This window comes from Zea mays, chromosome 2 (genome assembly GCF_902167145.1).
Source record: "Zea mays cultivar B73 chromosome 2, Zm-B73-REFERENCE-NAM-5.0, whole genome shotgun sequence".
Classification (NCBI taxonomy): domain Eukaryota; kingdom Viridiplantae; phylum Streptophyta; class Magnoliopsida; order Poales; family Poaceae; genus Zea; species Zea mays.
This window is the reverse complement of record NC_050097.1, coordinates 30713321-30785409: the sequence shown is the minus strand read 5'-3', so window position 1 is coordinate 30785409 and position 72089 is coordinate 30713321. Positions and strand designations below refer to the sequence as shown.

The following is a 72089-nucleotide window of genomic DNA, read 5'->3' as shown; positions in this document are numbered from 1 at the left end:
TGGTGCCGATATATTCCTATCGATCATCGGAGAGCCGATAGGGTCAAAAATATCTATCTACATCTCATCGTGATCCCTCTCTCTCTCCTTTGCTCCCTATAAGGGTTGTTTTTTTATCGCCATCATTGAGTAAATTAGTAGTGCCAATGATCTCCTCATGCCGCTGGCCACTAAATCTGGCGGAGGTCTAGCCACTGCCCCACGTTGTTCGTGTGCACCCCTTTTTGTCTCACTCGCCTACGACGTAGGGTCCATGGGTGGCACAAGTAGGTAAAGTTTTTAGTTTAGCTAGATTTGTTTTTATTATAGTTAGTTTGTAGTTTAGTTAGGTTACTTAGTATATTGAGTTTTTATATATGTGAAAGTGCATTCATCCCTTTTGTGAGTTTTGGTGATTTGGATAACAAAACATTTAAAGGTCTAACAAGTTTGCTAAGTGTTGAACAGGAAATTCAGTATGATGAACATACTTGAATAATGTATAATAATCAGTGAACAAAGGTTCAACACAAGGTTAAATAACCAGTGAGACAATGCAAATGGATATAATATGGTCTCTATATTGGTTTGAATATATAGACAAGACCTGAGAAATCACTATGCATAAATATGATCAGAATAGAGGTTGAAGTGATTACGAGGATTGGTCAAGCCAAAGTGAATAAGATATGAGGAATCGTGAACTGGCTTGACCATATTACTATTAGTCCATATGTGCTTCTATGAGAATCAAACTAGAGCTTATTTGATCTTAGCATTTATATCTAGATGACATTCAAGCAAGGTTCACAATATCGAAGAAATGATTCTCTAAATGGATGCTCAATATGATGTGACTCAAGAATGGCTTGATAGGGTGAAGATAGCAAGGAAAGGGCTTCGAGGAACTAAGCGAAGGTGAAGGCCAAGCGACGGCTTGTGGACCGAGGTACCATGGCTAAGGTGAAGAAGAGAGTACTTGCACTAAGTCGATGAACTAATCAGCTATGAAGTGTTATAATATGTTGATGCATGAGTAAGGTGACTTGAAGCCATGATTTGAACTCATATATGGTGAAATGATACAAGTCACAGGGTTTGATTTGTGTTTGCTTCAAAAGGTGAGACAAAGATGTTTGTGATCCTTATGAAGCAATGCCATGGAGAAATCACACATGAGACACCAATGACTCAAGGAGTTTACTTAATTATATTTTATTTAACTTGAGTATAGGAATCGTCGTACTATGAGGGGGATCCAAAAAGAAGGTTGGTGTTGGTACTAAAGCTCAAAATCCTTGATCTAAAACTTCTATTTTACCCTTGTTAATCCTTAGTGAAAGTATGTAGTACAACCTTTTTAAGTCTATCTTGGCCAAAATTGCTCTCTAGAAAATACTGGTTCAACTGGTTTTCAGGCTGGTTCAGCTGGTATTCAAATACTGGTTCAGCTGGTTTTCAGGCTGGTTCAGCTGGTATTCAAATACTGGTTCAGCTGGACACTCAACCGGTTTTCAGTCTGGTGGAAACTGGTTCAGCCGGTTTTTGTACTGTTCACTTTTTCTGCTAGTCTGCTGTGTCTGAAAACCGGTTCAGCGGTTTTGGGACCGGTTCAACCGGTTTTTGTGCAAAAAAGTCAAAAACGGCTAGTTTTGGAACGCCACCTATATATACTCACTCCTACCTCTCTCCCCACAGAAGAGCACGCACAAAACTTCATTCCTAACCTGAGAAACACCTCCCACTCTCTCTCACACTCCTCTTGCCTCTCCCATTTCAAATCTTTGGAGAGAAATATTTGAGTGAGATTGAAGAGCTGCGGTTTCTGTGCTTGTCGGCGTTTCGACCCCGGGGGGTCCCTGGACCGACGAGTAAATTGTCGCTGCGTGTCCCAGCCCAGATGGGTCGGCGCGAGACAGAACACAAGGGGGAACAATAAGGGGAACCGCGGCTCGTGTTGTCCTGCGCCCAGGGCGGATGCGCTTGCAGTAGGGGGTTACAAGTGTTCGCGAGGGAGAGAGAGAGAGAGCCTGTCCGTCAGCCCGTTCTCCCGTGCGGCCACCTTCTCATACGAGGGCCCTGGACCTTCCTTTTATAGATGTAAGGAGAGGACCCAGGTGTACAATGGGGAGTGTAGCAATGTGCTAACGTGTCTAGCAGAGAGGAGCAGAGCCTTATGTACATGCCGATGTGGCTGTTGGAGAGGTGTTGGCGCCCTGTTCATGTGATGTCGTGGCCGTCGGAGGAGCGCTTAAACCCTGTAGAAGCACAGCTGTCGGGGCTGTCGGGTCCTTGCTGACGTCTCCTTGCTTCCGTAAGGGGCTGAGGACCGTCGTCGTCATGGAGCACGCGGGGTGCCATCATTACTTGTTTACCGAGGCGAGCCAGATGGGACGTCGGTCTTGTTCCCCGTAGCCTGAGCTAGCTAGGGGTAGGGTAATGACTTACCCCCTGCGACGTGGTCGGTCCGAGCCCAAGGTCGGGCAAGGCGGTGACTCCTCCGAGGTCGAGGCTGAGTCCGAGCCCTGGGGTCGGGCGAGGCAGAGACCGTCTTCCGAGGTCGAGGTTGAGTCCGAGCCCTGGGGTCGGGCGAGGCGGAGACCGTCTTCCGAGGTCGAGGTTGAGTCCGAGCCCTGGGGTCGGGCGAGGCGGAGACCGTCTTCCGAGGTCGAGGTGGAGTCCGAGCCCTGGGGTCGGGCGAGGCGGAGACCGTCTTCCGAGGTCGAGGTGGAGTCCGAGCCCTGGGGTCGGGCGAGGCGGAGCTTCCTATGGCGCCTGAGGTTGGACTCGGCGGCTGTCAGCCTCACCCTGGCGGGTGGCACAGCAGTCGGAGCAGTGCAGGCAGCGTTGTTTTCCTGTCAGGTCAGTTAGTGGAGGGGCGAACTGACTACGGTCACTTCGGCCCTGTCGACTGAGGAACGTGCGTCAGGATAAGGTGTCAGACGATCCTTGCATTGAATGCTCCTGCGATACGGTCGGTTGGCGAGGCGATCTGGCCCAGGTTGCTTCTCCGCGAAGCCTGCCCGAGCTGGGCCTCGGACGAGTCGAAGGTGCGCCCGTTGCTTGAGGAGACCCTCAGGCGAGACGTGAATTCACCTGGGTCTGCTGTTCTTGCCCGAGGCTGGGCTCGGGCGAGGCGAGATCGTGTCCCTTGAGTGGGCAGAGCTTTGACCTGTATTGCGCCCATTAGGCCTTTGCAGCTTTGTGCTGATGGTGGTTACCAGCCGAGTTTAGGAGTCTTGGGGGTACCCCTAATTATGGTCCCCGACATTAGCTCCCGAGCCTTAAAGGGAGTGTTGGTACTCGCTTGGAGGCTTTGTCGCACTTTTTTGCAAGGGGACCGACCTTTCTCGGTTACACTTTGTTCTGGTGGGTGCGCACGAGCGCACCCGTCGGGTGTAGCCCCCGAGGCCTCGGAGGAGTGGTTTGACTCCTCCGAGGTCTTAGTGCCTTTCGTGACGCCTCGGCCGGTCTGGTTGTTCCCTCATGCGAACTGGTCGTAGCCCAGGTGCATAGTCAGGTTCCGAGTTCCCGGGCTGGTATGTTGACGCTGTCAACGGTTTGGCCGGAGCCGGGTTTGCGAGAGCAGCCCCCGAGCCTCTGCACAGGGCGAGAGGACGGTCAAGGACTGACTCGGCTTTTTCATACGCCCCTTTGTCGCCTTTCTGCAAGGAGGGGGGGGGAAGCGCCATGTTGCCTTCGGAGGGCGCCGAACATGGTGTCTCCAGTGAGTTGCTAACGGGTGATCCGAGTGGACGCCCGTGCCCTGTTCGATAAGGGTCGGCTAGTGGCCCAGAGGCGCGCTCCAAAAGTACCTGCAGGTGATTTGCCGGACCCGGTCCCGTTTGATAGGGTCCGAGGGCTCGATGCCTCCCTCTGATGGGATTCCGTTACAGAATCGCTCCTGCTGGTCTCGGAAATGTCCTAGGGTACCTCGGGAGCGTAGCCCGAGCCTCGGCCATGTATCGAACGTACCCAGAGTCATCCCTCGCTCTGCGTGTTCTGAGGCGGCTGTCGAACCCTTCGGGGGGCCAGCCTTCGAACCCCTGATCAGTAGTGGGCGCGGAGCCCGAGTGGCCTGAGGCGGCTATCGAACCCTTCCAAGGGGCCAGCCTTCGAACCTCTAATCAGTAGGAGGGCTCAGAGCCTGAGTGCTTTGGGGTGGCTGTCGAACCCTTCCGAGGGGCCAGCCTTCGAACCCCTGATCAGTAGGAGGGCTCGGGGCCCGCTTCCTTCGCAGAGAAGGATCCCTTTTGGAGTATCCCCTTTCCCGGTCCCTGTAGCAAGAGAGAGAAAGGGGAAAAGGAAAAGGATACGAAATTGAACGACGTGGCACACCTTTTTTTGACGCGGTCATCATGGCGGAGGTGAAGCGTCGCCCGCTTCGCTTGCCAAAGGTGTCGCCTGCCCTGCCGCGAAGTTAATGCGACGGGACGAGTGGTTCGTGGGGTAGCCGTTGCACGAGCCGTTTGAGGAACGGAACACGGGCGCGTCGTCTTCAAGCCGTGGGAGAGGGCTCTCCTGCTGCCCCAGGAGGGGACATGAGCCTGCAGGCGATTTGACCGCCGCTTCCGCTCGCCTGTTGCCGCCTTACTGTCGGCCCACTTTTGGCCATATCGATCGTCGCGCCTTCTCTCGCGGCTGACTGATCCATGACCGATGCGCCTGGTTGGCACTGTTGGGCTATGCGTAGGGTCGCCTTGAGTCGCGGCACCGGTTCCGCAGTCGAGAAGGCGTAGTATTGGCGTAAGTGGCGGTGCAGTTTTTTGCACGTAGTAACCGACGCGCCGGTTACATGACGTGTGGGCCTGGGCCTCCATGCTGGGTGCGTTGAAGTCGAAAGGGTGCATCCTCGTGGTGCAGTTGCATGCCGCCTGCATGGTGGTCCGCCCTTTCACCTGCTGGGTTAGGCGAAGGTGGAGGAGTGCTTGTAACCGCTGGGCGGTTACACGCTCCGCGCGTGGCGGTTTGGCTTCTTTTGTCCTGGCCAGCTTGCACGACGCGTGGGACCCATCGCCCGTGTCGTAGGGGGAGGACCTTTGAGCGCGTTGGTGAAGACTTAGCCCGCGACGCCTGAGGACGCGAGTGGGGTGAGTCGCCTTTAAAAAGGGATCGACCTCCTAGGTGGTAGCCATGCCTTCGCACTTTCCTCATGCATCGCGCCCTTCCGCCTTCCGAGCCCCCGGATGGGGAGCTCCCACGTTGTCTTCGTCTCGTTGTGGGAGGAGCGCAACCTCGTGGAGGTTGGTACCTTTCAGCCATCGCTCGGCTTCAAGGATTTTCATCAGGCAGCCCGGCTGCATCCCCCACCAATGGTCACCCAAGACGGTGACCACCAGTTTGATGGTGGGGAGAAGCAAGCCGGGCTGCGGCCTCTGCCCCGCCCTCAGCTTCAAGGATCTTCATCATCCTTGCTGGGGCGGAGGGCGAGCTGAGCCGGAGCTCTACCTCCCGTACGGGTCGGCAGGCCACCTCCTCCTTCAGCATTTAGGGGAGAGGGCGCTCACCGGCCTAGCGGAGGGGACGAACTTCGACAACGCGGGGCCGATTGGCCGCAAGCGTCGTCAGCTCCAGCATGCCTGGTTTGCTGGCTCAACTGGCTCTGGCACAGCTTCCGGTGCCACCTCCCACCGTTGGGCGGAGCGTGGCTATCTGCCCGCCGTACGGGCGGCTGTTGCGCCGCGCGCACCGGGGGACCGCCCAAGACGTCACGCGCTGCTAGGGCGGCGTTCGTGTTCTTGGGTTGTCCTGCCCTCGCTCCGGCATGATGCCTCCGCACGGAGGTCGGTGCTCGCCCGTCCGGGAGGACTTGAGTGGGGATCTGCCGGTGGGCGGGTGGACACCGCCGTCGGAGCTGAGGTGGTGGCAGCTGGAGAAGGCCTCGTCGCCGACGAGATTGTCGGCGCCATCTGCGCTCCGGGCCTCCGGCTCTTTGGCTTTGATAGCTTGTCCTCGCCCCTCGAGTGGGGACGTGGGCGAGAACCTTGTCGTAGCAGCGTCTGCCCTAAGGTCATCGCTGCTGCTGTTTGGCCGCCCGGAGCGGAGGTCGTTGTCGCTGCTGCCGGAGTGGGCGGCGGCAAGCCACCTAGAATTTTGTCATCTCGTAGGCCCTCCGATGTGGGGGGTTGTTCGTACCTGCGGGAGGGGAACCGGAGTTCCGTTTGTAATGGCACCTTGAGTGCCGGTGTCTGTTCATTGTGGCTGTCGGGGCCTGAACATCTTGGTATTTTGGCGTAAAGCCGTGTTTCCTCCTTGTTTCGAGTACCAGGACTCGCTTGTCGGCTAGCTGAACCGCTTAATCGAGCATGAGTTGCTCTGTGCGGAAGGTGACGAGTGAGGTATCCGTATCCCGGAGGTGTAGGAGTCCCTCGGCTCGGTCGGCCTTGCCACCCGAGGCTTCTCTTGCTCAGTTAAAGAAACCCTCGTCCGCTCTGCGATGAGCCGGAGCCGGAGGCAGCGGTGTCAGCATGGACAGAGGCGGAGTTGGCTCGAGAAGGGAGCTTCGTCGGCCGGAGCCTGGCCGGGTCGTCCACTGGCGGATCCAACCCTGGAGTCGGGCTACCGAGGCCATGAGTCGGGCTGGCGTCCTCGGGGGACAGCTGGCTGAGGCTACGGAGCGGCCGGTCCAGCCGTCTACTCAGGCCAGGTTCCTGGAGGAGATCCTGGCGGCGATGGCTCAGGCACAGTGTTGACATCTTCCTTCGAGGTGGAGATCCTCCGACCGTGTTGCTGTCCGAGGCCGGGTCGGATACCGCCGAAGGTGGAGTCGATGCTGAGGGTGCTGCTGCTCCCCCTACTGATGTCTGAACATGCAGGAACAATTTATCTGTAGTGTGCATATGTTTTTTGCGGCCGCCGAGGCCCAAACATATCATCGTCGTGTTGTAAAGCTGCGTTTCTTTTCCCCTGTTTTGAGTATCAGGACTTGTTTGTCGGTAGCAGAATCGCTCATCTGAGCGAGAGTTACTTTTCACGAAAGGTGATGAGTGAGGTATCCGTATCCCGGAGGCGTAGGAGTTCCTCGGCTCGGTCGGCCTTGCCGCTTACGTGTACTCTTACTCGTCCACAGGATTCTGTTATCGATATAGTCGAGAAGGCACGAAAAATCATTTCGGCAGAAAAGTTTTTGAGCGTTAAGAATTGTTCAGTCAGCGGAATCGCTTATCCGAGCATGAGTTACTTATCGCAGAAGGTGATGAGTGCGGTATCCGTATCCCGGAGGCGTAGGAGTCCCTCGGCTCGGTCGGCCTTGCCTCTTACGTGCACTCCGTCGTTTTCAGGATCTCACTTTCGAAGTAGTCAAAAAGCGCGAAAGACGTTCTGACAGAAAGACTTTTTCCGAGAAAAATTTTGACGCAGAGGGGGTTCCCCCCTTCTAGCCCCCGAGGGAGGGTCGGGCTTTGCCGAGGCAAGGCTGACCCTTCCTTGATGGTTAGACTTTATTTGTGTATGTAAACGAGGTATATGAACGACTTGAAAACATCTTAAGGGTAGAAGCGACGTAGCTGTCGGATGTTCCAAGTGTTGCTGTAGACCTCGCCTTGACTGTTAGCCAACTTGTATGTTCCGGGCTTCAAAATCTTGGCGATGATGAACGGCCCTTCCCAGGGAGGCGTGAGCTTGTGGCGCCCTCGGGCGTCTTGTCGTAGCCGAAGCACCAAGTCCCCCCTGGAGGTCTCGGGACCGAACCCCTCGGGCGTGGTAGTGTCGCAGAGACTGCTGATACCGTGCCGAGTGTAGTAAGGCCATGTCCCGAGCCTCTTCCAGCTGGTCTAGTGAGTCTTCTCGTCTGGTCTGGTTGCTTCGGTCGTCGTACGCCCTCGTCCTCGGGGAGCCGTATTCTAAGTTTGTGGGCAAGATAGCCTCGGCCCCATAGACTAGAAAGAACGGTGTGAAGCCCGTGGCTCGGCTTGGCGTTATCCTCAGACTCCAGACCACCGAGGGGAGTTCCTTCATCCATCGCCTGCCGAACTTGTTGAGGTCGTTGTAGATCCTCGGCTTGAGTCCCTGTAGAATCATGTCATTGGCACGCTCTACCTGCCCATTCGTCATGGGGTCAGCTACGGTGGCCCAGTCCACCCGGATGTGGTGGTCCTCGCAGAAGTCCAGGAACTTTCTGCCAGTGAACTGGGTGCCGTTGTCGGTGATGATGGAGTTTGGGACCCCAAAGCGATGGATGATGTTGGTGAAGAACGCCACCGCCTGTTCGGACCTGATGCTGTTTAGGGGTCGGACCTCAATCCACTTGGAGAATTTGTCGATAGCGACCAGCAGGTGCGTGAAGCCCCCGGGTGCCTTCTGCAAGGGACCGACGAGGTCCAGACCCCACACAGTAAACGGCGAGGTGATGGGTATTGTTTGCAAGGCCTGAGCGGGCAGGTGCGTCTGCCTTGCGTAGAATTGACACCCTTGGCAGGTGCGTACAATTCTAGTGGCGTCGGCCACCGCGGTTGGCCAGTAGAAACCTTGTCGGAAGGCGTTCCCCACGAGGGCTCGAGGTGCTGCGTGATGACCGCTTGCCCCCGAGTGTATTTCTTGCAGTAGCTCCTGACCTTCGGTGATGGATATGCATCGCTGGAGGATGCCCAAGGGGCTGCGGTGGTAGAGCTCCTTTCCGTCACCTAGCAAGACGAACGACTTGGCGCGCCGCGCCAGTCGCCGAGCTTCGGCTCTGTCGAGGGGTAGCTCTCCTCGGTGGAGATATTGCAGGTACGAGGTCAGCCAGTTTCGATTAGACGGGACTCCATTCCGCTCTTCGTTGACGCGCAGTGCCTCACCCTCGGCGGCCGAGGGTGCCTCGGGCAGAGCCGAGGCCTTCTCGGGCTCGGGCGTGTCGTCGGTCTTGACGAAGGGTTGATGTAGATCTCGGGAGAAGACGTCCGGGGGAACCGTTGTCCGCCCCGAGGCTATTTTAGCCAGCTCGTCCGCAGTCTCGTTGTATCGTCGGGCGACGTGGTTGAGCTCGAGCCCGTAGAACTTGTCTTCCAGGCGCTGAACCTCGTCGCAGTAGGCTTCCATCTTCGGGTCGCGGCAGTGTGAGTTCTTCATGACTTGGTCGATGACAAGCTGCGAGTCGCCACGAGCATCGAGGCACCGAACCCCTAGCTCGATGGCGATGCGCAACCCGTTAATGAGAGCCTCGTACTCGGCCACGTTGTTGGACGCTGGAAATGGAGGCGCAGCATGTAGCGGAGGTGCTTCCCGAGGGGTGAGATGAAGAGCAGGCCCGCACCTGCTCCTGTTTTTATCAGCGACCTGTCGAAAAACATGGTCCAGAGTTCCGGTTGGATCGGAGCTGCTGGAAGCTGGGTGTCGACCCATTCAGCCACAAAGTTCGCCAAGACTTGGGACTTGATGGCCTTCCGAGGGGCGAACGAGATTGTCTCGCCCATGATTTCCACCACCCACTTTGCAATCCTACCCGAGGCCTCTCGGCACTAGATGATCTCCCCCAGGGGGAAGGATGACACCACAGTCACCGGATGAGACTCGAAGTAGTGTCGCAACTTTCGCCGCGTCAGAATCACCGCGTACAATAGCTTCTGAATTTGCGGGTAGCGGATTTTGGTCTCAGACAGTACCTCACTGATGAAGTTGACCGGCCTCTGGACGAGCAATGCATGCCCTTCTTCTCGTCTCTCGACTACGATCGCGGCGCTGACCACCTAAGTGGTTGCGACTACGTAGATCAAGAGGGCTTCTCCGGCAGCGAGGGGCACCAGGATGGGCGCGCTTGTAAGGAGCGCCTTTAAGTTCCCGAGGGCTTCCTCGGCCTCGGGGGTCCAAGTGAAGCGCTCGGTCTTCCTTAAGAGGCGGTACAGGGGTAGGCCTCTTTCGCCGAGGCGCGAGATGAAGCGGCTCAGAGCCGCAAGGCATCCCATGACCCTCTGTACTCCTTTCAAGTACTTGATGGGCCCCATGTTGGTGATGGCCGCGATTTTCTCCGGGTTGGCCTCGATGCCTCGCTTGGAGACGATGAACCCCAGGAGCATGCCTCGGGGGACTTCGAAGACACACTTCTCGGGATTAAGTTTTACGCCTTTTGCCTTGAGACACTTGAATGTCGTTTCAAGGTCAGAGAGGAGGTCGGAGGCTTTCCTTGTCTTGACAACGATGTCATCGATGTAAGCCTCGACCGTTCGACCAATGTGCTCTCCGAACACGTGGTTCATGCACCTTTGGTATGTCGCGCCTGCATTCCTCAAACCAAATGGCATAGTGATGTAGCAGTACATGCCAAAGGGTGTGATGAAAGAAGTCGCGAGCTGGTCGGACTCTTTCATCCTGATTTGGTGATACCCTGAGTAGGCATCGAGGAACGACAGGGTTTCGCACCCAGCAGTGGAATCCACGATTTGATCGATGCGAGGCAGAGGGTAGGGAACTTTCGGACATGCTTTGTTTAGACTAGTGTAGTCTACACACATCCGCCATTTCCCACCTTTCTTTTTCACAAGCACAGGGTTGGCTAGCCATTCGGGATGGAATACCTCTTTGATGAACCCTGCAGCCATCATCTTGTGGATCTCCTCGCCTATGGCTCTGCGCTTTTCTTCGTCGAACCGGCGCAGAGGCTGTTTCACGGGTCAGGCTCCAGCTCGGATATCCAGCGAGTGCTCGGCGACATCCCTCGGTATACCAGGCATGTCCGAGGGACTCCACACAAAAACCTCGGCGTTCGCGTGGAGAAAGTCGACGAGCACTGCTTCCTATTTGGGGTCGAGCTCGGAGCCGATCCGGACTTGCTTGGAGGCGTCGTTGCTGGGGTCGAGAGGGACTGACCAGAGGCAAACTTGGTGGTGATGTCAATCAGCTCGCTCGCCCTAGTGGGAGTCTTGCGACCCAGCTTGCTCACCAGGTCGCGGCAAGTGGTGTCGGCGAGGAACGTGCCGATGAACATCTGAGTCGGTGATGTTGGGCAGCTCGGTGCGCTGCTTCGAAAATCACCGGATGTTGTCCCGCAGGGATTCTCCCGGCTGCTGGCGGCAGCTTCGGAGATCCTAGGAGTTCCCAGGGCGCACGTATGTGCCCTGGAAGTTGCCGGCGAAGGCTTTGACCAGGTCATCCCAGTTGGAGATCTGCGCAGGAGGCAGATGCTCCAGCCAGGCTCGGGCGGCGTCGGAGAGGAACAGGGGGAGGTTGCGGATGATGAGGTTGTCATCGTCCGTTCCACCCAGCTGGCAGGCCAGCCGGTAGTCCGCGAGCCACAGTTCCGGCCTTGTCTCCCTGAGTACTTGGTGATGGTAGTCAGGGTTCGGAACCGGGTCAGGAACGGCGCCTGTCGTATGGCTCGGCTGAAAGCCTGCGGACCGGGTGGTTCGGGCGAAGGACTCTGATCCTCCCCTCTGTCGTAGCGTCCCCCACGCCTGGGGTGGTAGCCTCGGCGCACCTTCTCGTCGAGGTGGGCTCGACGGTTGCGGCGGTGGTGCTCGTTGCCGAGGCGACCCGGGGCCGCAGGCGCTGTGTCCCGCGTGTGCCCGGTGTGGACCGAGGCTTCCCGCATGAATCGGGAAGTCGCGGCGCGATGCTCCGGGGGGTACCCCTGCCTTCGGGAGGCAGAGCTTTCGGCTCGTCGGACCATGGCATCCTCCAGGAGATTCTTGAGTTCTCCCTAGATACGCCGCCCCTCGGTGGTGGATGGTTCCGGCATCGCTCGGAGTAGTATTGCCGCTGCAGCCAGGTTCTGGCCGACCCCACTGGAAGCTGGGGGCAGCCTTGACCTGGCATCGTCGGTGATGCGGTGCTAGACGTCCTGGGCCAGATGACGCGTTTCTCCGGCTGGAGCTTGGCCTGCCCACTCCTGCCCGATGTTCTGCCGGAGCTGCACAAGTTGTCCTGCTTCCTCATCGAGCCTGGCCTGCATCTCGCGGATTTGCTCGAGCTGTGCGTCCTGACCCCCCGCAGGGACTGGGACCACAGCTAGCTCCCAAAGGATGTCAACGCGAGGCGCAGGCCTAGGGGGATCGCCGTCCTCCGGCATACCAAGATGGTTGCCTTCGTCGAGACCCCCTAGATCGACGTGGAAACATTCGCGACTTGGGCCACAGTCCTCATTGTCAAGGCTGTGGCCATCATCGGAGCAATCGGAGAGGTAGAAGTCACATGCGACCATGAAGTCTCGCATGGCACTGGGGTTACCGAGCCCAGAGAAATCCCAACCAGAGTCGGGCTCGTCATCTTCCTCGGAACCTGGGGGCCCATAGGTCGAGACGACCGTCAGTCGGTCCCAGGTTGACCACATACGGTACCCCGGAAGGTTTGGGTATGCCTTTATGAAAGCGTCCACCGAAGCGGGGTCGCTTGGTGGGTCGAAGCTGAATCTAAAAGGCACAGGGTGGAAAACGAACGGTACCTCTTGATCGACGGATGGTGACGAAGTTGCGTCGGGGATGGACTGCACCGTTATCTCAGGTACGAGGCTAACGCCCAGCAAGTCCTTCGCGAGCGTGCTGTCGTCGTCCGTCTGCTTGGGGTTGGCGTGTTGCGGGGAAACGACGCTCGTCTTCGTCTCAGACGCGAGGTCAACATCCGCCGTGTCCCCCGCTGGGGCACCGGCGTCGTCGGCTCGCTCGACAGCCAATGAGGTGTCGCCTCCTGCTTGGCCATGGTTGCCCCGCCTCCTCCTTCGTCGGTGGGGAAGGTGACGGGACAGACCCGAATGCTGCTCTTCCGTCACGCGGGGAAGACATCGTCGATTCCGCCGCCGACGGGCGGGCTGACGGCCGCCATTGTCGTTGTCGCGCGGTGGAGGAAGGAGTACCATGTCGTAGCTGCCGTCGAGGTACATGATCTCGAGACTCCCAAAATAGAGCATCGTCCCGGGCTGGAGAGGTTGCTAGAGACTACCCATCTAGAGCTTGACGGGAAGTTGTTCGTCAACACGCAGCAGGCCCCTACCTGGCGCGCCAACTGTCGGTATTTCGACCCCGGGGGGTCCCTGGACCGACGAGTAAATTGTCGCTGCGTGTCCTAGCCCAGATGGGTCGGCGTGAGACGAAACACAAGGGGGAACAATAAGGGGAACCGTGGCTAGTGTTGTCCTGCGCCCAGGGTGGATGCGCTTGCAGTAGGGGGTTACTGAGAGCACCTAGAGGAGGGGGGGTGAATAGGTGATCCTGTAGAACTTCAAATAAACTTAAGCCACAAAACTTGGTTAATTGTTAGCGCAGTAATTTGCCAAGTGGCTAGAGAAGGATCTCAACACAACACAATAACCAAGAGATATCAATCACAGAGATGACGCAGTGGTTATCCCGTGGTTCGGCCAAGACCAACGCTTGCCTACTCCACGTTGTGGCGTCCCAACGGACGAGGGTTGCAATCAACCCCTCTCAAGCGGTCCAAAGACCAACTTGAATACCACGGTGTTGCTTTGCTTTTCTTAATCCCACTTGCGAGGAATCTCCACAGCTTGGAGCCTCTCGCCCTTACAAAAGATGTTCACAAAGAATCACGGAGCAAGGGAGGGATTAGCAACTCACACACGACACAAAGATCACAGCGAATACGCACACACAAAACCCAGACTTGAGCTCAAGAGACTAGCACACTAGAACGGAGCTCAAATCACTAGAATGTCGAACAAGTGCGCAAGAATGAAGTGTGAGTGATCAATGATGCTCAAAGGATGCTTGGTATTCTCCTCCATGCGCCTAGGGGTCCCTTTTATAGCCCCAAGGCAGCTAGGAGCCGTTGAGAACAAATCTGGAAGGCCAATCTTGCCTTCTGTCGTCGGGTGCACCGGACAGTCCGGTGCACACCGGACACTGTCCGGTGCCCGATTTCCTTCCTAAAATGGCGCGGCCGACCGTTGCAGATCAGGGAGCCGTTGGCGCACCGGACATGTCCGGTGCACACCGGACAGTCCGGTGCCCCCTTCCGACCGTTGGCCTGGCCACGTGTCGCGCGCAGATTTCGCGGCCGACCGTTGGCCCGACCGACCGTTGGCTCACCGGACAGTCCGGTGAATTATAGCCGTACGTCGCCGGTAAATTCCCGAGAGCGGCCAGTTCGCCCGAGTCAGTCTGGCGCACCGGACACTGTCCGGTGCACCACCGGACAGTCCGGTGCTCCAGACCGAACAGCCTTTTGGCTGTACACAGCCAACTTTTCTCTGACTCGATTTCTCCTGTTTCAAGCACTTAGACACAATACATTAGTCTTCAAAACAATGTACTAAGGCTTAGAAACATACCTTTACTCTTGATTTGCACTTTGTTCATCCATGGGCATAGATTCACATTTAAGCACTTGTGTTGGCACTCAATCACCAAAATACTTAGAAATGGCCCAAGGGCACATTTCCCTTTCAATCTCCCCCTTTTTGGTGATTTATGCCAACACAACATAAAGCAACTAGAACAAGTGCAATATCACTTCAAATAAAAACTCAAATTTATTTTGATTCAATTTGGCATATATGGATCATCCTTTGCCACCACTTGGTTTGTTTTTGCAAATCAAAACTCAAATTTCTATCTCTAAGCCAAACACACATGTTAAGTCATAAAGAGAGTCATTTCAGGAGTATTTGATTCAGGATTCCAAAAACTCCCCCTTTTTCCCATAATCAACATTTCTCCCCGCAAGAAGCCAACTTTAGACAAGAGAGACAATAAAAGAGTTTTGACAAAACAAAAAACTCTATTCTACTATTTTCAAAATCTCTCAAGTGGTAGCTGATCCATTTATCACTTTGGCCTTTATTTTCTCCCCCTTTGGCATCAAGCACCAAAACGGGATCAATCTTGGCCCGTTAACCCCATTGCCTCACCAAAATCTTCAATTAAGAGCAAATAGGCAATAAGAGTTAAAAGATGAACTTGGAAAAGTTACTCTTTTCATCGGAGTGCAGTGGAAGTCTTGCATGGTCCAAGTCCACCTTTTCCCTTTTAATTCTCCTTCGAGGCTAAAACAAGCAAACTCAAGCATATAGTTAGTCTCAAAGGGTCAAGTTGTAACACATCTCCCCCTAAAACTGTGCATCACTTTGCAACGGACTTGTGAGGTCCAGGGAGTGTTTTTACAACTTGAGCACCATACTAAACAACAAAATGCAAAAAGGAACATGATCAAAAGCATAAATACATGTATGCTACAATTCAATCCAAGTTCCGCGAATCTAAGACATTTAGCTCACTACGCAGCCTGCAAAAGGTCTTCTCATCTAGAGGCTTGGTAAAGATATTGGCTAGCTGGTTCTCGGTGCTAACATGAAACACTTCGATATCTCCCTTTTGCTGGTGGTCTCTCAAAAAGTGATGCCGGATGTCAATGTGCTTTGTGCGGCTGTGTTCAACAGGATTTTCCGCCATGCGGATAGCACTCTCATTGTCACATAGGAGTGGGACTTTGCTCAGATTGTAGCCAAAGTCCCGAAGGGTTTGCCTCATCCAAAGTAGTTGTGCGCAACACTGCCCTGCGGCAACATACTCGGCCTCAGCGGTGGATAGGGCAACGGAAGTTTGTTTCTTAGAGTTCCATGACACCAGGGACCTTCCTAAGAATTGGCACGTCCCCGATGTACTCTTCCTATCGACCTTGCATCCAGCATAGTCGGAATCTGAATATCCAATCAAGTCAAAGTTAGACCCCTTTGGATACCAGATCCCGAAGCAAGGCGTAGCGACTAAATATCTAAGAATTCGCTTCACCGCCACTAAGTGACACTCCTTAGGATCGGATTGAAATCTAGCACACATGCATACGCTAAGCATAATATCCGGTCTACTAGCACATAAGTAAAGCAAAGAACCTATCATGGACCGGTATGCTTTTTGATCAACGGACTTACCTCCTTTGTTGAGGTCGGTGTGTCCGTCAGTTCCCATCGGCGTCTTTGCGGGCTTGGCGTCCTTCATCCCAAACCGCTTTAGCAAATCTTGCGTATACTTTGTTTGGGAGATGAAGGTGCCGTCCTTGAGTTGCTTCACTTGGAACCCAAGGAAGTAGTTCAACTCGCCCATCATCGACATCTCGAATTTCTTCGTCATCACCCTGCTAAACTCTTCACAAGACTTTTGGTTAGTAGAACCAAATATTATGTCATCGACATAAATTTGGCACACAAAAAGATCACCGTCACAAGTCTTAGTGAAAAGAGTTGGATCGGCTTTCCCAACCTTGAAAGCATTAGCAATTAAGAAATCTCTAAGGCATTCATACCATGCTCTTGGGGCTTGCTTAAGTCCATAGAGCGCCTTAGAGAGCTTACACACGTGGTCGGGGTACCGTTCATCCTCGAAACCAGGGGGTTGCTCCACGTACACCTCCTCCTTGATTGGCCCATTGAGGAAAGCGCTCTTCACATCCATTTGGTACAACCTGAAAGAATGGTGAGCGGCATATGCTAGCAAGATACGAATGGACTCTAGCCTAGCCACAGGAGCAAAAGTCTCCTCAAAGTCCAAACCTGCGACTTGGGCATAACCTTTTGCCACAAGTCGAGCCTTGTTTCTCGTCACCACCCCGTGCTCGTCCTGTTTGTTGCGGAACACCCACTTGGTTCCCACAACGTTTTGCTTGGGACGAGGCACCAGTGTCCAAACTTCATTGCGCTTGAAGTTGTTGAGCTCCTCTTGCATGACCAACACCCAGTCCGAATCTAGCAAGGCCTCTTACCCTGAAAGGCTCAATAGAAGAGATAAAGGAGTAATGCTCACAAAAATTAACCAATCGAGATCGAGTAGTTACTCCCTTGCTGATATCACCCAGAATTTGGTCGACGGGATGATCCCTTTGAATCATCGCTCGAACTTGGGTTGGAGGTGCCGGTTGCGCTTCTTCCTCCATCACATGATCATCTTGTGCTTCCCCTTGATCACACGCCTCCTTTTGATGAACTTGTTCATCGTCTTGAGTTGGGGGACGCACCATAGTTGAGGAGAAAGGTTGGTCTTGCTCATGTTGTTCCTGTGGCCGCACATCTCCAATCGCCATGGTGCGTATTGCGGCCGTTGGAACGTCTTCTTCATCTACATCATCAAGATCAACAACTTGCTCTCTTGGAGAGCCATTAGTCTCATCAAATACAACGTCGCTAGAGACTTCAACCAAACCCGATGATTTGTTGAAGACCCTATACGCTTTTGTATTTGAATCATAACCTAATAAAAACCCTTCTACGGCTTTGGGAGCAAATTTGGAATTCCTACCCTTCTTCACTAGAATGTAGCATTTACTCCCAAATACACGAAAGTACGATACATTGGGTTTGTTACCAGTCAGCAGCTCATATGAAGTCTTCTTGAGGAGGCGGTGAAGGTAGACCCTGTTGATGGCGTGGCAAGCCGTGTTCACGGCTTCCGACCAAAAGCACTCGGGGGTCTTGAACTCTCCAAGCATAGTCCTCGCCATATCTATGAGCGTACTGTTCTTCCTCTCTACCACACCATTTTGCTGAGGTGTGTAGGGAGCGGAGAACTCGTGCTTGATCCCCTCCTCCTCAAGGAACTCCTCCACTTGAAGATTCTTGAATTCGGACCCGTTGTCGCTCCTTATCTTCTTCACCTTGAGCTCAAACTCGTTTTGAGCTGTCCTTAGGAAGCGCTTGAGGGTTCCTTGGGTCTCAGACTTATCCTGTAAAAAGAATACCCAAGTGAAGCGGGAAAAATCATCCACAATGACTAAACCATACTTACTTCCCCCTATGCTTAGATAAGCGACGGGTCCGAAGAGGTCCATATGCAGCAGCTCCAGAGGTCTTGAGGTGGTCATCACATTCTTGCTGTGATGTGCTCCTCCCACTTGTTTACCTGCTTGACAAGCTGCACAAGGTCTATCTTTTTCGAATTGCACGTTAGTCAAACCTATCACGTGTTCTCCCTTTAGAAGCTTGTGAAGGTTCTTCATCCCCACATGTGCTAAGCGGCGATGCCACAGCCAGCCCATGCTAGTCTTAGCGATTAAGCATGCATCTAGACCAGCCTCCTCTTTTGCAAAATCAACTAAATAAAGTTTGCCGTCTAGTACACCCTTAAAAGCTAGTGAACCATCACATCTTCTAAAGACAGACACATCTACATTTGTAAATAAACAGTTATATCCCATATTGCATAATTGACTAACAGATAGTAAATTATATCCAAGAGACTCAACTAAAAACACATTAGAGATAGAGTGCTCATTTGATATTGCAATCTTGCCTAAACCTTTCACCTTGCCTTGATTCCCATCACCAAATATGATTGAATCTTGGGAATCCTTATTCTTGATGTAGGAGGTGAACATCTTCTTCTCCCCCGTCATATGGTTTGTGCATCCGCTGTCGATAATCCAGCTTGATCCCCCGGATGCATAAACCTGCAAGGCAAATTTAGGCTTGGGTCTTAGGTACCCAACTCATGTTGGGTCCTACCAGGTTAGTGCAAATATCCTTAGGGACCCAAATGCAAGTTTTGTCTCCCTTGCATTTTGCCCCTAACTTCCTAGCAACTATTTTCCTATCCTTTCTACAAATAGCAAAGGAAGCATTTAAAGCACAATAAATTGTAGAAGGTTCATTCACTACTTTCCTAGGAGCATGAATAATATTCTTTCTAGGCACATGATGAATAGCATTTCTCCTAGACATATTTCTACCATGCATATAGGAAGAACTAGAAGCAAACATGGCATGAGAATCAAAATCATCATAAGCATTATAACTCCTATAAGCATTTCTTGTTTGTCTCCTATCATGGTACATAAAAGCATGGTTCTTTTTAGCACTACTAGCCATAGGAGCCTTCCCTTTCTCCTTGGTGGAGATAAGAGCCTTATGGCTTGTCAAGTCCTTGGCTTCCCTCTTGTAGCCAAGTCCATCCTTAATTGAGGGGTGTCTACCAATCGTGTAGGCATCCCTTGCAAATTTCAGCTTATCAAATTCATTCTTGCTAGTCTTAAGTTGGGCATTAAGACTAGCCAATTCCTCATTTAATTTGGAAATTGAAACTAAATGATCACTACAAGCATCAACATCGAAATCTTTACACCTCTTACAGATTGTAACATGTTCTACACAAGAACTAGATTTACTAGCTACTTCTAGTTTAGCATTTAAATCATTATTAACACTTTTTAAAGTAGCAATGGTTTCATGACAAGAAGACAATTCACTAGAGAGCATTTCATTTCTTTTAATTTCTAGAGCAAGAGATTTTTGTGCACTAACAAATTTATCATGCTCCTCATATAAAAGATCCTCTTGTTTTTATAGTAATCTATTCTTGTCATTTAAAGCATCAATCAACTCATTAATCTTATCAATTTTAGATCTATCTAATCCCTTGAATAAGCATGAGTAATCTATCTCATCATCATCGCTAGACTCATCCTCACTTGAAGAAGCATAAGTACTAGTATCATGAGTGCTTACTTTCTTCTCCCTTGCCATGAGGCAAGTGTGACGCTCGTTTGGGAAGAGGGATGACTTGTTGAAGGCAGTGGCGGCGAGTCCTTCATTGTCGGAGTCGGAGGAGGAGCAATCCGAATCCCACTCCTTGCCTAGATGTGCCTCGCCCTTTGCCTTCTTGTATGCCTTCTTCTTCTCCCTCTTGCTCCCTTGTTCCTGGTCACTTTCATTATCGGGACAGTTAGCAATAAAATGACCAAGCTTACCGCATTTGAAGCATGAGCGCTTCCCCTTGGCTTTGGTCTTGCTTTGTTGTCCCTTGCGACCTTTAAGCACCGTCTTGAATCTCTTGATGATGAGGGCCATCTCTTCATCATTAAGTCCAGCCGCCTCGATTTGTGCCACCTTGCTAGGTAGCGCCTCCTTGCTTCTTGTTGCCTTGAGAGCAAGGGGTTGCGGCTCGTTGATCGGTCCATTCAAGGCGTCGTCCACGTACCTCGCTTCCTTGATCATCATTCGCCCGCTGACGAATTTTCCTAGGACTTCTTCGGGCGACATTTTGGTGTACCTGGGATTCTCACGAATATTATTCACCAAATGAGGATCAAGAACGGTAAAGGACCTTAGCATTAGTCGGACGACGTCGTGGTCCGTCCATCGCGTGCTTCCGTAGCTCCTTATTTTGTTGATAAGGGTCTTGAGCCGGTTGTATGTTTGAGTTGGCTCCTCGCCCCTTATCATCGCGAACCGTCCAAGCTCGCCCTCCACCAACTCCATTTTGGTGAGCAAGGTAACGTTATTTCCCTCATGAGAAATCTTGAGGGTGTCCTAGATCTGCTTGGCGTTATCCAAGCCGCTCACTTTGTTATATTCATCCCTGCACAATGAAGCTAGAAGAACAGTAGTAGCTTGTGCATTCTTATGGATTTGCTCATTAATGAATATAGGACTATCCGAACTATCAAAGTGCATTCCACTATCTACAATCTCCCATATACTAGGATGGAGAGAGAATAGGTGACTACGCATTTTGTGGCTCCAAAATCCGTAGTCCTCTCCATCAAAGTGTGGGGGCTTGCCGAGTGGAGTGGAGAGCAAATGTGAATTTGAACTTTGCGGAATACGAGAGTAGTCAAAGGAAAAGTTCGAATTAACCGGTTTCCTTCTCTCGTAGTCGTTGTGGTCGTCGTCCTTTTGGGAAGAAGTAGACTCATCGCTGTCGTCGTAGTAGACGATCTCCTTGATGCGCCTTGTCTTCTTCTTCTTCCCTTCCTTTCGTCTATGACCTGAGCCGGAGTCGGTAGGCTTGTCATCTTTGGGCTCGTTGACGAAGGACTCCTTCTCCTTATCGTTGATCACTATCCCCTTGCCCTTAGGATCCATCTCTTCGGGCGGTTAGTCCCTCTTCTTGAAGAGAACGGCTCTGATACCAATTGAGAGCACCTAGAGGGGGGGGTGAATAGGTGATCCTGTAGAACTTCAAATAAACTTAAGCCACAAAACTTGGTTAATTGTTAGCGCAGTAATTTGCCAAGTGGCTAGAGAAGGATCTCAACACAACACAATAACCAAGAGATATCAATCACAGAGATGACGCAGTGGTTATCCCGTGGTTCGGCCAAGACCAACGCTTGCCTACTCCACGTTGTGGCGTCCCAACGGACGAGGGTTGCAATCAACCCCTCTCAAGCGGTCCAAAGACCAACTTGAATACCACGGTGTTGCTTTGCTTTTCTTAATCCCACTTGCGAGGAATCTCCACAGCTTGGAGCCTCTCGCCCTTACAAAAGATGTTCACAAAGAATCACGGAGCAAGGGAGGGATTAGCAACTCACACACGACACAAAGATCACAGCGAATACGCACACACAAAACCCAGACTTGAGCTCAAGAGACTAGCACACTAGAACGGAGCTCAAATCACTAGAATGTCGAACAAGTGCGCAAGAATGAAGTGTGAGTGATCAATGATGCTCAAAGGATGCTTGGTATTCTCCTCCATGCGCCTAGGGGTCCCTTTTATAGCCCCAAGGCAGCTAGGAGCCGTTGAGAACAAATCTGGAAGGCCAATCTTGCCTTCTGTCGTCGGGTGCACCGGACAGTCCGGTGCACACCGGACACTGTCCGGTGCCCGATTTCCTTCCTAAAATGGCGCGGCCGACCGCTGCAGATCAGGGAGCCGTTGGCGCACCGGACATGTCCGGTGCACACCGGACAGTCCGGTGCCCCCTTCCGACCGTTGGCCCGGCCACGTGTCGCGCGCAGATTTCGCGGCCGACCGTTGGCCCGACCGACCGTTGGCTCACCGGACAGTCCGGTGCACACCGGACAGTCCGGTGAATTATAGCCGTACGTCGCCGGTAAATTCCCGAGAGCGGCCAGTTCGCCCGAGTCAGTCTGGCGCACCGGACACTGTCCGGTGCACCACCGGACAGTCCGGTGCTCCAGACCGAACAGCCTTTTGGCTGTACACAGCCAACTTTTCTCTGACTCGATTTCTCCTGTTTCAAGCACTTAGACACAATACATTAGTCTTCAAAACAATGTACTAAGGCTTAGAAACATACCTTTACTCTTGATTTGCACTTTGTTCATCCATGGGCATAGATTCACATTTAAGCACTTGTGTTGGCACTCAATCACCAAAATACTTAGAAATGGCCCAAGGGCACATTTCCCTTTCAGTTACAAGCGTTCGCGAGGGGGAGAGAGAGAGCCTGTCCGTCAGCCCATTCTCCAGCGCGGCCACCTTCTCGTACGAGGGCCCTGGACCTTCCTTTTATAGATGTAAGGAGAGGGCCCAGGTGTACAATAGGGAGTGTAGCAATGTGCTAACGTGTCTAGCAGAGAGGAGCCAGAGCCTTATGTACATGCCGACGTGGCTGTTGGAGAGGTGTTGGCGCCCTGTTCATGTGATGTCGTGGCCATCGGAGGAGCGCTTAAACCCTATAGAAGCACAACTGTGGGGGCTGTCGGGTCCTTGCTGACGTCTCCTTGCTTTCGTAAGGGGCTGAGGACCGCCGTCGTCATGGAGCACGCGGGGTGCCATCATTACTTGTTTACCAGGGCGAGCCAGATGGGACGCCGGTCTTGTTCATCATAGCCTGAGCTAGCTAGGGGTAGGGTAATGATTAGAGATGGCAACGGGTACAAACCCGCTGGGTTTTGCCGTCCCAAACCCGTACCCGTGAAAAATATCTATGCCCATTAAAAAACCCGTACCCGTGACGGGTTTGAGATTTTGCCCAAACCCGTACCCATCGGGTTAACGGGTACCCATGGGTTACCCGCGGGTTTCATCTCCAATATAATTATCTTCTCATAATCAATAAGTATCGTAATGATTAATGATATCATGATCCAAAATCTATGTAATGAACAACGAGTTCATGATTTGGTATAAAAATTATTAGTAGAGAGAATGGAATACAAATAATAAGTTGTATAATTAAGTGACCTTGCGCTAAGTTATCCATCCACCAGACCACCACATATATAACGCTAGTAAAAACTATAATAGCAAGCAAGCAACACTCTCACCGATTACTGATACATTCACCAATTGTTAAAAATTATGAAGTAAATAAGGAATAACAAGTTTGTTGTTCGTTTATAAAATAAAATGACAATATGCACTAGGTTTGGTCGGGTTTAAAAAACCCACGGGTTCACGGGTTTGGGTACTATAGGAACAAACCCGTACCCATAAACCCGCTGGGTACAGATTTATGCCCATTAACAAACCCATGAGTATGAAAATTGGCCCAAACCCGTACCCTAATGGGGTAAAAACCCATCGGGTTTCGGGTTTCGGGTACCCATTGCCATCTCTAGTAATGATGTACCTCCCTGCGACGTGGTCGGTCCGAGCCCAAGGTCGGGCAAGGCAGTGACTCCTCCAAGGTCGAGGCTGAGTCTGAGCCCTGGGGTCGGGCGAGGCGGAGACCGTCTTCCGAGGTCGAGGTTGAGTCTGATCCCTGGGGTCGGGCGAGGCGGAGACCGTCTTCCGAGGTCGAGGTTGAGTCCGAGCCCTGGGGTCGGGCGAGGCGGAGACCATCTTCCGAGGTCGAGGTGGAGTCCGAGCCCTGGGGTCGGGCGAGGCGGAGACCGTCTTCCGAGGACGAGCTGGAGTTCGAGCCCTGGGGTCGGGCGAGGCGGAGCTTCCTACGGCGCCTGAGGTTGGACTCGGCGGCTGCTAGCCTCACCCTGGCGGGTGGCACAGCAGTCGGAGCAGTGCAGGCGACACTGTTTTCCTGTCAGGTCAGTCAGTGGAGGGGCGAAATGACTGCGGTCACTTCGGCCCTGTCGACTGAGGAACGTGCGTCAGGATAAGGTGTCAGACGATCCTTGCATTGAATGCTCCTGCGATACGGTCGGTTGGCGAGGCGATCTGGCCCAGGTTGCTTCTCCGTGAAGCCTGCCCGAGCTGGGCCTCGGGCGAGTCGAAGGTGCGCCCGTTGCTTGAGGAGACCCTCGGGCGAGACGTGAATTCACCTGGGTCTGCTGTTCTTGCCCGAGGCTGGGCTCGGACGAGGCGAGATCGTGTCCCTTGAGTGGGCGGAGCTTTGACCTGTATTGCGCCCATCAGGCCTTTGCAGCTTTGTGCTGATGGTGGTTACCAGCCGAGTTTAGGAGTCTTGGGGGTACCCCTAATTATGGTCCTCGACAGTGCTTCATCTCCAAATCCTTCTTGTTCTTCTTGATTCGAGCTTTGGTACTACATCGAGTTATTTGTGGATTCATTACTCTTGGAGCTTCTAGCTCCTAGACGACTAGGTTTCTCTTGTGAGTCTCCAAATCTTGTGGAAGACCACAAGAAAGTTTGTATTACCCGCTCGTTTGAGCAAAGATTAGTGTGTTGGCTTGACCTTTGTGGTCGACAAAGGGAGGATTAGGGTTGAAAGAGATCCATCTCTTTGTGGGCGCCTCAACGAGGAAGTAGGGCACCTTGGTGGTGTGACCGAACCTCGGGATAAATCTTGTGTCCCTTGTGTTCTTGCTCATTGTGTTTGTTTGTGTTCTTCATTCTCTCACCATTGCGTGGAAGATTTGTTTATACCTTTTTGGTGTGTGGATTTTGAGAAGTGCCCTTCTTAGATCTACTACTTTGAACCCTGTGGATCAACTAGAACATCTCATTTTCAAAGTTAACTGGGTGAATTTCGAGATCAATTCAGTTTATATCTCATTCTTTAGTTGAGCTCGTGCAAACCAGTTGAACCGGTTTTGACACCGGTTGAACCGGTTTTACCTAGTTCGTTTCTAGTTTTTGTTGAAAAAGTTTCCACTTGCCTATTCACCCCCCTCTAGGCAACTTTCAATATGTTTCTTTTTAGTCTAATTAGATTACTTGGTATATTTAGTTTTTAGTCGTAGTTAGTTTTTTTGGGTTAGTTATAGTTTAGTTATTTTAATATAAAATTTTAGTTTTAGCTTTAGTTTTAATTTATAGTTATTTTTAGTTTTGGGCGGTAATGTTATTTTGAGCGTTAGATCTGAGTAGAGTTATTTTTTGGTCTTAATTAGTTTTAGGGTTTGTTGTAGTTTAGTTTTTTTAGTTTAGGGTTAGATTTAATCAGGATTAGTTGTAGTTGTTACTTTTGGATTACCACTAGATTAGTTAGTAGTTTTTGTCGCTAATAATGTCGCCGACATGGCCACAAGATGTGCAAAAGGATGTGGAAAACAACGACCACCACTTTATGAAAATGACTCAGGCTCATGAGTTGAACAGCAGACGAGGCTAGAGCAAGAATGATGTGTGAGGGTTGACCAATTATATTTGAAAGGCAAGAAGGTTGATCTTGCAAAGAGGCAATAACAATTAAGTTCGTGTGAAGCAGCCATCAAGCGTCAAGAGGAAGAGCTTGAAGCTCGCGGAGTAGCTCTAAAGAACAAGAGTGACACGAAGAAGAATTCAGTGAGACTACCTTTAGGGCACAATAAAAGGGAAATACCAACACTACACCTAGTAGATAAAATGTAATAGATCCAACATGAAGCCTCAAGTCATGTAATGATTAGCGGTGGATTTATGAACCTGACTAGTATAAAGTTCAACAAATGCCAATGTTGGTCGTGTTTTATTTGCATTCATTAAGGCTTGTTAGGATTAGCGGTAGGACTAGGTACCTTGGTTATATGTAGAGTTCCACGCATGTTGATTGTTATTGATGGTAATAATGTGTACAATGGGTTAGTATTTGAATTTACGAACATAAGGTTGATATGTGCCCTTGTGGTTCGAGTCTGTGATGAGTGATTGTCAATGACATAGTGTCTTGAGTTGAGTCATCTGGACTAACTGGGTCGTGAATATGTCTATGCAACATATCTCTTGGCTTTGTGGTGCGCAGGTATACTCAAATCCAAAGATGATGGTCGACGGTGAAGGTAAAGGTCATTCGAGTTCGTGTCGATAGACCATGATCGGTGAAGGATGAGCGTTGGGTCTTGACTGAGGGACTAGAGAAGCCGAGTGACTAGCCATTGTGACACACCTAGGGACACCGACAACCGCAAGTATATGGCAGAGTGGATTATGTTGCCGACGTGGTTGTGGACCAGCAGGACACATGTCTAGGATGTGAGGGACGCATATGGAGCATGCTATCTATGAAGGTTTGCTAGTTGAGCCTCAAAACCATCGACTTACAGTTTCATGGGTTCCACCAGGTTTGGCTACAAAACCGAGTAGAGGGAATTGGAGGTTACACATGGCATCATCATAGATGGTGCGCCAAGGCAAAGCAACTTCGTGAAGAGGGCATGATCGTTAGATCAATGTATCAAGAGTTGGTCCATTTTGCCTCTGGCTGAGTGGATAAGCCCTATGAATCTAGAGGTAGTTTAAGAAAGGGAAAATTCTCAATAAATAAGGGGAAGGGTTGCACAACTAGCTATCTCTCTATCTTATGTCTTTCATTCCTTGTTTTCTCAATTCTTAGGAGATCCCTAGAAGCTTTAGTTTGATGTTTCTTTGTACACCCAATCTTGGGGATTGTGGCCTTAACCATACCGCGACTTATGTGATTTTAATACATGTGCCAATCTGGTTGGTTTGTGTCTTAAGTTGAATCCTCTCCCCTTACTCTTTTGCATTGATGGAGTTTTTGGTTTGATCTTTCCTTTTGAAGTTGGAGAAGTATTTTTGGGTTGATTTTGTGTTAAGGAACTATTCTGGAATCATTGCCACCTCTCATATGGGTTGATTCAACACAAGGTCAATGTTTCTAATTGAATTGTACCATTTGACAAAACCATAATTCAAGTTTTATTTTTTTATCCATTTCACATGAAATTATCTTTAAAAGCTCATACTTCTCGAGCCACCTTTTCTCTTCTCTATCTCTCTGTCTACAAAATTTGGTCTCAACCGCAACCTTTTTGCTTAAGCAACAATGCCACACCACTAAGTGATGCTATCGCTCCTCAACACTATCGAACTTCCAAGTGGCACTGTCTTTCTGCATAAAGAGTTTCTCCTTTTGTTCTTTCTTAAAATTCATTATGTCCAAATTGAGTTCTGTTTGTTTTAATGGGTTCATAATGTTCCTAGGAACTTGTTTTGTAATCCAACCACCAATTAGTTGGTGTGTTCCCAATTTGAACCTTTCTAGAGAGTTTTTGGTGTCACGGATTTGTGCTAAATTTTGGGAATCAAATCCAAGATTGCCTGAGCTCAAATAATTTTTATTGGCTCCTATTCACCCCCTTTGGTCAATTATTTGATCATTTAATTAGTATCAGAGAGGGTTAAGGATCAATCCATCTTAATTGGTTCTTGATCCGAGAAGGTGACACATAACATGCTTTTAGCAAACCGCCATTCTTTGATGGGACAAATTACCCATGCTAGAAGATCCACATGTCGCCATACTTTAGAGCATTGGCTCACGGGTCTAGGAAATTTGCCTCAATGACACCTACATGGTACATGATGTTTGAGTTACTCTCGTTCAAGTGGAGAACCATGATGCGAACAACAAGGCCTAGAATGCTTTTTACTCATGCCTCTTGCTCATTGAATTCAATAGAGTTGGACACCTGGGTATGGCTCATGAGAACTAGAATACCTAGAGAAATTCCGTGATGGTAACGATCTTTTGAAAATCAGACCCGTTGAGACTTATTGTTAATAGTATGTGAACTTTGTGCAATTAACTAGAAAGACTATCGAATCTATATTTTCTCGCTTCTAGTCGATTGTCAACAAGATGCACACAAATAAGGCACAACTAACCTATGATGATCATGAGAGAGCACTTTACTACATGATCTAGATCGAAGGTTTGGTGGTGAAGATCTCGAGGATCATAGAATCACCCAAGTATGATACCCTCACCATGGATGAGCTTTTAGTAAGCTCAAGTTCATCGAGATCAACCATCAGACTTGGGCCAAGATCGAGAACCCAGGCGCACCTACCATCCCTTGTCCTTAGAAGTGGTCCTTCCTCATTTAACCCTTCACATTCTTTGTTCACTTTGTCCTCTTTGCCATCTATTTTAGAGGAGCAGGTTGAGTGTCTTAGGGATAAGGAGATGACACTTGTGGCCAGTCGGCTCGTGTGGAGCCGCATGAATCGATAGTGCTATAGGGGGGCAAGGATGGTTGCTTCAACTATAGAGACCCTGATCACTTCATCCCAACTATCCTAAGATAAAGAGCAAGCTAGAGGCTAGCAAGAGCGACTATCACTACGTTCAACGCAAGGGAATGCCTCTAGCAAGCACAAGTCCGAGGGGAGGTTCGATAAGGAGGCACTCAAGTAGAAGTACCTCCACAAGGCTAAGATGAAGGAACATGCCTTCCCTTCCTCCATCAGCAACCTCGACCATGACTCCAACAACACTTCTTCTTCTTCGAGCGACGAGGAGCTCAAAAGATGAGTCAAGGACAAGCTCAATGGACTGTGCTTATTCGATGACACCATAGGAGGCCTTTGCATCATGGCACTTGGTGAGTACATGGTGGGCGTTAGTGACAAGGACAACGACGATGACTCCACCTCTAAGGTATCACTTTCTGCTAATGATCTCACCATTGAGGTAGATGAGTTGATGACTGCTTTAGCTAGTCACAATAAATTAATTTGGCTTACGACACGTGAGAGGAAAGAGTACAAGTGCGAGTACAAGATCACACTTAGGGGAGCTTGAGTCTGCTAGGCTTCTATGGTGTGGTGGTGTCCAATAAAGCTAAATGTAATGATTGTACTATTCACATGTCAAACATTACCACATTGTAGACTAAGTTCGCTTTGCTAGTCGATTCTGCAGAAACTTAGGGTATCTTGGTGTCATTACCACGACAAATATATAAAATTTACTTAGTATCATTGCTTGTTTATATATACACACACAATATATATATATATATATATATATATATATATATTCTTTTTTTCTTTTAAAGCTCGAGTGGAAGAAGGACCAAAATCTACCAATAGAATAACTAAAGATGATTCAAGAGCAATTGACATCATTTCTTTCTGAGGAGGTTGTATATATATAACGATGGGGAATACTTGTATGATGGAAAAAATGTCCTTTACTCCCATGTGAGATGGAATAATTGTATTTGTAACATACAATATCTTATTAGTTTATGTATATAGTTTCATATAAAAGCTTTGAAATGCATGTATAGTTTATGTATCAGTTTCATAAATTTGGTGTATGTATATATATGGTTACATGCTCAAACAAGATATGCTTATAGGTATGGACATATATTATTAGCATAGCATACATGTACAAAAAATTCTTTGAAATGAAAAAGATTTTTATAGAAACAAACCACAAAAGAAAATAAAAGAGTTAAATGCATCAGTGGCTCTTGAAATTGTCAAGGGACGCTACTTAGATCTTCGAACTTTAAAAAATGTTTTTCTAGACCTTTGAACTTGTTAAGTGATGTACCACACATCTCTAAACTTGTAAAAATGGTACATCTTAGGTCTATTTTTGGACTATACTGACCACTATGGTGTGCAATAACAAGTTCAAGGATGTAGAACTTTATTTTTGAAGCTCGTTAATCTAAGTGTGATCCATTGACAAGTTCAAAGACCGCTCATATATTCTCAAAACCATAAAAGAAAATAAATAAAAAATACATCTAATCCTAGTTGATGACATCGACAGGGACTAAAGTTGTCCATCCTAGGACGTAGTCTAAATAAAGTGCTTCTTAGTTATGGTTGTTACCAACCGAGACTGACTGTTTGATTTTAGGGACTGTAGCTCAGTTCTGCATTAGTGAACCAAGATAGTTCGCACTGTGGCAGTTTCGCACAAAGGGCCGTGCCCTGTTCGAAGTTCGAAAGATACAAAGAGAGTGACTCCAGAAGACAATAAGACAATAATACATTACTGCGTATCATTGACCACTCAATCTTTTTGGTACGTTTCTCGTAGCGGGCTGGCAGGGATAATCATCCTCCCTTGATAAGGTCTCAGCGTGTCTCACTCTGGACTACGCATTTGTGATCTTGTTATCGCGCTATATTCAATCTCCATTCCTTCTCTTCCGTCCCCCTCCTATTGTACCTCAACATGTGCGTGTTATGATTATGTTTATACCTTGCGAGCCTCTGTGATCTCATCACATGCAATTGCGCATCTGCTAACAGTTTTATATATGCATAACAATGCAAAATTTGCCTACTATTGCATGCGAGAAACATATATATAAATCTGTACACATGACACATCAACGACACATTGCACACTTCGATTTAACCTAAAATAGTGGAGATGAAAACAGGTATATTTGTGTAATATAATTTTCCCAAGTTTCAGCTTATAAAATTGCAATAATAAACTGCGAACCTTGAATTGTTCCAAACATGCATAAATAGCTGAAAATATTTATCAGTTACTAAATAATACAGAGTTTTAATTATGCACCAACACCGAGTTTGCATCCCATTTCTATTGACTGAATTAAGCTATTTAGGGCTAGTTTGGGAACCCAATTTTTTCAAGAGATTTTCATTTGTCCGAGGGAAATTAGTTCATTTTCCCTTAGAAAAATAGAAATCCCCTGGAAAAATGATGTTCCTAAGCTAGCCCTTAGAGATAAAAGGCATCGACGTATTTGATTTTATTACACACAATGTTATATATTTGTTCCAATGCTAACATAAAACAATTATCTTATTCATCATTTCACTAAATTGTTTACAATAAATCCAAGAAATTACCCATTTTCTGTATTTGAACCAAATTTGTATAGTAATCCCTTCAATTAATAAAAGCTCAAATGATGCTTCACGATACCAACATCTCCAATATAACTAAATTGAATAATCGATTCCAACATGATATAATGTAAATAATATATTAAAGTCGTGGTAGATGTAAATAAAATATGCATCAACATAAAATCAAAATGTTCGTGATGTTATCCATGCGCAAGGTTTAAAAGTTTGCTACATGTATTTTACAGTCAGGATATACGTACGGCTTATAACATATCAAGCATATTTAGAAAATTAGTTGTACAATTAATGATATCACAATAACGCGTACACATTTAAATGCTTCCTATCTACTCATATATCTCTTCATTCTCTTATTTTGATAAGCGCCAAAAATTTTCAATCGACGTTTGGATCGAATTTGGATTCATAATTCTATAATAATAATAATAATAATAATAATAATAATAATAATAATAATAATAATATAATCACATGTAACATAATGACCCTGCCTATAAAACAGGACAAGATTATTTCTTGTTTATTATTGTATTCTTGTGCTCTGTAAAATATAAATAACTGGACCACCTGAAACAGGAAACGTTCCCATATGCGATAAAAGGTAACATATAGCCATATAGGTTTAGATGGGTAGTTTATGCGTATGCTATTATAGGATATACATATAGCCATATAGGATATGCATGATTGATGGCACCAAAAACGATCTTCAGAGTCGATTAGTAAAACCGATGCTATGCCATCAATTATAAAATAAGTTATTTCTAGGTGGTACAACCATTCCTAAAAATATTTTTAGTTTTTTAGTTATAAAACCACCTGTTTTAAAACCATCTCTATAAATTATTTTTTAGGGATAGTGTCCTTAAAACAACCACTCTTCAAAATCGATTTTCAGAGTCAGTCTTAGTACAAACCATTCCTAAAAATATTTTTAGTTTTTTTTAAAATCAATTAGAAATCATAATAATAACAATTTTTTAATATGTCCAAAAACCCTAAGGTCCGACACACCAGTGGTTAGAATTCATTTTCGCTATTTCTAATCGGGGATTTTAAACTCACAGCCCCTCGCCTCATGCAGTAACTCATCAAGCTGACTCGTTTAACTGGCGAGACACAACAGAATAAATAAATATATAATAATCAATTTCTAATTAATTTTAAACTGATTTAACATTAGTAAATATTAATTTCTAATTAATCGAGTACATCAATGCAACACCAAATTAACACACTCGTTACTCATCAATTCACAATTCACACACATGTTCATCAGTTTAATCCATAGTCATAGTCGCACAGACCAATTTAACATACAGTCACAATTCATCAATCATCAATTTAACTCATAGATCATAGACATCGCACATACATATAACACGTTTATCAATTGATGCGCAAATGATATATATATATATATATATATATATATATATATATATATATATATATATATATATATATATATATATATATTCGTTTTTCTAAAATGTGATAGCTCGTTGGGCTCGCGCGAGCTGGCTCGTTAAGAAACCGAGCTAGAATGTCAATTTAGCTCATGAATAAAATCAAACTAACCGAGTCGAGCTGACCATGAACCGAGTGAGCTAACGAGTCACGAGTATTTGTCCGGCCCTAGATTGTAGATGTTACCTATTTGTAATAATGTATACATATCTTGCAACAAGCAGTATTTTGACCGGTAAACAATCTTAAATGGAACTTTTTAAATTACAATGTTTTAGATTTCACCGAGCACTATAACTTTGATATAGAACATGTTTTAGATCTGTCAAGCTCTATAATTTTGATATATGTATTTTATCTTTATTCAACTTTATTTGAAAAAGTTATAGATTTATTTATGATCCAAATATTTTAATTGTCTTTGAAAATCGATTTCTAGCTACATACTGTGGACTTAAATCAACCATCCCTAGCAAGAGAAATCACATATTTTTATAGAAGGTTGACACAAGAAACTAAAACCTAAAGTTCATGTTTTCAGAAGTGGCTCTCTCTTAAACCAACTGTCTTTAAAAATAGATCTATTTTTAGTGACGATTTACTTAACAAAATCATCTCTAAAATTCATTTCTATAGAGGCTCATAAGCTACAGTGCTCCTTCTCGCTAAGAAAACCGTCATTCTCATAAGAAACAGGAGATATCTTAAAAAAGTCATTTCTTACTAGTGATAACTCTTTTTAATCATGGTAGATGTCAAATTAAAATGGAATAAGAATTACAATTAGTTATCTAAATATTAAGCTTATTAAAGCTAGGAAGAACTCCCGCATGTATAAACCACCGTATACCAATTGAATAAATACATTCAGATGTTGTAAGCAAAAATGAACATAGGTGTTAGAACAACTCTTTCCTTCGTATAATACTATTTAAAAGTCATGCATGCAGACTGTACGACGACTAAACCATAAATTTTTGCTCATTTTTATTTGGTTTATAATGTGGAGGTGAAAAATCCCCAGACGTAAAATGGTTATCCCCACTCCCCAGACGCAATAGCTGTAGGTGGACAGATAATCTCAACTGACGATCGAGTAAACAGTAGCAAGCAAAAACATATATATACTAGAAACCCATGAGAATGAAACTTAGCAACATGGTCGTGTACGTTTTAATTTCCTATATATGCTTCATGTGCCACAAGAACATCAAATAGCAGAGAGCTATTCATATCAGAAACCCATGGGAAAAGATCGATCGTAAAACAAAGGACAGCAATTTGCCACATGCATACTGTATGTACTCGATCGCAAGAATGCACATAGAATAGCATCAATAGTGAGTAGGACATGCTTGTCCGATCCTCCTTGCTAGCTATTGCGCGCGCACTGTACAACGCTCTCGCCCGGCCCTATCGCCGTTGAGGCAACTAGACATGCACCATTGCCATCGATCACTGCCACTGCATCCTGGTACGGTACCATTAAAAGGGAAACGAAACAGGAAGCAAAACTAGAAAACAAGAGACGCAGATGCTTGCCAGGATCGAAATGACACATGCATGCGTAGAGAGAGAGATAGATGGACACACACACGACACAGGCTTTTGAATTTCCCACAAACAGAAGCTGCAGCAAAGAGAGATCACCATATATGTATCTCCCTGTCCCTAGCTAGACCTCAAAGGACGTACGGACGACGGACATACTACTCCTCAGTCCAAAGTACAGCAAACACACTTGCTCACTCCTACAAGCAATGCAAATAGATCCGACAACACCAAAGCGAATCGAAAACACAGGACCAGCAATGCAGTACACACACGTACTAGATAGTAGTGCTTCTCACGGGTAGAGTACACGGATCATCATACACTACTGCTGCCATGCACATGCATGCACGCATACGCGCGCGAGATGATACATAAAATATGTATGCTCAAGCTCAATCTGGCATCATACCGGCCAAATGGGAGAGCGTACGTACGTACGTACGAGGCTACGAGCCGTCGAGGCGACGATGGAACATCTCAGGCTCAGCAGGCGGCGCCGGCGGGCGGCGGGGGCGGCGGCGGCGGCTGGTGCGCGTGGCCGTGAAGGCCGCCGCTGCTGTCGCCCTGCAGCTGCTGCGGCTTCTTGCGCTTCTTCTTCTCGTAGCTGACGCCGCGGGCGCGGGCCTGGTGCTCGCGGACCTCGCGGAGGTAGAGGCGCACGGCGCGCGCCGCGAAGGGGTTGGACTCCGGGCGGCCCCCGTTCTCCTCGAAGGCGGCGCGGAGGCGGCCCACCAGGGCGTCCAGGCTGCCCCAGGCCTGGCGGAGCGGGCAGGGGCACGGCGCCGGCGGGTTCGGATGGCCGAAGAAGGGGCACGCCGGGCCGTGCACCTTGGTCTTGCCGAACTGGTCCAGGTAGCGGAGGAACTCCAGGACGTGAGCCCCGCTGCACTGCGCCAGGCTCAGCGGCGGCCGGTGGTTCCGCAGGTACTGCCCGAACGTGTTCCAGTCGCGCCGCTTCTGCGCCTCGTACCGGCTCGGCGACTGCGGCGTCATGGAACCAACCGACGGCGATGCGCCTCCGCTGCTCGGCCCGATGCCGTTGCCCCCTCCTGACGAGGGGCTGTCGGGGTTCGGCGACATGTCCATGGATGAGCTAAGGATCGGAAGGGGGGAAAACAGAGAGAAAGGAGTGTAGCTTGTGTGAGCTGAAACAGTTTCACCTTTACATCTTATTTATTATAATCGATATGATAATTAGGCCTCCTCCTCCTCTGTAGGAGTAATATTCTTTACTCAATGAAGAAATGGGTATTTAATTTGCATATCCATATAATACTGTATACTACTACATATATATTCTCGTAAGCCTGCATTATTGTAGCACAAGTTGGGATTGGAGGGATCTGTTTATTCGGGATCGGAGCTGTGCTCAGAAGTTCCAAGTGGCCACTGAGATGACTAGAGCATATGCAGCTAGTCCGTGTGTCTGAAAATCTTCTTCGAAAAATATCAAAGAAAGGAACAAGTAGTTACCAGCTGAGCTTTGGTTCTCACAAGTACTGTGGGAGTTGGAGCCTGCTGGCTTCTTGAGCCTGCATAAGATCCAGCAGCATGGAGCATAATAATCAGATCAAGAACGAAGCAAATGATCGCATAAGTAGAAGATATATAGTGTTAAGGATTAAGCATTGGAATAGTAGGGAGAGTATATAGCTCCCTGGTTCATCCCATCTGTTGCTTCTTACTCTCTCGCAGTGGTAGTGATGCCGGTAACACAGTTGCTGTGCTGGGGTGCTGGCTCACTCTCATAAGCCCATCGTCTGGTGATTGGGGATCTGCAGGGAGAGCACCAGCTTCAGGATCTGTTTGAGGGTGTGGGGAATTGCATGCTGCTGCTTCTATTTTTAGGGGGGGAGCGCAGGGACTGGTGGGGGTGGTGTTTGGCCTAAAAAGGAGAGATGAGAAGTGACTGAGACATGGAATCAACAGTGTAGTGAGCAGTGTATACTCAGCTAGGGCTTTTCTGAGAGTGTGTGGGGTGGGGCCGGGTGGGGTGGGGTTTGGAGGACACTGGGGCGAGGGGGCGTGAAAGGTGACGTGACAAAAGTAATATTTTCAAGTGTGGTAGAGTGTGTACGGTTTGATAGGAGTTGTCGTTTCAGTGCATGCACCACAGTGGATGTGTTGAACTGGAGATTTTTAGCGGCCTCTACCGATATCGTCTTTCCATGTACAGGTGCGATATATACTCTGTATCCACGGCGATCTAACTAATGGTGATCTCGTTACTGATGGAATTGATCTCAAGCTAGATTCAGCGAGAGGATTCAGCGAGAGGATCCTCATGTTCTGACAGAGGGCGTAACAACTTATTTGTTGCAGCGTTTTTTCATATACGAGAAGCCATTCACTCTAACACGGTTATATCATTCTCAATGAGAGTTTCAAACTCATTAAATACGATGACACATCATCATGCTTGGTGATATAGTAGTGTAATTAAGAGGAGAGATATTGAGAGAGTTTAATGGGAGAGTTTAATGGGGATGAAACTCCGCATACACGGTTGACTAGTTTAAATATCTGATGTGGGAGCATTGGAAACAAATGCATTGAAACTCACCACTGAGAATAGCCTTAGTGACAGGAAGATCATCGCATTTGCGCCCTCAGTGCAACAACCATGATACACCGATTTCGACACCGACCACTAGAGTCTCCACTTCCCATGGCGACCTCCGCCAATTCCAACGCTATGGGCCCAGTTTTACCCATTTTAGTACCTAGGGTTATAGTCTAAGATTCTATAGACTAACAGTGTAACCAAATCCAGGTTTGGCATCTAAATCCTAACCGTAGAATCCACATCCTTTAGGTTTTAGGACCCCATCGAGCCAAATCCGCATAAATGGCTTGGATCTAGTCGAGTTTTAGCTCTACAACAAGTTGAAGGAGGGGAAATAATCAACTCATCTTGCTCAATACCTAACCCTAGGTTGGAATCCCCAAAAGCTTCATACCCCGAAACTCTAACCCTAGTTTAGCTCTCCACTTATAGGTGCACATTTGGGCCGCCTGGGCCGGTCCAGTCCAAGCCCGAAAAGGATCGGCACGATTGAATTTCTTCCCGAGGTGGTCCATGGGCTTAGCCCTCAACCCGACACGTTATCGGTTAAACGTGTCGGGCTCATTTCGGGCAACCCGAAATTGTAAAAAGCCAGAAATTCAAATTCTGGCCTGAAATTCAAACAAGGCCTGAAATTCATATCAGAGCTCGAAATTCACATAAAATCCCAAAATTCACAACAAAAACCCGAAATTCAATATATCATTTAGTAGATATTTACATTTCAAGCTTTATAATTTAAAAAAAAATCAAAGAACACAAAACCAATGGGTGGTTGACACTTCATACCGTGATTAAACATGCGGCTAGCCAAATTGGAGCGAATGATTTTCATGATTAGAAGTGGATGACCAAATGAATATGGGGCTTTTCGTGCTTGTAAAGGGGATATTTCATGCCTCCGTAAACGGGTCATGATGCTCGTGCCCGCTCGTGGGCCGCGACCTCATCCTAAGCCCGACCCGATGCATAATTTCAAGCTGGCCCGACCCAAACTTATTTTGTTTCGTGTTGTGCTTGGGCCGTGCTTTTTTCATGCTTCGAGCCGACCCACTAGGTCCAGCCCAAATGTATACCTCTGTTCCCACTCAAGCCAAAGAGTGAAACGAAGGGCCTACCTGACCTTATGTCATCGTCCTGAACGTTGACACTATGGAACAAAGGGCGACATGATCGTTAGTCGCCCATGCAGAGGCTGCACGTGGATTATGGCACCGTCACAATTCTACTTGTAAGAAAAATGGATCGAGGTTCATTTGATAATAGAGTTTTGGTATTCAATGATCAGTGTAACCATTTAGACTAAAACTGTTTGCTAGTGTTTATGTATATAGTTCAAAATATGCAACATGGACTTGGGCAAAGGCAAAATGGTGATTGAGATGATCAACACCACAAGAAAGACATTACAAGACTCATTGGAGATCTGCAACAACATACAAGAATCCAAGACACAAGATCATGAAGAAAGGGTATTGTAGGCTTCAGACCGAGGTATTGGACAATTATGAGGGTGACATCAGACCATATGGTTAAAGCCAACCCTAATTGATAGAAAATAGGGCGTTAAACGTGATCATCAAAGAATTATCCATGGGGCATTGGGCCATATGCTTGCACTCTTCATCTCATAGTGCCGACATATGGGCATCAGGATATATAGTCCGATGATGCGTAGAGTTTTCTTTACAACATGGACACTAGAAGTCCCCTCAACAACTCTCTTGCCACCAATATCTTTTGCCCTTGCCTTCTCTTCAACATCTAAAAAGACAATGAGGTTGGAGATACCAAACTCTTGCATTTCATGTTTCAAAGAAGTGGCAAAATTTGTCCAAGTCTATAGTGTTTTAATAATGATGCAATAGAACACAAACTTATCCTGCAACACAAAACCAAAATTCTTGAGTTCTTTCACTAGTACTTATATTTCATGAGCTTGTTCTTCTACAAAACGACCATCAGACATTCTATAGTCATGAAAGCACTCTATGACATACAACTCGCTATCGGCGTCACAAACTTCATATTTGACCTCTTGTGCGTCCCACATTTCTTTGCCAGTAGACAACATCAGATATACGTTTAATGTGGAATCTCCTAGCACGCCAATTGTTGTCGACTTGAATATAGCGCTAGATCCTAGCTACACTCGGTCATCTTCAGCAGAGTGAGGTCCAGGTGCACTAGGTTCGGTAATAAAATAGTAATACATAGCAGTTAACCACACTATGTACCTCACGCCACCATTTATAGTGGGTTCCCTAAAAGAACATTTAGTTTTAGCATACTTGCATAGCATGTTACAAAAAAATCTATCACTTTATAATTTATTACATAGTTAGGCATTTTCAATGGCAGATTAATCTAGTAAAGTATAATAAAGAGTGGGTGACAATAGTAAGGTGCACGTGTGGATCTAGTAGGATGAACATGAACATAATACAAAATAACTTAATTTAAAACCAAAGACAAGAAGAGAAATATGACATTGTGTTGTTCAGTGTAGCCGTTCGATCGCTTAATACAGTGTAGCAGTTGCTGCGGTGATGTAACTGGTAGGTCAATGCAATGTAGATACAATGCAGGAAGAGGAGGAAAAAGTTGAGCAGTCATATCGTTGACACTCTCCAAAAAATTGATTGTCAATTCCTCATCCGAGCATGTGGGCGCTTGGATGACAAACGTTTTCGAGGCTAGCTCTCCGAGAACTTGTGCGAGTAAGAACTCGAACGGAGTGTTTGGCGACAGTTGGATAGTGGTTGCAAAGAGAACATTTGACATGATGTGATTTATATAGGCAAATATGAAGACCTGAACAGTCAGCGAGAGACCAGAGGACGCGAGAGCTAAAAGGATGTGAAAGATCAAAGGTCGGATAACTCTATGAAACCCCCATTATAACATTCAGAAACTCATGCGCTCTAACTCTAACGTCATTATGTACACTTCTATGTGTTCAATTTTTGTCTAGGTTCTTAATGATGTGACTCTTGTAACCATCCCATCATCTACCGATACAATCCTATGTCCAACACAATACTTGTTTAATACGAATTTTCTAGAATTATTAAATATTTTAAATAGATCAAGCTCCTAAAATACTAAAATATTCGACAATTAATATCGTCTATTCTCCATCACTAGTCATATATATTGCTGTTTCTATCGATGTTGTTGGTTCAATTATTATGTTAGAGATTTACGTGCTAGCATATGTTCTTGTCATGATTTCTGTTGTGAGAAATAAATTACGAAACTATCTATTTATTCAACAATGCACCAGCACCAACGAAGTACACCAGAAATGATAATCTGCAGCATACAATGACAGAAAAGTCGAATAAATAAATATAGATAGACTACAGGCAACTCCATGATGATTGATGACGGCACGGCTACTAAAACCCAAGGCAAAGTGACGAAAAGGATCGAATTTGCTCTACAGGATGACTTGATTGCTTGACTGATGTTTAGTATTCTGTACAGTACTCGGACGGCGCGCTGTTTCGAAGTATACTGTGGCTGCAGCTGTTGCTGTTTTTCCGTGTTGTTTTACTCCCAGTTCTTGACTATTGTCCATCTCGGCTGTGTGCCGGCCCTGCTCGCCTCACCCGTGTTTCGCTGCTGGTCACGCCTTCCGTCATAGCTAGAAGGGCGTAGGGATGGAAGTAGGCATGTGTATGGACAAATAACCGCTGGTTATTGTTGGTCTCGGGACATGTATGAGTGAAATTTTATACCTGTATGTACATATATGGATATATATAATAATGTATCTGTGTGGTTAATTTTTTAATGAGTATATGGATATATATATGCAGTATCCATATATACCTATTACCTGATTAGTATCTAACTAACATGTATCCATTCGGATTCAACCATCATACACTATCCCAATTCACAATTCTCATTCAATCATTCAACCCTAACCCGGGTGTCGAGGTCCAAAACCCTGAAAACTTGGGCCCACGAGTCAGCAAGGAGAGATGTTCTGGGCAAACTGCTCATGGGCCATTACCCATTGGCCTCTGTCCCACTCACAGGACACTCCACGGGTCGAACCGTTCGGGCCAGACGAGACAGAGAACTAGCAGGGGGTCGGACAAGCTGGTAAGGTCCACTCGAGTGGATTCAGCGAACTCCGGGCGATTGCGCCGCCAGTTTTATGTGCACCTCATTACCACGCCGATCGACAGGGTACGACGCGGGCAGAACCCGTCCTCTTTCCACTCATGACCTACGTCCCTAGGGCTGAAGCCTACGGGGACACTCTGCGACCCCCACGCGAGAAATAGGACCTACGGGCTACGAAGAAAGAAGGCCGACGTAAAAGAAAATGCAGACAAAACCCTGTAATGATGACCGCCTGGGACGCACACCACTTATACGGACCGCGCCATCTCTGCAAGATCTCTGAGACAAGATTAAGGACCCACACAAGGAAGCACACTGACGCACGATAAAAGTTACCGAAGGATATATCTTTTTTACCTTTTTATGTTCCCTTTCAGGAGAAGCCATTGTAAAGAGGCCCCTCCTTGTACTATAAAGGAGGGGGTCAGTCTCACAAAACAGGAGAGGCAAGAAACAACAACACACACAGTACGATAGGAACTCAAACACACCACACAGAGACTTGGAAAGCTCTCTCTCTCTCTAGCCTGCTTGTAATCTCTTACTACGAGCAATCAGATGTCGGTAGTGCGAGCCACCGAAGGTTGGAGTAGGGATATTTATCTCGAACCAGTATAACTATTGCGTCCAGCCGTCCACTGAGCACACCATCCGTGACTAAAACGTGCATACACAAATTTACTCACCAGTGTTGGTTCGAAACACTGACACCGAACGGCCCGCGACACCTTCCTCCATCGGGTAATGGGCATAGTTCCTGAAATTGTAATGGGTGTGTGCGGTAACATGTATCCATCGGGGGTAATGGTTACCCGACGGATACTAGTACAGATCTATACCCACGATCGTATATTGATATGGGTGTCGATTCAATTTTATCTCACGAGTATGGAATCATGAAACCAACATCCATGTCCTACCCGCCCGATTGTCATCCCTAATAGGGTGGCAGTGGCAGCAGCGACGGCTAGGTGTTTCGACATTCATTAAGATATGAGGTGACACAGTGAGATCCATGATGGCCACAATTTGTATCTCAGTGGATTTTTGTATGTCTATTCGTAATCAGTCTTACTAAATTTATGTATCAGGCTACTGGGTCAATACACTACTACAGTAAACCTCTATACAGGCGGTCCAGTTAGCCTCTACACAGGCGGTTCCAGGAACCGCTTGTGGTGCACCGCCTGTGATGTAAAACAGCATCACAGGCGGTCAATCAAAAACCGCTTGTGATAGACACACATCACAGACGGTTCTATCTAAAGGAACCGCCTGTGATAGACACACATCACAGGTGGTTTCTAATCCTAGCCACTTATGTTAGACACACATCACAGGCGGTTTCTAATCCTAGCCGCTTGTGTTAGACACATACCACAGGCGGTTTTAAATATAGGTCCGACTATATTTCAATATACAGATTCCAGATTCATATGCAGATTCTAGATTCATATACATAATTAATAACAGAATCCAGATTCATAACAAATCAATATACAGAATGATACACATATCAAGTTCCATACACAGATTCATACACAGATTCCAGAAATATACAGAATCCAGATTCATACATCAGATTCATACAGATCACAAAACACATTCACAGAACGATAACAGTACTAGTATTAGCACCAAACCACAATGATACACATATCAAGTTCCATATACAACTCAACATCTCAAGTTCCATATACAACTGAACATCTCAAGTTCCAAACTAAAGATATAAACACTGTGTGATATCGTGTACAAACTTAGTTCTGGGAATGTTACAAATTTCCATTTGTATTGTAGAATAGCCCTTGTTGATGAAGAAGTTCACGGCGCATAAAGTAAAGCAAGTTTTTTACAACCTTAGCCACGCCGACGGAAACCATATCTCTTTCTAACCATTCAGCATTGATCTTGGATTTAGGAACCTGCAATGAAAGCAAAAAACAAGCAGTGCTAAGAGTAATGTGATGAGCAACAATATAACATAAAAATTGCAACATAGACAATGATAGCGAACTTACATCCTCACGATTGACCATGTAATGGAAGGTGACACGACACCATTCGCATACATAATAACCGCACAGGACAGTACCCGGAGGTTGTTTGTCACCATATGGAAATAATGATATTAACAAATTAGGCTTGTCCTCTGGATGTTCGCCGCCAAGATCTTTCCAATAAAAATGGTATGCACTGCATATAAGAATAGCATTGTGAGATTAAGAATACATTTGTTAAGTTGTAATAAGTACAAGTGTGCAATAATAATCATATTTCTCTAAAATCTTCAAGAAGTCATTATACGCATCCTTTTCCATTCTCAGTGAGTCGAAGACCATGACTTTACCATGCTTTGGAAAGATCATGATACAAATGTAGTGGTCACTATATAGACATAGACAAAAACACATGTTAAGATCACGATTGCCATAATTTGTAGTTCAAAACCATGTCGAGAACTTACTTAAAGTGGTGCGGAGCTATTATTAAGTCCTTGCCATGTTGTACATGATTATACATGGCTCGTCCAATGTATGCCGCCATTACCTTCATTTTCTTTCTCTGATTCTGTTTGACGACTTTCTCAAATTCATCATCATCCAAGTCTTTGTATTCTTCTCCATGTCTCCGAACAACTTCTTTGTAGCGAGCTTGGGATATCATCAACGGGTCAAGAAACCATGTCTTAAGTTGTTTCTTCTTATCATCCATGTATTGCATCCTACGTGTAAAAAGTGTTAATCGTTAGACTCTCATTTATGTGTGCGTGTACAAAACTAACAAATATGAAAGTTTAGAGGTACTTACAAGCAAAAGAGGGTTAAGTAGTTGGTTTCCATCCTTTGTCGGTGGTACAACGACCACATATCGTCAAAGAATAAATGCCGCATAGGATCTATATTATCTTTGCTCCAAAATGCATCTTCTGGCACAACAAATGTGAAGTCCTCGAGTGTGTATTTGTTGCTAGCCACCATGTACCACTCATGCATTCTAATCTCCGGAGTCGACAACTTAGAAAGTTGCACCGTCGTCAAGAACGACCTCCCATTCACAAATTTAGGAGGAACATCCTCCTTCTTGTATATCGAGATATTGATTTTAAGACGTAATGATTCTCGAGTATGAATCATTCCATCTTCTTCCCATACTTCAAAATTGTCTATTTGGGACCGTGTGCGTACTCCACGAGATGCTGATTCCGCTTTTGATTGATCTGTCATAACTCTCTTCAATTTTTGTAGGTAGCGTGTCACTGCTTCTGACGGTTTCTTGACATTGTCAGTGGCGATTCGCTGATGAATTTTCTTTGAAGTAGTTGGCCCTTCAACATTGGTGTCAACCTTTGCTTCCTTTTTGATGTTTGCGTTGACATTCTGAGGAACAATTTTGTCTACGTCCCCCTCATCGAGTTCCTTCGCAAGAGGTGATATGATTGTTTCAACGGTTTTTGTGGAGGTCGGTGCTATATTTTCCTGGACCATGGGGTATGGAATGATCGAACTATCTTTCTGTTGCATTGGTGTTGAATTCGGCGTTGGTGACTTATGACGCGATAGACGGCTTAAGATCGGCTCATCACCCAACTTGATGTCACATCGATGCCAAAGGACCAAATCGTTCATTGCCTCATGCAAAGTTATGATCCCCTCAACTGGAAAGTCTATCTCCCAATCTTCACAACCACTGTCTATGATCTCTAGAACTTGGACCACAGCATAGTGTGGCGGGACAGAATTATCCTTGTAGTTAACAAGTCCTGGTTTTACCAGACCAGTAGCAGCTTGTTTTGTTTTTGTCCCAGATCGATTGATTGGAATATGAAAAAAGCAAGGCTTGTCCTCAACAATATCGTCTACAGGGTACTTGGTGCCCGATACGAAGTCTTGCACAGATCCTACGCTGCTAGGGACTAGAGGTGGACTCATGTGGCTTGGCTTGAGTTCACATGATATGCATTCTGTTTTCTTCATTTTCTTCATCACGTCATTAATAGCCTTTTGTACCCTTTCACCAATAGTCTCTTCAAGGGTCCTTTTCGACTTCTCGTGTTTCCTATATGACGCCGCATACTCTGGAAACACCTCTCTCCAGGAAATCTTAGAAGAGATTCCCCGAGCCCGTCCAATGTGTTCAGGATTGCCTAGTGCTGCAGTTAGTATGTCATTCTCCCTCCGAGGCTTAAATTCGCCCTTCTTTCTCTTTTCTGCATATTCTTGAATTTTTGTTGAAACTTCGCCTACCAATTCTGGATGCAAAAGTTTGCCGTCCTCAGTTAAACCTGCCTGACCTAAGATCCAACGAATAGCTCGCTCATCGATATCTTTTAATATTGGGTCTAAAGTGTCGTTAGCTATAGCTTCCTCGATTATCCTGTTCCACTGCACAACTTTATGGTGATATCCGGTTGACCCTAGGCAATGAGGGTGTTTGTTCATCTTCGCTCTCTGAGAATTAGTTTCGCCCAGTTCTTTGGCCTTCAGTTCGGTCTTCTAACGAACAAATTCCTCCCACTGAGCTTGAGTGATTTCCCCCATTTTCTTGGGCGGAGGAACCTTATTCTTCTTAACAAAATCCCTATTCATCTCGGTCTTCCACCCACGAAACATCTTGGCCATAGCAGAGAGCATCGACTTCCTTACTGCATCCTCTGTGCCTTTTGGGACCTTGAATGACTCAGACAACTTAGCCCATAGCTTATTGCGGGTGTTTTCATCTAAATCCTTCCATTTCTGAAGTGTGATTGGCACTATATATCTAACAGTAGACCCGCTGGAATTTCGAAACTTTGTAACCACGTCAAGTGGTTCTTCAGGAAACCCCTCTCCATTGAGTTTTGTTACGTACATAACTGCACCTTCTTTCATCTGATTGAGATCTCGTCGCCCTCGTTTCCGCTTATGTGAAACGGATGATTCAGGCATTGGAGCATCCTCTTCTCTTAGGTGGGCTGCTAAGCGCTCTTAGCAGCCCACCTAAGAGAAGAGAAGCACACAGATGAAGCCGGGGCGGCTTTAAATTTTGTGACCACACATCCGGACAGAGTACACCGGCTCACCATCGTCTACTAAGCGCTTTGACCTGAATCATGCCTATCAGTCTCTGCGGCTTGCGCTGACGGTGATTACCAGCCGAGTTTAGGAGTGTTGGGGGTACCCCTAATTATGGTACCCGATAGTAGCCCCCGAGCCTCAAAGGGAGTGTTGGTACTCCCTTGGAGGCTTTGTCGCACTTTTTTGCAAGGGGACCAACCTTTCTTGGTTATATTTTATTCCGGTGGGTGCGCGCGAGCGCACCTGCCGGGTGTAGCCCCCGAGGCCTCGGAGGAGTGGTTTGACTCCTCTAAGGTCTTAATGCCTTTCGTGATGCCTTGGCCGGTCTGGTTGTTCCCTCATGCGATCTGATCGTAGTCCGGGTGCATGGTCAGGTTCCGAGTTTTTAGGCTGGTTTGTTGACGCTGTCAACGGTTTGGCCGGAGCCGGGTTTGCGAGGGCAGCCCCCGAGCCTCTGCACAGAGCGAGAGGACGATCAAGGACTGACTCGGCTTTTATCATACGCCCCTTCGTCGCCTTTCCGCAAGGAGGAGGGGGGAAGCGCCATGTTGCCCTCGGAGGGCGCCGAACATGGTGTCTCCAGTGAGTTGCTAACGTGTGATTCGAATGGACGCCCGTGCCCCGTTCGATAAGGGTCGGCTAGTGGCCCAAAGGCGCGCTCCAAAAGTACCTGCAGGTGATTTGCCAGACCCGGTCCCGTTCGATAGGGTTCGAGGGCTCGATGCCTCCCTCTGATGGGATTCCGTTACAAAATCGCTCCTGCTGGTCTCGGAAATGTCCTAGGGTACCTCGGGAGCGTAGCCCGAGCCTCGGCCATGTATCGGACGTACCCAGAGTCATCCCTCGCTCTGCATGTTCTGGGGCGGCTGTCGAACCCTTCGAGGGGCCAGCCTTCGAACCCCTGATCAGTAGTGGGCGTGGAGCCCGAGTGCTCTGAGGCGGCTGTCGAACCCTTCCGAGGGGCCAGCCTTCGAACCTCTGATCAGTAATGAGCCTGAAGCTCGAGTGCTCTAGGGCGGCTGTCGAACCCTTCCGAGGGGCCAGCCTTCGAACCCCTGATCAGTAGGAGGGCCCGCTTCCTTCACGGAGAAGGATCCCTTTTGAAATATCCCCTTTCCCGGTCCCTGTAGCAAGAGAGAGAAAGGGAAGAAGAAAAGGATATGAATTTAAATGATGTGGCGCACCTTTTTTGATGCGGTCATCATGGTGGAGGTGAAACGTTGCCCGCTTCGCCTGCCAAAGGTGTCGCTTGCCCTGCCGCGAAGTTAATGTGACGGGACGGGTGGTCGCGTGGGGCAGTCGTTGTGCGAGCCGTTCGAGGGACGGAACACGGGTGCGTCGTCTTCACGCCGTGGGAGGGGGCTCCCCCGCTGCTCCAGGAGGGGACGTGAGCCTGCAGACGATTTGACTGCTGCTTCCGCTCGCCTGCTGCCACCATTACTGCCGGCCCACTTTTGGCCATATCGACCGTCGCGCCTCTTCCCGCGGCTGATTGAACCGTGATCGATGTGCTCGGTTGGCACTGTTGGGCCATGCGCAGGGTTGCCTCGAGTCGCGGCACCGGTTCTGCAGTCGAGAAGGCGCGACATTGGCGCAAGTGGAGGTGCAGTTTTTCGCACGTAGTAACCGGCGCGCCGGTTTCATGACGTGTGGGCCTGGGCCTCCATGCTGGATGCGTCGAAGTCGAAGGGGTGTGTCTCCGTGGTGCTGTTGCACGCCACCTGCAGGGCGGTCCGTCCTTTCAACCGTTGGTTTCGGCGAGGGTGGAGGAGTGCTTGTAACCGCGGGGCGGTTACACGCTCCGCGCGCGGCGGTTTGGCTTCTTCTGTTCTGGGCCAGCTTGCATGACGTGTGGGACCCAGCCCCCGTGTCGTAGGTGGAGGACCCTGGAGCACGTTGGTGAAGACTTAGTCCGTGACGCCTGAGAACGCGAGTGGAGAGAGCCGCCTTTAAAAAGGGATCGACCCCCCGGGTGGTAGCCATGTCTTCGCACTCCCCTCATGCATCATATCCCTCCACCTTCCGAGCCCCCGGATGGGGACCGCCCGCGTTGCCTTCGTCTTGTTGTTGGAGGAGCGCAACCTCGTGGAGGTTGGCACCTTTCAGCCATCGCTCGGCTTCAAGGATTTTTATCAGGCAGCCCGGTTGCATTCCCTCACCGATGGTCACCTAGGATGGTGACCACCAGTTCGATGGTGGGGAGAAGCAAGCCGGGCTGCGGCCTCTGCCCCGCCCTCAACTTCAAGGATCTTCATCATCCTTGCTGGGGAGGAGGGCGAGGCGAGCCGGGGCCTGCCTTCGTGTGGGCTGGCGTCCCGCTTCTTCCTCCGGCATCTGGGGGTGGAAACCATCCTCCAGCTCTGCGGAGGAGGCGTCCTCCAGCCATGCGGGAGAAGGCGAACTGCTGCTGCCTAGCCAGGGTGCAGCATTCTGTCCTCTGTCCGAGCGACTGTGGCCGGCCGCACCGGAGGGTCTCACAACACGTCGTACGCGGCGAGGGCGGTACTCGTGTTCTGAGACGGTCCCATTCTCGTTCTTGCGGCGAGGACGGGAGCGAGGACCTGCCGGTGCGCTTTGGGGCGGCCGGTGCTCGCTGGTGCGGTGTTGGTGGGCAGGTGGCTGCCATCGTCGGTGCTGAGGTGGTGGCAGCCAGAGAAGGTTTCTCCGCCGACGAGATCGTCGGCGCTACCTGCGGTTGGACCTCCGACTCTTCGGCCTTGGTGGCTTGTCCTCGTCCCTCGAGTGGGGACGTGGGCGAGGGCCTTGTCGCAGCAGCGTTTGCCCTGAGGTCGTCGCTGCAGCTGTCTTGCCGTCCGAGACGGAGGTCGTTGACGCTGCTGCAGTGGTTGGTGGCGAGCCACCCGGAGTTTGTCGTCCCACGGGCCCTCCGATGTGGAGGTTGTTCATACCCGCGGGGGTGGAACCGGAGTTCCGTTTGTAATGGCACCTTAAGTGTCGGTGTTTGTTCATTGTGGCTGTCGAGGCCTGAACATCTAGGTATTTGAGTGTAATACTGTGTTTCTTCCTCATTCCGAGCGCTAGGACTCGTCTGTCGGCTGGCTGAACCGCTTAACCAAGTGTGAGTTGCCCTGTGCGGGAGGTGACGAGTGAGGTATCCGTATCCCGGAGGCGTAGGAGTCCCTCGGCTCGGTCGACCTTACCACCCAAGGCTTCTCTTGCTCAGTTAAAGAACCCTCGGCTGCTCTGCGATGAGCCGGAGCAACAGGCAGCGGTGTCAGCGTGGACATAGGTGGAGTCAGCTCGAGAAGAAGCTTTGTTGGCCCGGGAGCATGTGGTCTCCCTGGCCGAAGAGGTGTAGCAGCGGCGGCTGGAGCTTGGCCAGGTCGTCCGCTGGCAAGACCAACCTCGGAGTCGGGCTGCCGAGGCCATGAGCCGGGCTGATGTCCTCAAGGGACAGCTGGCTGAGGCTACGGAGCGGCTGGTCGAGGTGTTTGCCCGGGTCGGGACCCTTACGGAGACCTTGGCTATGATGGCCCGAGCTTGGTGCTGGCTTCCTCCTTCGAGGTGGAGATCCTTCCTCCCGCGTCGCCGTCCGAGGCCGGGCCAGATTCCACCGAAGGTGGAGACGACGCCGAGGGTGCTGCTGCTCCCTCTGTTGATGTCTGAACCTGCAGGGAGAGTTTGTCTGTAGTGTGCGTATGTTTTTCGCGGCCGCCGAGGCCCAAACATATCATTGTCGTGTTGTAAAGTTGCGTTTCCTTTCCTCTTGTTTCGAGTATCAGGACTTGTTCGTCGGTAACAGAATCATTTATCCGAGCGAGAGTTACTTTTCACAGAAGGTGATGAGTGAGGTATCCGTATCTTGGAGGCGTAGGAGTCCCTCGGCTCGGTCGACCTTGCCGCTTACGTGTACTCCGTCGTTTTCAGGATCCCGCTATCGAAGCAGTCGAAAAGCATGACAGATGTTCTGGCAGAAAGACTTTTTCCGAGGAAAATTTTGACGCAGAGGGGGTTCCCCCCTTCTAGCCCCCGAGGGAGGGTCGGGCTTTGCCGAGGCAAGGCTGACCCTTCCTTGACGGTTAGACTTTATTTGTGTATGTATAGAAAACAAGGTATATGAGTGACTTAAAACATCTTAAGGGTAAAAGCGACGTAGCTGTCGGATGTTCCAAGCGTTGTTGTAGACCTCGCCTTGATTGTTGGCCAGCTTGTATGTTCCGGGCTTCAAAATCTTGGCGATGATGAAGGGCCCCTCCCAGGGAGGAGTAAGCTTGTGGCACCCTCGGGCGTCTTGCCGCAGCCGAGGCACCAAGTCTCCCACTTGGAGGTCTCAGGGCCGAACCCCTCGGGCGTGGTAGCGTCGCAGAGACTACTGATATCACGCCGAGTGTAGCAAGGCCACGTCCCGAGCTTCTTCCAGCTGGTCCAGCGAGTCTTCTCGGCTGGTCTGGTTGCTTTGGTCGTCGTACGCCCTTGTCCTCGGGGAACCGTATTCTAAGTCTGTGGGCAAGATAGCCTCGGCCCCATAGACTAGAAAAAATGGTGAGAAACCCGTGGCTCGGCTTGGCGTCGTCCTCAGACTCCAGACCACCGAGGGTAGTTCCTTCATCCACCACTTGCCGAACTTGTTGAGGTCGTTGTAGATCCTCGGCTTAAGTCCCTGCAGAATCATGCCGTTGGCAGCTCCACCTGCCAATTTGTCATGGGGTGAGCCACGGCGGCCCAGTCCACCCGGATGTGGTGGTCCTCGCAGAAGTCCAGGAACTTTCTGCCAGTGAACTGGGTGCCATTATCGGTGATGGAGTTTGGGACCCCGAAGCGATGGATGATGTTGGTGAAGAACGCCACCGCCTGCTCGGACCTGATGCTGGTTAGAGGTCGGACCTCGATCCACTTGGAGAATTTGTCGATGGCGACTAGTAGGTGCGAGAAGCCCCCGGGTGCCTTCTGCAAGGGACCGACGAGGTCCAGACCCCACACAACAAACGACCAAGTGATGGGTATTGTCTGTAGGGCCTGAGCGGGCAGGTGCGTCTGTCTCGCGTAGAATTGACACCCCTGGCAGGAGCGTACAATCCTAGTGGCGTCGGCCACCGCGGTGGGCCAGTAGAAGCCTTGTCGGAAGGCATTCCCAACGAGGGCTCGAGGTGCTGCGTGGTGACCGCAAGCCCCCGAGTGTATCTCTTGCAATAGTTCCTACCCTTCGGCGATGGATATGCATCGTTGGAGAATGCCCGAGGGGCTGCGGCGGTAGAGCGCCTTTTCATCGCCCAGTAAGACGAACGACTTGGCGCGCCGCGCCAGTCGCCGAGCTTCGGCCTTGTCGAGGGGGAGCTCTCCTTGGTGGAGATATTGCGGGTACGGGGTCTGCCAGTTTCGATTAGGCGTGACCCCATTCCGCTCTCCCTCGACACGCAGTGCCTCACCCTCGGCGGCCGAGGGTGCCTCGGGCTAGGCCGAGGCCTCCTCGGGCTGGGCCGAGGCCTCCCCAGACTCGGGCGTGTCGTCGGTCTTGACGGAGGGTTAATGTATGTCTCTGGAGAAGACATCCGGGGGAACCGTTGTCCGCCTCGAGGCTGTCTTAGCCAGCTCATCCGCAGTCTCGTTGTACCGTCGGGCGACGTGGTTGAGCTCGAGTCCGTAGAACTTGTCTTCCAGGCGCCGAACCTCGTCGCAGTAGGCCTCCATCTTCCGGTCGCGGCAGTGGGAGTTCTTCATGACTTGGTCGATGACAAGCTGCGAGTCTCCATGAGCGTCAAGGCGCTGAACCCCTAGCTCGATGGCGATGCGCAACCCGTTAACCAGAGCCTTGTACTCAGCCACGTTGTTTGACGCCGGGAAATGGAGGCGTAGCACGTAGCGGAGGTGCTTCCCGAGGAGTGAGATGAAGAGCAGGCCCGCACCTGCTCCTGTTTTCATCAGCGACCCATCGAAGTACATGGTCCAGAGTTCCGGTTGGATCGGAGCCGTTGGTAGCTGAGTGTCGACCCATTCAGCCACGAAGTCTGCCAAGACTTGGGACTTGATGGCCTTCCGAGGAGCGAACGAGATTGTCTCGCCCATGATCTCCACCGCCCATTTTGCTATCCTACCCGAGGCCTCTCGGCACTGTATGATCTCCCCCAGGGGGAAGGATGACACCACAGTCACCGGATGAGACTCGAAGTAGTGTCGCAACTTTCGCCGCGCCAGAATTACTGCGTACAGTAGCTTCTGAATTTGCGTGTAGCGGATCTTGGTCTCGGATAGCACTGCGCTGATGAAGTAGACCGGCCTCTGGACGAGCAGTGCATGCCCTTCTTCTCGTCTCTCGACTACGTTCGCGGCGCTGACCACCTGAGTGGTTGCGGCTACGTAGATCAAGAGGGCTTCTCCTGCAGCGGGGGGCACCAAGATGGGCGCACTTGTAAGGAGTGCCTTTAAGTTTCCGAGGGCTTCCTCGGCCTCGGGGGTCCAAGAGAAGCGCTCGGTCTTCCTTAAGAGGCGATACAAGGGTAGGCCTCTTTCGCCGAGGCACGAGATGAAGCGGCTCAGAGCCGCAAGGCATCCCATGACCCTTTGTACTCCTTTCAAGTCTTTGATAGGCCCCATGTTGGTGATGGCCACAATTTTCTCTGGGTTGGCCTCGATGCCCTGCTCGGAGACGATGAACCCCAGGAGCATGCCTCGGGGGACTCCGAAGACACATTTCTCGGGGTTGAGTTTCACGCCTTTCGCCCTCATACACTTGAATGTCGTTTCAAGGTCAGAGAGGAGGTCGGAGGCTTTTCTCATCTTGACTATGATGTCATCAACGTAAGCCTCAACCGTTCGGCCGATGTGCTCTCCAAACACGTGGTTCATGCACCTTTTGGTATGTCGCGCCTGCATTCCTCAAACCAAATGGCATAGTAGTATAGCAGTACATGCCAAAAGGTGTGATGAAAGAAGTCGCGAGCTGGTCGGACTCTTTCATCTTGATTTGGTGATACCCTGAGTAGGCGTCGAGGAATGACAGGGTTTCGCACCCAGCAGTGGAATCCACGATTTGATCGATGCGAAGCAGAGGGTAGGGAACCTTCGGACATGCTTTGTTTAGACCAGTGTAGTCTACACACATCCTCCACTTCCCACCTTTCTTTTTCACAAGCACAGGGTTGGCTAACCATTCGGGATGGAATACCTCTTTGATGAACCCCGCAGCCATCAGCTTGTGGATCTCCTCGCCTATGGCTCTGCGCTTTTCTTCGTCGAAACGGCGCAGAGGCTGCTTCACGGGTCGGGCCCCAGCTCGGATATCCAGCGAGTGCTCGGCGACATCCCTTGGTATGCCAGGCATGTCCGAGGGGCTCCACGCAAAAACCTCGGCGTTCACGTAGAGAAAGTCGACGAGCACTGCTTCCTATTTGGGGTCGAGCTCGGAGCCGATCTGGACTTGCTTGGAGGCGTCGTTGCTGGGGTCGAGAGGGACAGACTTAACCGCCTCTGCTGGCTCGAAGTTGCCGGCGTGGCGCTTCGCATCTGACACCTCCTTGAAGAGGCATTCCAGGCCGGCGATGAGCGCCTCGGACTCGGCGAGGGCCTCAGCGTACTCCACACACTCCACGTCGCATTCGTACGCGTGTCGGTATGTGGATACGACAGTGACGACCCCATTGGGGCCCGACATCTTGAGCTTGAGGTAGGTGTAGTTGAGGACGGCCATGATCTTGGCATAGCACGGCCTCCCCAGCACCACGTGGTAGGTTCCTCGGAACCCGACCACCTCGAACATGAGGGTTTCCTTTCGGAAGTTGGAGGGAGTCCCGAAGCAGAAGGGCTGATCGAGTTGTCCAAGGGGCTGGACGCGCTTTCCGGGGATGATCCCGTGAAAAGGCGCCGCACCGGCCCGGATTGTGGACAGATCAATCTGCAAGAGCCCGAGGGTCTCGACGTAGATGATGTTGAGGCAGCTGCCTCCGTCCATGAGGACCTTGGTGAGCCTGACGTTGCCGATGACGATGTCGACGACGAGCGGGTACTTTCTTGGGCTCGGCACGCGGTCGGGGTGGTCGCCTTGGTCGAAGGTGATGGGCTTGTCGGACCAGTCTAGGTAGACTAGCGCCGCCACCTTCACCGAGCAGACCTCCCGGCGCTCCTGCTTGCGGTGCCGAGCCGAGGCGTTCGCCACTTGCCCACCGTAGATCATGAAACAGTCGTGGACCTCGGGGAACTCCTCTGCCTTGTTGCCCTCCTTCTTGTCGTTGTCATGGCCTTTGCCACCTTCCGCCGGAGGCCCGGCCTTATGGAAGTAACGCCGAAGCATGACGCATTCCTCAAGGGTGTGCTTGACGGGACCCTGATGATAGGGGCACGACTCCTTGAGCATCTTGTCGAACAGGTTGGCCCCTCCGGGAGGCTTCCGAAGGTTCCTATGCTCGGCGGCAGCGACAAGATCTGCGTCGGCGGCGTCGCGTTTCGCTTGCGACTTCTTGCCTTTCTTCTTCGTGCCACGCTGGGCAGACGCCTCGGGGACGTCTTCCTGCTGGCGTACCTGAGGCTGCTTGTCCTTCTGGAAGATGGCCTCGACCGCCTCCTGACCAGAGGCGAACTTGGTGGTGATGTCCATCAACTCGCTCACCCTGGTGGGAGTCTTGCGACCCAGTTTGCTCACCAGGTCGCGGCAAGTGGTGCCGGCGAGGAACGCGCCGATGACATCCGAGTTAGTGATGTTGGGCAGCTCGGTGCGCTGCTTTGAAAACCGCTGGATGTAGTCCCGCAGGGATTCCCCTGGCTACTGGCGGCAGCTTCAGAGATCCCAGGAGTTCTCAGGGGGCACGTATGTGCCCTGGAAGTTTCCAGCGAAGGCTTTGACTAGATCGTCCCAGTTGGAAATCTGCGTAGGAGGCAGATGCTCCAGCCAGGCTCGGGCGGCGTCGGAGAGGAACAGGGGGAGGTTGCGGATGATGAGGTTGTCATCATCTGTTCCACCTAGCTGGTAGGCCAGCCGGTAGTCCGCAAGCCATAGTTCCGGCCTTGTTTCCCCCAAGTACTTGGTGATGGTAGTCGGGGCTCGGAACCGGGTCGGGAATGGCGCCCGTCGTATGGCCCGGCTGAAGGCTTGCAGACCAGGTGGTTCGGGCGAGGGGCTCCGATCCTCCCCACTGTCATAGTGTCCCCCACGCCTGGGGTGTTAGCCTCGGCGCACCTTTTCATCGAGGCGGGCTCGACGGTCGTGGCGGCGGTGCTCGTTGCCGAGGTGGCCCGGGGCCGCAGGCGTCGTGTCCCGCGTGCGCCCGGTGTGGACCGAGGCTTCCCGCATGAATTGGGAAGTCGCGGCGTGATGCTCCGGGGGGTACCCTTGCCTTCAGGAGGCAGAGCTCTCGGCCCGTCGGACCGCAGCATCCTCCAGGAGATTCTTGAGTTCTCCCTGGATACGTCGCCCCTCGGTGGTGGATGGCTCCGGCATCGCTCGGAGTAGTATTGCCGCTGCAGCCATGTTCTGGCCGACTCCACTGGAAGCTGGGGACAGCCTTGCCCTGGCATCGTCAGCGATACGGTGCTGGACGTCCTAGGCCTGATGACGCGCTTCTCCGGCTAGTGCTCGGCCTGCCCACTCCTGCTCGATGTTTTGCCGGAGCTGCACAAGTTGTTCTGCTTCCTCGTCGAGCTTGGCCTGCATCTCCTAGATTTGCTCGAGCTGTGTGTCCTGACCGCCCGCAGGGACTGGGACCACAGCTAGCTCCCGCATGATATCAACGCGAGGCGCAGGCCCAGGGGGATCATCATCCTCCGGCATACCAATGTGGTTGCCTTCGTCGTGACCCCCTAGATCGACGTGGAAACATTCACGACTTGGGCCACAACCTTCGTCGTCAAGGCTGTGGCCATCATCGGAGCAATCGGAGAGGCAGTAGTCACATGCGGTCATGAAGTCTCCATGGTGCTAGGATTACCGAGCCCGGAGAAATCCCAACCAGAGTCGGGCTCGTCATCTTCCTCGGAGCCCGGGGGCCCGTAGGTCGAGACGACCGTCAGTCGGTCCCAGGTTGACCACATATGGTACCTCGGAAGGTTAGGATATGCCTTTATGAAAGCGCTCACTGAAGCGGGATCGCTTGGTGGATCAGAGCTGAATCTAAAAGGCATAGGGTGCAAAACGGACGGTACCTCTCGATCGATGGACGGTGACGAAGTCGCGTCGGGGACGGACTGCACCGTTATGTCAGGTACGAGGCTAACGCCCGGCAGGCTCTTCGCGAGTGTGCTGGCGTCATCTGTCCGCTTGGGGTTGGCGTGTTGCAGGGAAACGACGCTCGTCGTCGTCTCAGGCGCGAGGTCAACGCCCGACGTGTCCCCTGCTGGGGTGCCGGCGTCGTCGACTCGCTCGACAGCCGACGAGGTGCCGCCTCCTGCCTGGCCACGGTTGCCCCGCCTCCTCCTCCTGCGAGGAAGGCGACGGGACAAACCCGGATGCTGCTCTTCCGCCATGGGGGGAAGACGTCGCCGAGTCCGCCGCCGCCGGGCGGGCTGACGACCGTCGTTGTTGCTGTCGCGCTGCGGGGGAAGGAGTACCATGTCGTAGCTGCCGTCAAGGGACATGAACTCGAGACTCCCGAAACAGAGCAGTGTCCCAGGCTGAAGAGGTTGCTGGAGACTACCCATCTGGAACTCGACAGGAAGCTGTTCGTCAACACGCAGCAGGCCCCTACCTGGCGCGCCAACTGTCGGCGTTTCGACCCCGAGGGGTCCCTGGACCGACGAGTAAATTGTCGCTGCGTGCCCCAGCCCAGATGGGTTGGCGCGAGACGGGACATGAAGGGGGGGGGGGAAACCTCGGCTCCGTGTTATCCTGCACCAGAGTGGGTGCGCTTGCAGTAGGGGTTACAAGCGTTCGCGAGGGAGAGAGGGAGTCCCGCGCGACCACCCTCCCATATGAGGGCCCTGGACCTTCCTTTTATAGATGCAAGGAGAGGGTCCAGATGTACAATGGGGGTGTAGCAATATGCTAACGTGTCCGACAGAGAGGAGCCAGAGCCCTATGTACATGCCAACGTGGCTGTCGGAGAGGTGCTAGAGCCCTGTGTACGCGGTGTCGTGGCCGTCGGAGGAGCATTTGAGCCCTGTAGAAGCACAGCTGTCGGGGCTGTCGGGACCTTGCTGACGTCTCCTTGCTTCCGTAAGGGGCTGAGAGCCACCGTCGTCATGGACGCACACGAGGAGCCATCATTACTTGTTACCGGGGCGAGCCTGGATGGGACGCCGGTCTTGTTCCCCCGTAGCCTGAGCTAGCTAGGGGTAGGGTAATGATGTACCCCCTACGGCGTGGTGGGTCCGAGTCCAAGGTCGGGCGAGGCGGAGACTCCTCCTAAGGCCGAGGCCGAGCCCTGGGGTCGGGCGAGGCGGAGTCCATCTTCCGAGGTCGAGGTTGAGGCCGAGCCCTGGGGTCGGGCGAGGCGGAGTCCATCGTCCGAGGCCGAGGCGGGGGCCGAGCCCTGGGGTCGGGCGAGGCGGAGACTTCTCCTGAGGTCGTGGCCCAAGGTCGGGCGAGGCGGAGCTTCTAGTGGTGCCTGAGGCTGGACTTAGCTGCTGTCAGCCTCACCCTGGCGGGTGGCACAGCAGTCAGAGCGGGGCAGGCGGCGCTGCTTTCCTGTCAGCTCAGTCAGTGGAAGGGCGAAGCGACTGCGGTCACTTTGGCCCTGTCGACTGAGGACCACGCGTCAGGATAAGGTGTCAGGCGATCCTCGCATTAAATGCTCTTGCGATACGGTCGGTTGGCGAGGCGATCTGGCCAAGGTTGCTTCACTGCGAAGCCTGCCCGAGCTGGGCCTCGAGCGAGTCGAGGGTGCGCCCGTTGCTTGAGGAGGTCCTCGGGCGAGGCGTGGATTCGTCTAGGAGTACTGTTCCTGCCCGAGACTGGGCTCGAGCGAGGCGAGATCGCATCCCTTGAGTGGACAAAGCTTTGACCTGAATCATGCCCATCAGTCTCTGCGGCTTGCGCTGACGGTGATTACCAGCCGAGTTTAGGAGTGTTGGGGGTACCCCTAATTATGGTACCCGACAGGATGCACCGATCCAAATAATATGGATGATGAGAAATCACCAAGGCGAACAAAAACACAAGAAGAAAGCTCTTTTGCTACAAATTGGCTAGGATATACCACCGACAAATAGAAAAAAAGGAATATAGAATATGGTCAAAATGGCTAGTATATCCTAGCAAATTTGTAGCAAAAAATGGTTTGCAAGCATAATGTCACCATACATAGGAATGGTCATGACTCACCAAGTAATTCATGTAACATCTAAAACATACATAGGTGAAATAAGGGTTTAAGTTCAACATAGCACAAGTCAAAGTTTACATAAATTCAAACCATACATAAGTTTAGCATGCATGGTGGAGGTATAGTGTGCCAACAACATTTAGAGGGATGGCAATGGGTGAGATGTCACAAATCGTGGCTGTTGTTTATGGAGTACGACACTAGAGAATAGAGATGAGGTAGTCAAGATTGTAGGCGCTGGACAAGCATTTTGGCTTCAGTTGGCTAAAGGATGGAGTTTGGTCTGTTTTGCCAAAAATCACTATTATTTTCATTAGCATTTTTGTTTTTTAAATGTATTAAAACCTTCAAAATATGTCTATGACCTAGTAAGTTATGTCGATGTTACAGTTAGGAACAAAAGTGTGATAAAGAATATGTTGATAAGATGATGTGGAAGAAAGTCAATTCTCTGAGAACTACCTTACTAGATATACTTAGCAATTTTCCACAACATCATTGTCATGTGCGTGAAAAGGATTTTTTTTCTAGGAGCTTATTCTATACACTCATGAACAACAAGGGGAAAATAAAAACTGTGAAAAAGCATGAGGTACCTATCAAAGATGCGGTTCAAAATAACAAGAGTTTCTAATAAGTGCTTATCAGAGACCCGCCTTTATCAATACATATCTATGATAAGTAGGCATCAAAGACATAATTTAAACAACATAACTGTGATAAAGAACTTATCAATGACATGGTTTAAGTATCAAGTGTGTATGATAAAAGATTATTAGAGATGCACCTTTACAAATATGTGCCTATAATAAGCGATTACTAGAAAAGTAGATTTATCAATATGTGTTGCATGTCTATGATGATGTATGACGTAGATTTTACACGTCTATTATGAAGGTTAAGACGTGTCTAATCAGAGAATATGTCATAATGTATGTTGAGTATGCCATTAGTACAAATTAATAGGGCATATAATGATAGAAAATGATTTATGTCATTTGTTGATATATCATACCAATCCACATATTCTCTCTGTTGTCATAACATGCCACTAGCACAAATAATTCAACAACATTATCTGTTATTTCTTATTCCAATCCACACATTCTATCTAGTTTATTTGCCTCTACCTCATCTCTTCCTCCAGTCTCCTAGCAGCGCGTGCAGGCACAAGCAGGCTACACTTCGAAGCATGGTTGCACTATCTGATGGGCATGGCCAACACTAGTTGAAGAGGCCTCCCCGCTAGGCATGGAACCCTGATGGTCACATATGGCCGCCTCGACAGCGATAGCAGAAGATGGTAGCCAACTGCTAGCGCGGCCATGGTTATCTAGAGCATGAACATGGTTAAGAGACCATGTCGAGGATGTGACAACCATACCCCATCCAATAGTAACCTTGGTTTCCCATTAACAATGTTTTTGTCCATGTTTCCAAAACCACTTGACATACAACCAGGCACTAGAAACACAAACTTTCATACAATGGTTCTTTCATGAAATTCAAATTTTAACATAGTTACCTTAAAAATTATTGGGAGGGTAGTAAAAGAAACCATTCGACATTCAACCATTTGGTCATGATCATGTGACTATAAGTGTGTATTTCAGGTTTTCGTCTATCACCGTCACAAGACTACACCACATGACTAATATGAAATTTACTTGAACCATGATAGCAACTACATCCTTATAAGGTTTAAGCAAATAGACAAGCTAAGACCAAACCATCAAGGTTGACATAACACTGGATCTCGACGACAGTTGGTGCAATCAGTTTTTTGGCCAAGCACGACGACCAACGCCACCAGGCTCTTGAAATCGACGGCATGCATGGAGAGGGAGGGTGCTCTTACCAAAGTGCTCGGGGACGGTGGCGCTCGCGGTGCTCGGGGACGGCGGCGCTCGCGGCGCTCATGCTCGGGGACGATGGCGCTCGGACTCGGGGATGGCAGCGCTCGGCCTCGGGCTCGGGGACGGCGACGCAGTTGATTAGCCTGGCGGCGCAACAACTGTGTCAGCTCGGGCGAGAGTTAGCTAGGGTTCCTGCCAGAAGCAGCAAGCCTTTTATACTGTACACACATCGCAGGCGGATTTTTAGAAAACCCGCTTGTGATATATAACATCACAAGCACTTTTTTATTCCGACCGCCTGTGATAGATTAACTTCACAGGCGGTCGGAATAAAAAAGCATCTGTGATGTTATATATCACAGGCGGTTTTTTCTAAAAATCCGTCTGCGATGTGTGTACAGTATAAAAGGACTAGCCCACGGGTTCCAGAACCCTATCTCCCAGAACAGTCACAGCAATGTAGCGGCGGCGGGTATTTTTTGAGATCTACAGGGAGAAGGTTTTGTTTTTGAGTTTATTGATTGATTTCAAGAGTTTATGCATATATGATCTCCGTTTGTTTTCTTTCTCATTTTGATGCGATTTTTGCCTCAATTTTGTAATATAGACCGGATTTGAAGAAAAGCTTAGGAATTCCAAGATTTAGACTTGTAGTTGATCTAATTTAAAGATTCTTTAGAAACACAGTTGTCTCGCCTCAAGGTACCTATTGCTGCAATGTTGTTTCATTTTCATGCACATCAATTCGTTTCATGTTTTATGGATGAATTCAATTAATTAATGATTTTATTGATGTTAATCAATATAGGGATAGGTAATGGACCGAGGTTGGATGTACAATGTGCCAAGACCACATCCATCGTACATTCGAAATTTGAGAAGCTTTATTGAAGCGGCCAACAAGCACGCGAATTTGAGAAAGAGTAAGGAGATATGATGTCCGTGCATTGATTGTGATAATAAGGTAGCTTGGAGAGATACAGGAGTAATCCAATCACATCTGTTGAAAAGACGGTTAAAAACAATTACACGATATGGACAGAACATGGTGAGTTGGATCCATGTGAAGTGCCTGGTAATGACGAGAGAGTTGTCGGAATTTTAGATAAAGTGGATGGTAAAGTGGATTTTGTGGATGCCAATCAAAATTTTGAAGAATTTGATTGCGAAGAGATGTTGCGCCATATGGAACCAAAAATGTTGAGTTTTGTGGGATCACAGAAGGGGCTATCTAAAATGGAGGGACTGGAAAGTGCCTCAAAAGAACATTTATATGATGAATCAAAGGGTTGTGACAAAGAGTTTACTACACTGCGTACAGTTCTAGAACTTCTTAAGTTGAAGGCTAGCGTCGATGGTCTGATACTAGCTTCACAGATCTTTTGAATTTTCTGTCCCAATTACTACCAAAACCCAACAAACTACCAACAAGCACTTATAAAGCGAAGAAGCTTATATCTCCCATAGCTCTGGGTGTGCAAAAAATTCATGCTTGTCCGAACCATTATATTCTGTATCGTGGCGATTTTGAGAACGCAACAAGATGCCCAGTTTGCAATGTCAGTCGATACAAGAAGAGCTACAATCAAGAGTGTGTAAAAAAATTCCCGAAGAAAAATAAAAACAAGATATCCACTATTGGACCTGAAAGTGACGATGACACTTTTGATGGCATGGATGGAAAAAAGAAGTCAAAGATCCTAGCTTTGGTGATGTGGTATCTTTCAGTAATTGATCGCTTGAAACGTTTGTTCTCAAATCCTAGGGAGGCTGAGCTTATGCGTTGGCATGCTGAAAATCGCAAGCAGAGTAACAAACAGATTCGACACCCTGCTGATGCATCACAATGGAAAAATTTCGATCTTATGTATCCTGAGTTTGCCAAAGAAACCAGAAATGTAAGATTTGCTTTGGATACAGACGGAATGAATCCATTTAGTGAAAAAAGAAGTGTACATAGTACCTGGCCCGTGACTTTAACGATGTACAACCTTCCATCATGGTTGTGTCACAAAAGAAAGTACATTATGTTGGCTATTCTTATTCAAGGTCCGAAATCAGCTGGTGTTGATATTGATGTGTTCCTAGAACCTCTTATGGAAGATATGACAAAGCTCTGGAATGAAGGAGTTCGAATATGGGATGAGTATTGCCATGAGTATTTCAACTTAAGAGCAATTATATTTGTTACCATCCATGATTCTCCCGGTGGCGCCACACTATCAGGGCAAAAGATTAAAGGAAAGAATGGTTGTGTAGTGTGCGTCGATGGAACTGCTTCCATGTACCTTAAATCATCCAAGAAGTTGGTGTAAACATGAGGGTAAACTATGTGGGAGAGGGAGAATGGGCAGGAAAACTTTTCGCGTTGAGGATTACAAGCTAGTACATTGTGCTCATGGTAGTGTACTACAACATCTCACGATAGCCGAGCCTTACATAGAGGAACACCTGGATGAGCTTCGTAAAGAAAATCAGAACCGCACAGAGGACTGGATCATGAGGGAGCACAAACATCATTTCAGCGAATGGTTAATGGACAAAAACATCCCATTTGGAGACTCTTTGGAAGAGAAAACAATGAAGAATTTGGCTTCTGGGCCATCGTGTTTTGTGACATCATGGCAAGCATATGACATCAATGGGTACACATTCTACACTAAATCAAAAGACATGAAAAGTGTTGCACAAAATAGCGGTGTTCGTATCGATGCTTTTGACCTACAGGGACAGAAGACCACATATTTTGGATTCATAGAGGAAATATGGGAACTTGATTATGGCCCAAGTATGAAAATACCCTTATTTAAGTGCCAATGGGTACAACATCCCGTGGGTGACAGTAGATAACTATGGACTCACACTGGTAGACTTAAAGAAAGTAGGATATAAAGATGACCCGTGGATTCTCGTCGAATGTGTTGCACAAGTGTTTTATGTACTCGATTCAGCAGATGAGAAGATGCATGTAGTTATTTCTGGAAAGCAAAAAATTGTTGGAGTTGAGAATGTGGGAGACGGAGATGAGGAATACAATAAGTATGAAGAGATGTTCGTCTTTAACGGTCCAGAGAGAATCAAGCGTGTGGAAAAGAAAATTGATAAGAACTTAAAGCCATACATGCGGAAAAATGGTAGTTCATGAAAAATTGTATGAATCAAATTGTATTTATTAGCATGTATGATCGACTATGCATTGTGGTTGCCAATTAATTTAAAATCTCGCTAGTTATCTATGTGTGCTATTAAAATTCATTTAAATTGTATTTGCATATTTTTGTTAAAAATTAAAATATTAATATGGTAATCAAATCACAATCACAGGCGGTTTTTTCATTATGATCCGTTTGTGAAACGAATCGAGCACCACAAGCGGTCCGAAACAAAAACCGCTTGTGATACTAATACATCACAGGCGGTCCGAATAGCCTGGGACATCCCAGGCGGTTTTCTATCCGAACCGCCTGTGATGTAAAAAACCTACCGCTTGTATAGAGCCAAATTGTACTAGTGATATATACTCAACAGATTCATCAGATTGACATATCGATATGGGCACGATTAAGAACCTGTTTGAATGCACTAGAGCAAATAGTTAGCTGCTAAAATTAGCTAGAAAAGTTCAAAAACCCAACCAATAGTTCAATTGCTAGCTACTTTTAGTTGGAGACATTCAAACACCCCCAACTAATAGTCCAACTAACTATTAGTTGCACCCTCAACCATCGATTAGTTTAATAGCTAGTTCAACCCGGCTAAAATTAGCTAATAGTTAGTCAACTAATTCTACTACTAAATTTTAATCAACTAACAAATAGCTCTAGTGCATTTAAAGGCATGCTCGGACAGTAAAGCATGACTAGTGGGCTAAGTAACCAGTGTCTATATACGTACGTACATGTGCCATACTACCGTGTCGTCCATCCAGGGTCGGGACGTAGGGGTGGTCAAGCCAGGCGGCTGTCTAGGGCCTCCAAAATGTTTGGGCCCCACTCAAGTATATATTTAAGTATAGTACTTGGTGGTTTAATCAGCCTAAACAAACAACGTTCGCTTTGGTAGTTGATCGGGCCAAATATGTAAGCCAAGCTACGATCACGTTCACGTCTCTACTATATTAAAGCACTAGTTTTCCTAGTTCCATATTTTCCACCATCATTGTGCATTCCATATTTAAATGAAAAATGCTAAAATTATGTACAATGAGGATTCAAACCATGGTTGTTGGCTTTAAACCCACATTTACACCCACTTAGCCAATAGAACGCACATATAGAGACTGCCGGCCATGCTCTTGAAAAAAAACTCCTTGGTCACTTGAGTCAAATGACACGTAGCCATTATAAAAAAACTGTGCATATCAGCCCATTTGCAAAGCCAATAGGCTACCGTAAAAACGACCGGTGTCCATAGCTTCTGATATAGGAGCTAGCTAGTTATGGCTTGTTTGGCAACAATATTTCTTAAAACCATGATTTTACAATACTACACTTTCCATTTGTCATGACAAAACCGTATTTTTTCAACTCTAAAAATACACTGTTTGAGAAGCTTTGTTTGGATACAACATTGTAAACCATAGTATTATATTAACCATAATATTATATTAGACAAAAACTAGCCTTTCCGAGAAAACTTTAGGTTAGAATGGAGTTTACCTCTATAAATACCATAGAATTTAGAATACCATGGTTCTTGAAAACATAGTTTTCAATAATGCAACCAAACACCTTATGATATAAAATATTGTGAAATTAATGAAAACAATAGTATTATCTGACTCTGTTTGGTTGCCCTGCAGCTGCAGCTGGTATAATTGTATTCTATAGAGACAAAATATTGTACAAGCTATAATTGCAGCCGAACCCACAGCGAACTTAGTACATGTTCAATAGATCCCATGCACCCGTATTAGCCCAGTACTCCTATATATTTATATTTTATATAAGTTGCAAAGCCTCTTGAAATGACCCGCACGATAGAGGCATTACTGAAACACAGCTACTACGCAGGAATCTTGCTAGGGCCTGGCAGGTTAAGTGCTATGCCAATAGCGATGCAATCAAGAAACAGTTCCCCTTTGGGAAAAAGGCTGGCAACTTGAGAGCAAGGCCAAGCTTCATTATTGGTGCATGCTTCTGGCTAGGGGGGCCAGCCCATGTGGAACTTAACTATTGTTTTCGAAGAAATTGACGAGAGTTGTCCCGAGATCTTCTTGGGTTTCACGTTCCAACTATTTCAACCGAAACTAGGAGTAGTACTGAACCAAATGTTAAAGCACCGGTTCACGGTTAAAATAATCTGCAAACATGCATGCACGTACTATGATAATGATAATTAATGGTGCATTTACATTCACATCAATTACATTTTTGGCCCTCTAGATTGTACACTACTACAAAATTAACTCTGTCGGTCCATCGTACGTTGTGGGTTGCTTAAAAGTGTTAACCTTTTATTGTCGATTTTTACCTAAAAGTCTAAAGATAATTAGGAGTCCTTAAAAACCACCAGCGAAGTTCTATATCACCGTCGCTCAAGGCACAAACTGACAATTATACTACTACCAGGAGTCTTAGAAAAAAGCGGTGAAGGTCTAGATTACCGTCAATGGCACAAACCGATAGTGATACGACTACCGGTTGGGGGCTCGTGGCTTGAGCCGATGTTGTATAGCCTATCACTATTAGCTTTTGGCTTGAGCTAGTAGTGATAGCTTGAAGGTTGGTAATAAGCATCTCTACTCCTTTAAATTTATAGTTTTTCAATTATTTTGATGGCTAGATTGATTAGTTCTCATGCTAGCTATTTATCAATTTTAAAGAGCACATATATTTGATCTTGAGAAAGACATTCCAATTATGGTGAATCTATCTTACAACAATGTGTCGTGCCTGAGTCGAACTCGACCAACACATGTGACCAAGTCCAACATCGTGGCTTCTGCCTCGAGTGTAGCTTTTTTACCAACTCAGCCACACAACACATGTGACCAATAGCTAGGTGCCTTCCTTTTGAATTTATTTATAAGGGACCCTTAGTTTTGGATGGGGGCTTTAGTCCAGGGGTGGACCCACAGGGGGTCCAGGTGGGCCCTGGCACACCCTAAGCCAGGCCCACCGAGAACCCCATCCGGCCATCCCGGCATCCCGCACACGCGATCGTTCAGCTTCCATTCCACCAGACGGCGGCTGAGATCAGTTTTTGTCTTTCTACGATCTGCACCCGAGACGGCAGACAAGAGCCGGTGCGCGGCTGCGCCCCTGCCCCCTCACTACAAAAAACTAATAAATGTTCGTGGGTTAACTTAAGAACGTGGGTACCGTCGAACTTACTTCTCTAAGTTCGTCCAAAAATCGCTGTCGGCTATATTTGTCGGTAAACCCACGTTCTTACTGTAAGTTCGTCGGCTTATTACATTAAGTTCGATGGTTTGTCACCCACGTTATTTAACTACACTGCTACAATTTGGCTCTATACAAGCGGTAGGCTTTTTACATCACAGGCGGTTCGGTTAGAAAACCGACTGTGATGTCCCAGGCGGTTCGGTACGCCTATGATGTAATAGTATCACAAGCGGTTTTTGTTTAGGATCGCCTGTGGTGCTCTATCCTTTTCACAAACGGACCCTAAGGAAAAACCGCCTGTGATTGTGAAAATATGAAAATACAATTTAAATATGAATTTTTTTTAATTTTTAACAGAAATATGCAAATACAATTTAAATGAATTAATATTTATTTTTTAACAATAATATGCAAATACAATTTAAATGAATTATAATAGCACACATAGATAACTAGAGAGATTTTAAATTAATTGGCAACCACAATTCATAGTCGATCATACATGATAACAAATACAATTTGATTCATACAATTTTTCATGAACTACCATTTTTCCGCATGTATGGCTTTAAGTTCTTATCAATTTTCTTTTCCACACGCTTGATTCTCTCTGGACCATTAAAGACGAACATCTCTTCATACTTATTGTATTCCTCATCTTGGTCTCCCACATTCTCAACTCCAACAATTTTTTGCTTTCTAGAAATAACTACATGCATCTTCTCATCTGCTGGATCGAGTACATAGAACACTTGTGCAACACATTCGGCGAGAACCCATGGGTCATCTTTATATCCTACTTTCTTTAAGTCTACCAGTGTGAGTCCGTAGTTATCCACTATCACCCCCACGGGATGTTGTACCCATTGGCACTTAAATAAGGGTATTTTCATGCTTGGGCCATAATCAAGTTCCCATATTTCCTCTATGAATCCAAAATATGTGGTCTTCTGTCCATGTAGGTCAAAAGCATCGATACGAACACCGCAATTTTGTGCAACACTTTTCATGTCTTTTGATTTAGTATAGAATGTGTACCCATTGATGTCATATGCTTGCCATGATGTCACAAAACACGATGGCCCAGAAGCCAAATTCTTCATTGTTTTCTCTTCCAAAGAGTCTCCGAATGGGATGTTTTTGTCCATTAACCATTCGCTGAAACGATGTTTGTGCCCCCTCATGATCCAGTCCTCTGTGCGGTTCTGATTTTCTTTACGAAGCTCATCCAGGTGTTCCTCTATGTAAGGCTCGGCTATCGTGAGATGTTGTAGTACACTACCATGAGCACAATGTACTAGCTTGTAATCCTCAACGCGAAAAGTTTTCTTGCCCATTCTCCCTCTGCCACATAGTTTACCCTCATGTTTAGGTACAGGCACACCTATCATTGTTCCGTCACTGATGTAATCTATACAGCTCTCAATCACTTCTTCTGTAGTGTATCCCTCCATGATTGAACCCTCTGGGTGAGCGCGATTTCGCACATAACCTTTTAATACTCCTAGGTATCGCTCCAACTGAAACATATGATGTAAATATAGTGGCCCTAATATTTTTATCTGATCCACGAGATGTATGATTATGTGTACTTGCATATCAAAAAATGATGGAGGAAAACACATTTCAAGCTTGCACATAGTCTCGATGATGTATGCCTTTAGATAGTCCAAGTCTTCTAAAGCTATTACTTTTTGTGAAACCGCATTGAAAAAGTAACACAAGCGTGTGATGACAACTTTGACATGCTCTGTTTCGAGGGCTCTTACCACAATTGGGAGAAACACCGTCATCATCACATGGCAGTCATGAGAGTTGTAGCCAAATAGAGACAAGCCCTTCATCCTGACTAGTCTGCTGATATTGGATGAGAAACCTGTGGGCACTTTGACCCCACGCAAACATTTGCAAATCTTTGTTCTCTCCTCAACTGACAAGTTGTAGCTAGCTGGGGGAGGTAAGGCTTCCCTTTGCCACTATCCACTGGATGAAGTTCTGGTCTGATTTGAAGATCTACTAGATCATTGCGTGATTTGAGTCCGTCTTTTGTCTTACTCGGCATGCCCAGTAAGGTTCCAATGATGCTGTCAAAAACATTTTTTGTTACATGCATCAAATCAATGCTGTGGCAAATTTCCATATCCTTCCAGTATGGGAGGTACTTGAAAAAAATTGATTGCTTCTTGAAAGTTGTGTAAGTTGAAGGGTCAGTTCTCTTTCTCTTTTCTCCTTTGTTTTTTCCCTTTCCGAATACAACATGAATGTTCTTTACAATTTCAAAAACAAGTTTCCCACTATAAGGCTTTGGTGCACCTTCACTTTCCAGTTGATTGTTAAATTCCTCTTTCATCTTTCGGAACTTATGCTGCTTCATCAAGAACCGTCTGTGTCCCATGGACACCAACTTCTTGGATGATTTAAGGTACATGGAAGCAGTTCCATCGACACACACTACACAACCATTCTTTCCTTTAGTCTGTTTCCCTGATAGTGTGGCGCCACCGGGAGAATCATGGATGGTAACAAATATAATTGCTCTTAAGTTGAAATACACATGGCAATACTCATCCCATATTCTAACTCCTTCATTCCAGAGCTTTGTCATATCTTCCATAAGAGGTTCTAGGAACACATCAATATCAACACCAGCTGATTTCGGACCTTGAATAAGAATAGTCAACATAATGTACTTTCTTTTGTGACACAGCCATGATGGAAGGTTGTACATCGTTAAAGTCACCGGCCAGGTGCTATGTACACTTCTTTTTTTACCAAATGGATTCATTCCGTCTGTACCCAAAGCAAATCTTACATTTCTGGTTTCTTTGGCAAACTCAGGATACATAAGATCGAAATTTTTCCATTGTGATGCATCAGCAGGGTGTCGAATCTGTTTGTTATTCTGCTTGCGATTTTCAGCATGCCAACGCATAAGCTCAGCCTCCCTAGGATTTGATAACAAACGTTTTAAGCGATCAATTACTGGAAGATACCACATCACCAAAGCTGGGATCTTTGACTTCTTTTTCCCATCCATGTCATCAAAAGTGTCATCGTCACTTTCAGGTCCAATAGTGGATTTCTTGTTTTTATTTTTCTTCGGGATTTTTTTACACAGTCTTGATTGTAGCTCTTCTTGTATCGACTGACATTGCAAACTGGGCATCTTGATGCGTTCTCAAAATCGCCACGATACAGAATACAATGGTTCGGACATGCATGAATTTTTTGCACACCCAGAGCTATGGGAGATATAAGCTTCTTCGCTTTATAAGTGCTTGTTGGTAGTTTGTTGGGTTTTGGTAGTATTTGGGACAGAAAATTCAAAAGATCTGTGAAGCTAGTATCAGACCATCCGGCGCTAGCCTTCAACTTCAGAAGTTCTAGAATTGTACTGTAACACCCCTGGTGTTACCATAACTAAAACTTGAGCATGACATCATAAGCATTGGCATTGCAAATGTTTGATACACCTAGAATGCATTCACTAGGCAAAAATTTCAAACAAGTTGTATTGTTTAAGTGTTTTGCAAATAGGACCCTAGATAGGGAATTTAACCCTAAATAGGGATTAAAGGGGTAAAACTTAACCCAAGTTGAGAAAACCTAAAAGCTTTAGGGAAAAAAGTCATAAAATAACCCCAAGAATAAAGTTGAATCACCTTTATACCCCTAAGATACCAGAAACCCTAATTAGAACCCTGGAAAACCCTGAAACCAAACCCTAGGGGCTTATGTGCAAAATTAGTCCACTTTTGGACTAAAGTGCAAAAACCAGGTTAAATAAGTATCCTAAGTCATTTGGTTCACAAATATGTGAATTTGCAAGTTAAACCCTAAGTTTTGGGCTTATTTGCAAAAATCACCTCTTAAGCACTATAGAGCCTAAGTCTGAAATTCAGTTTAGTTGGTTCAACTTTGGAGCCCTGTATCTTCTGAATTATAGGGTTTTTGCCCAAAGTGACCACAACAAGTTTGTAGCTCAATTATAGGAAAACAACTTTGTTTAAGGATTCAAGCCATGATCTTATGAGAAATTTGAAGAAAAACCCAATCAAAGATGGGCTGTCAGGCTGGTACAATCTGAACTTCAGATAGACAGTGACTTGGATCTAAGTTTGAGAGCTGTTTCGACTAAGATCTAGAGAGAATCTACCTAGGGTTGCTATAACAAAGTTGTAGAGTTATTAAAGAGGAACAACTTTGTTATGGGTGTTTGGGTTTGGTACCACATGGAATTGGGAGAAATTAGAGCTCCAAAGTACTCTGTCAGCTGCTCTGAATAGGTGTTCGCCATGGTACAGTAAAAATACCGGATCAGACCGCCAGCGCGGCTGTCTTCACCGTCGACGACCGATCTTCGCCGTGATTCGCGCCACCGCCGTGTGATTCACGTCGCCGATGACCCGATAAGACCGCCAGGTAAAAGCCACCCCCTGGGGATAACTCCGGTGACTCACCGTGACTGCCTTTCTGCTTTGCGGCTGTAGCCGATAAGCTCACCGTCGACCGCTGCCTCTCGGCCGTGTGCCGCGTGGCTCAACTCTTCCACCGTGTCGCCGTGACCCGCTACTGCTGTCAAATCGACGCCGGTGAGCTTGCCACGGCGTTAGCCACGAATTCACCGCGCCGCCTTCTTCCTCATCTCCGGCCGCCAGCACGGCTCGGCTAAATTGATCACCACCGCTCGCGGGCTCTATAAATTGACCGTACCCCCAGCTCCGCCATGTATCCAAGCACCCACTGCACCCACCTGTATCTCAAATCCCTCACCCGCAAGCACGAATTTCGGATTCTCCCCAATCCGGTTCTAAAACACCGTGAACTCAACCCCGCCGTGGTCAGCCCAACTCCGGTTAGCTCCTCCCCTCTGCTCCCTTGTTTAAGCATTCTTATGCGTCTACGATGCTTGCCGAGCCACTGAATTGAACTAAGAGTCCTCTGGTCGCCGGGAACACGACCGTATAGCCGCCATGATTATGGCCACCGTGGCCAGAGCTACGTAGCTGGTCATAGTTGCAATTAGGTTGGGGGAAATGATCATGGTAACCCCGATTTCATGTCCGCCGCTCGGAGAACCCAGCCATAGCCCCAATCGACCGGTCCAGGACCTCGCCGGAGCGTCCCTGCGCCCACCGCCGTCGTGGACCTCTCCCTGTGAAGACTTAGAAGTTGGAGGGCTCTTCAGCAAAGTGTCAGTGACTGGGTTAAATAGTGAAAGGGCTCGTTCGCAGTTAGTTAAAACCCCAAGGGCCTCTGTGCAAGTCTGCCAGCGCGGGCGCCTTTCTCCCTCTTAGCTGGGCCACTGGGCTGAAAGCAGCCCAGTACTATTCATCAATTTGTCTTTTTCTTTTATCCCCAGAGCCAAAACAATTATAGAAAATGGTAGGAAAAGGATAAAATTGTGAAACCAATTTTCCTAGGCTTGTTATTTTCCCTAGAATTTAATAAAAATAATTTTGTGATTTTTAGTGGAAATAAGAAATTTTAGGGTATTTAAAGTAGTTAAAAGTGTTAGTTAGGGGTTTTTAGAAAATAATGGGTAAGTCCAAAAATGCCCAAACTTTTTATGGGAACTTAAAACAATATTTAGAAGCCTTGGGTAGAGTTTGAATTGATTTGGACCTTGTTTGATCACCAAACCCCAAACCACCCCCCCTGTCCTATGAACTCCTTTACCGACTCCGGAAACCCTAAGTTCTCGGAGCTCCATGAAGGAAAGTTATATTCAAGACATAGATAATAAGTTTATATTATCTTTGCATCCTCATGAGCATCCCATGGCATCCATTCTTATACCTATGTATGGTTATGATTAGAACGTGAAGAAGAAATAGAAGTCACCGAAGACAGGACACCACCACCTTCGGATTCTCAAGCAGGCAATTGCTTCTACTTTGATATTTGTGGATCCGAACCCGAATCACCTGTAAACGAAGGCAAGCCCCGGTGCATTTGCCACCTCCCTTGATGTTTTTAAAATCCTTCTCACTTGATTGCTGCATTAGGTGATAGGAGTTGATTGATAAAACAATTCCTGCATTACCTTCCTTGAATTCGATTACCTTCCTTGATCACCCGTTTTACAAAAGATTTTGATGCTTAGCCTTGCTTTAGAAAAACAAAATGTTTTGTTTTACAAAAGATGATATGGCAAAAGTGGGTGGGATGTTTTCGAAAATAAAACTTGATGGTGAATCCATCACGGCCGTGATGGATTCAACATCGGAAAAGATGTACCTCTGTCAGGTACCAACCTTTGGGGTTAAATGATTAAGCTGAGACCGGGCGGGTGACTTGCACGAGAAGAGAGTCTCGGTGTAGTGTCTCCGTCTGAGTCGATTAAGGACCTTG

The 72089-nt window shown here is 48.1% G+C and overlaps 1 protein-coding gene across 1 annotated transcript; it reads right to left on the bottom strand.

Moving 5' to 3' along the window:
* Positions 1-33594: 33594 nt before the first annotated feature.
* On the bottom strand, positions 33595-35479 carry LOC100275232 (putative protein of unknown function (DUF640) domain family protein). Its single transcript, NM_001149369.2, has 3 exons — positions 35249-35479; positions 35037-35095; positions 33595-34656 (listed from the first exon to the last, which is right to left on the bottom strand). The coding sequence occupies exon 3, from the start codon at positions 34647-34649 to the stop codon at positions 34047-34049; it is 603 nt and encodes a 200-aa protein (NP_001142841.2). The 5' UTR covers positions 34650-34656; positions 35037-35095; positions 35249-35479; the 3' UTR covers positions 33595-34046.
* Positions 35480-72089: the final 36610 nt, after the last annotated feature.

Bases quoted from the DNA above. Each gene is read 5' to 3' on its own strand.
- LOC100275232 (NM_001149369.2), bottom strand. From the start codon at position 34,649: ATGGACATGTCGCCGAACCCCGACAGCCCCTCGTCAGGAGGGGGCAAC.